Raw genomic sequence first — 72,089 nt, 5'->3', positions numbered from 1 at the left:
ACTGTCCGGTGAGCCAACGGTCGGCCGGGCCAACGGTCGGCCGCGCGATCGGCGCGCGACACGTGGCCGAGCCAACGGTCGGAAGGAGGCACCGGACTGTCCGGTGTGCACCGGACATGTCCGGTGCGCCAACGGTGTGCAGATCTGACTCAGACAGCAACGGTCGGATGCGCTGTTTAAGGAAACAAATCGGGCACCGGACAGTGTCCGGTGTGCACCGGACTGTCCGGTGCGCCACGAGACAGAAGGCAAAGATGGCCTTCCAGATTTGTTCCCAACGGCTCCTAGCTGCCTTGGGGCTATAAAAGGGACCCCTAGGCGCATGGAGGAGCACACCAAGCATTCCTACAACTCTTCTAAGCACCAAGACATCAATCTCACGCATTCGTTTCATTGTGATAGCATATAGAGCTCTTGTGGAGTTGTGAACTCTTTGTGTTGCGTTGCGAGCTCTTGTTGCGACTTGTGTGCGTGTTGTTGCTCTGATTTTTGAAGTCTTGTGTGCGTTGCTCATTCCCTCCCTTGCTCTATGATTCTCTGTGAACATCTTTTGTAAGGGCGAGAGGCTCCAAGTTGTGGAGATTCCTCGCAAACGGGATTGAGAAAAGAAAAGCAAGAACACCGTGGTATTCAAGTTGATCATTGGATCACTTGAGAGGAGTTGAGTGCAACTCTCGTCCGTTGGGACGCCACAACGTGGAGTAGGCAAGTTTTTGTACTTGGCCGAACCACGGGATAACCACCGTGTCATCTCTGTGATTGATTTCTTGTGGTTATTGTGTTTTGACTCCTCTCTAGCCACTTGGCCATACTTGTGCTAACCCTTAACAAGTTTTGTGGCTATAAGTTTAAGTTTTTACAGGATCACCTATTCACCCCCCCCCCTCTAGGTGCTCTCAATTGGTATCGGAGCCGTTCTCTTCAAGAAAGGGACTAACCGCCCGAAGAGATGGATCCTAAGGGGAAGGGAATTGTGATCAACGACAAGGAGAAGGAGTCCTTCGTCAACGAGCCAAGGGATGACAAGTCCAATGACTCGGGCTCGGGCCACAAGCGAAGAGATGGGAAGAAGAAGAAGACAAGACGCATCAAGGAGATCGTCTACTACGACAGCGATGAGTCCTCTTCTTCCCAAAAGGACGACGACCACGACAAACAAAGGAAACCAGTTAATTCTAACTTTTCTTTTGACTACTCTCGTATTCCGCAAAGTTCAAATTCACATTTGCTTTCCATTCCACTCGGCAAGCCCCCACACTTTGATGGGGAGGACTACGGATTTTGGAGCCACAAAATGCGTAGTCACCTATTCTCTCTCCATCCTAGCATATGGGAGATTGTAGATAGTGGAATGCACTTTAATAGTTCGGATAGTCCTATATTCATTAATGAGCAAATCCATAAGAATGCACAAGCTACTACTGTTCTTCTAGCCTCATTGTGCAGGAATGAATATAATAAAGTGAGTGGCTTGGATAACGCCAAGCAAATCTGGGATACCCTCAAGATCTCTCATGAGGGAAATGACGCTACCTTGCTCACCAAAATGGAGTTGGTGGAGGGCGAGCTTGGACGGTTCGCGATGATAAGGGGCGAGGAGCCAACTCAGACATACAACCGGCTCAAGACCCTTATCAACAAAATAAGGAGCTACGGAAGCACGCGATGGACGGACCACGACGTCGTCCGACTAATGCTCAGGTCCTTTACCGTTCTTGATCCTCATTTGGTGAATAATATTCGTGAGAATCCCAGGTACACCAAAATGTCGCCCGAAGAAGTCTTAGGAAAATTCGTCAGCGGGCGAATGATGATCAAGGAGGCAAGGTATGTGGACGACGCCTTGAATGGACCAATCAACGAGCCGCAACCTTTTGCTCTCAAAGCCACAAGGAGCAAGGAGGCGCTACCCAGCAAGGTGGCGCAAATTGAGGCGGCCGGTCTTAATGAAGAAGAAATGGCCCTCATTATCAAGAGATTCAAGACGGTGCTAAAGGGTCGCAATGGACAGCCGAGCAAGACTAAGACCAAGGGGAAGCGATCATGCTTCAAATGCGGTAAGCTTGGTCATTTTATTGCTAACTGTCCCGATAATGATAGTGACCAGGAAAAGGGAAACAAGAGGGAAAAGAAGAAGCATTACAAGAAGGCAAAGGGCGAGGCACATCTAGGCAAGGAGTGGGACTCGGATTGCTCCTCGTCCGACTCCGACAATGAAGGACTCGCCGCCACCGCCTTCAACAAATCAACCCTCTTCCCCAACGAGCGTCACACATGCCTTATGGCAAGGGAGAAGAAGGTATGTACTCGCAACTCTACCTATGCTTCTTCAAGTGAGGACGAATCTAGTGATGAGGATGAAGTAGATTATTCATGTTTGTTCAAGGGCTTAGATAGATCTAAGATAGACAAAATTAATGAATTAATTGATGCCTTGAATGAAAAGAATATACTTTTAGAAAAGCAAGAGGATCTGTTGTATGAAGAGCATGATAAATTTGTTGAGGCACAAAAATCCTATGCTTTAGAAGTTAAGAGAAATGAAATGCTTTCTTTTGAACTATCTACTTGTCATGAAACCATTTCTACTTTGAAAGGTGTCAGCAATGATTTAAATGCTAAATTAGAAGTAGCAAATAAATCCAATTTGTGTAGAACATGTTGAAATTTGTACTAGGTGTAAAGATTTTGACATTAATGCTTGTAGTGAACACCTAGTTTCAATTTCCAAGCTTAATGATGAACTGGCTAGTCTTAATGCTCAACTTAAGACTAGCAAGAATGATTTCGATAAGCTAAAATTTGCAAGGGATGCCTACACAATTGGTAGACACCCCTCAATTAAGGATGGACTTGGCTTCAAGAGAGAAGCTAAGAACTTAACAAGCCATAAGGCTCCCATTCTCGTCAAGGAGAAAGGGAAGGCCCCTATGGCTAGTAATGTGCAAAAGAACCATGCTTTTATGTATTATGATAGGAGACAAACTAGAAATGCTTATAGGAGTTATAATGCTTTTGATGATTTTGACTCTCATGCCATGTTTGCTTCTAGTTCTTCCTATATGCATGGTAGAAATATGTCTAGGAGAAATGCTATTCATCATGTGTCTAGAAAGAATGCTATTCATGCTCCTAGGAAAGTAGTGAATGAACCTTCCACAATTTATTATGCTTTAAATGCTTCCTTTGCTATTTGTAGAAAGGATAAGAAAATTGTTGCTAGGAAGTTAGGGGCAAAATGCAAGGGAGACAAAACTTGCATTTGGGTCCCTAAGGATATTTGCACTAACCTTGTAGGACCCAACATGAGTTGGGTACCTAAGACCCAAGCCTAAATTTGCCTTGCAGGTTTATGCATCCGGGGGTTCAAGCTGGATTATTGATAGCGGATGCACAAACCATATGACGGGGGAGAAGAAAATGTTCACCTCCTACGTCAAGAATAAGGATTCCCAAGATTCAATCATATTCGGTGATGGGAATCAAGGCAAGGTAAAAGGGTTAGGTAAAATTGCGATTTCTAATGAGCATTCTATCTCTAATGTATTTTTAGTAGAGAGTCTTGGATATAATTTGCTATCTGTTAGTCAATTATGTCATATGGGATACAACTGTCTGTTTACAAATGTAGATGTGTCTGTCTTTAGAAGAAGTGATGGTTCACTAGCTTTTAAGGGTGTATTAGACGGCAAACTTTATTTAGTTGATTTTGCAAAAGAAGAGGCCGGTCTAGATGCATGCTTAATGGCTAAGACTTGTATGGGCTGGCTGTGGCATCGCCGCTTAGCACATGTGGGGATGAAGAACCTCCACAAGCTTCTAAAGGGAGAACATGTGATAGGTCTAACCAATGTTCATTTCGAAAAAGATAGACCTTGTGCAGCTTGTCAAGCAGGGAAACAGGTGGGAGGAGCGCATCACAGCAAGAATGTGATGACCACTTCAAGACCCCTGGAGCTGCTGCATATGGACCTCTTCGGACCCGTCGCCTATCTGAGCATAGGAGGAAGTAAGTATGGTTTAGTTATTGTTGATGACTTTTCCCGCTTCACTTGGGTGTTCTTTTTGCAGGAAAAGTCCGAAACCCAAGGGACTCTCAAACGCTTCCTCAGGAGAGCTCAAAATGAGTTTGAGCTCAAAGTAAAGAAGATAAGGAGCGACAACGGATCCGAGTTCAAGAACCTTCAAGTGGAGGAGTTCCTTGAAGAGGAAGGGATCAAGCACGAGTTCTCCGCTCCCTACACACCACAGCAAAATGGTGTGGTAGAGAGGAAGAACAGGACGCTCATCGATATGGCGAGGACGATGCTAGGAGAGTTCAAGACTCCCGAGTGCTTTTGGACGGAAGCCGTTAACACTGCTTGCCACGCCATCAACAGGGTCTACCTTCATCGCCTCCTCAAAAAGACGTCGTATGAGCTACTAACCGGTAACAAACCCAATGTATCGTACTTTCGTGTATTTGGGAGCAAGTGCTACATTCTAGTGAAGAAAGGTAGAAATTCTAAGTTTGCTCCCAAAGCTGTAGAAGGGTTTTTATTAGGTTATGACTCAAATACAAAGGCGTATAGAGTCTTCAACAAATCATCGGGTTTGGTTGAAGTCTCTAGCGACGTTGTATTTGATGAGACTAATGGCTCTCCAAGAGAGCAAGTTGTTGATTGTGATGATGTAGATGAAGAAGATGTTCCGACGGCCGCTATACGGACCATGGCGATTGGAGAAGTACGGCCACAGGAACAAGATGAACGAGATCAACCTTCTTCCTCAACTATGGTGCATCCCCCAACCGAAGATGACGAACAGGTACCTCAAGTGGAGGCGCTTGATCAAGGGGGAGCACAAGATGATCAAGTGATGGAGGAAGAAGCGCAACCGGCACCTCCAACCCAAGTTCGAGCGATGATTCAAAGGGATCATCCCGTCGATCAAATTCTGGGTGACATTAGCAAGGGAGTAACTACTCGATCTCGATTAGTTAATTTCTGTGAGCATTACTCCTTTGTCTCTTCTATTGAGCCTTTCAGGGTAGAAGAGGCCTTGCTAGATCCGGACTGGGTGTTGGCCATGCAAGAGGAGTTAAACAACTTCAAGCGCAATGAAGTTTGGACACTGGTGCCTCGTCCGAAGCAAAATGTTGTGGGAACCAAGTGGGTGTTCCGCAACAAACAGGATGAGCACGGGGTAGTGACGAGGAACAAGGCTCGACTTGTGGCAAAAGGTTATGCCCAAGTCGCAGGTTTGGATTTCGAGGAGACCTTTGCTCCTGTGGCTAGGCTAGAGTCAATTCGAATCTTGCTAGCATATGCCGCTCACCATTCTTTCAGGTTGTACCAAATGGATGTAAAGAGCGCTTTCCTCAACGGGCCAATCAAGGAGGAAGTGTACGTGGAGCAACCCCCTGGCTTCGAGGATGAACGGTACCCCGACCATGTGTGTAAGCTCTCTAAGGCGCTCTATGGACTTAAGCAAGCCCCAAGAGCATGGTATGAATGCCTTAGAGACTTTTTACTTGCTAATGCTTTCAAGGTTGGGAAGGCCGATCCAACTCTTTTTACAAAGACATGTGATGGTGATTTGTTTGTGTGCCAAATTTATGTCGATGACATAATATTTGGTTCTACTAATCAAAAGTCTTGTGAAGAGTTTAGCAGGGTGATGACGCCGAAATTCGAGATGTCTATGATGGGCGAGTTGAACTACTTCCTTGGGTTCCAAGTGAAGCAACTCAAGGACGGCACCTTCATCTCCCAAACGAAGTACACGCAAGATCTGCTAAAGCGGTTTGGGATGAAGGACGCCAAGCCCGCAAAGACTCCGATGGGGACCGACGGACACACCGACCTCAACAAAGGAGGTAAGTCCGTTGATCAAAAAGCATACCGGTCAATGATAGGTTCTTTGCTTTACTTATGTGCTAGTAGACCGGATATTATGCTTAGCGTATGCATGTGTGCTAGATTTCAATCCGATCCTAAGGAGTGTCACTTAGTGGCGGTGAAGCGAATTCTTAGATATCTAGTTGCTACGCCTTGCTTCGGGCTCTGGTATCCAAAGGGGTCTACCTTTGACTTAGTTGGATACTCAGACTCCGACTATGCTGGATGTAAGGTCGATAGGAAGAGTACATCGGGGACGTGCCAATTCTTAGGAAGGTCCCTGGTGTCATGGAACTCTAAGAAACAAACCTCCGTTGCCCTATCCACCGCTGAGGCCGAGTATGTTGCCGCAGGACAGTGTTGCGCGCAACTACTTTGGATGAGGCAAACCCTCAGGGACTTTGGCTACAATCTGAGCAAAGTCCCGCTCCTATGTGATAATGAGAGTGCTATCCGCATGGCGGAAAATCCTGTTGAACACAGCCGCACAAAGCACATAGACATCCGGCATCACTTTTTGAGAGACCACCAGCAAAAGGGAGATATCGAAGTGTTTCATGTTAGCACCGAGAACCAGCTAGCCGATATCTTCACTAAGCCTCTAGATGAGAAGACCTTTTGCAGGTTGCGTAGTGAGCTAAATGTCATAGATTCGCGGAACCTGGATTGAATTGTAGCATACATGTACTTATGCTTTTGATCGTGTTCCTTTTTGCATTTTGTTGCTTATTGTGGTGCTCAAGTTGTACAAACACTCCCTGGACCTCACAAGTCCGTCGCAAAGTGAAGCACATGTTTAGGGGGAGATGTGTTACAACTTGACCCTTTGAGACTAACCATGTGCTTGAGTTTGATAATTTAGTCTCGAAGGAGGATTGAAAGGGAAAAGGTGGACTTGGACCATGAAAGACTTCCACTGCACTCCGATGAGAGGGTAACTAATTCCAAGTTCATCTCATGAAATCTTATTGCCATTTGCTCTTAATTGAAGACTTTGGTGAGGCAATGGGGTTAAAAAAAAGGGCCAAGATTGATCCCGTTTTGGTGCTTGATGCCAAAGGGGGAGAAAATAAAGGCCAAAGCAATAAATGGATCAGCTACCACTTGAGAAATTTTGAAAATAGTAGAATAGAGTTTTTGTGAGTTTTTGTTTCGTCAAAAGCTTTTATTATCTCTATTGTCAAATGTTGGCTTCTTGTGGGGAGAAGTATTGATTATGGGAATTAGGGGGAGTTTTTGAAATCCATGATCAAATTTCTTTGGAATGACTCTCTTTACGCTTCAACATGTGTGTTTTACTTAGAGATAGAGATTTGAGTTTGATTTGCAAAAACAAACCAAGTGGTGGCAAAGGATGATCCATATATGCCAAAATTGAATCAAAACCAATTTGAGTTTTTATTTGGAGTGATTTTGCACTTGTTCTAGTTGCTTTATGTTGTGTTGGCATAAATCACCAAAAAGGGGGAGATTGAAAGGGAAATGTGCCCTTGGGCCATTTCTAAGTATTTTGGTGATTGAGTGCAAACACAAGGGCTTAAATGTGAAAATATGCTCATGGTTGAACAAAGTGCAAATCACAAGTAAAGGTATGTTTCTAAGCCTTAGTACATTAGTTTTGTGTACTGACATCTTGTCTAAGTGTTAGAAACAGGAGGAAGAAGAAAAGAAAAGAGGTGGAGAGTGGCTGTGTACAGCCAAAGGCTGCTTCGGGCTGGGGCACCGGACTGTCCGGTGTGCACCGGACAGTGTCCGGTGCGCCAGACCAGCGCGGAGCAAACCAGCCGCTCTCGGGTTTTTCTCCGGCGACTTCGGCTAAAATTCACCGGACTGTCCGGTGTGCACCGGACTGTCCGGTGAGCCAACGGTCGGCCGGGCCAATGGTCGGCCGCGCGATCGGCGCGTGACACGTGGCCGAGCCAACGGTCGGAAGGAGGCACCGGACTGTCCGGTGTGCACCGGACATGTCCGGTGCGCCAACGGTGCACAGATCTGACTCAGACAGCAACGGTCGGATGCGCTGTTTAAGGAAACAAATCGGGCACCGGACAGTGTCCGGTGTGCACCGGACTGTCCGGTGCGCCACGAGACAGAAGGCAAAGATGGCCTTCCAGATTTGTTCCCAACGGCTCCTAGCTGCCTTGGGGCTATAAAAGGGACCCCTAGGCGCATGGAGGAGCACACCAAGCATTCCTACAACTCTTCTAAGCACCAAGACATCAATCTCACGCATTCGTTTCATTGTGATAGCATATAGAGCTCTTGTGGAGTTGTGAACTCTTTGTGTTGCGTTGCGAGCTCTTGTTGCGACTTGTGTGCGTGTTGTTGCTCTGATTTTTGAAGTCTTGTGTGCGTTGCTCATTCCCTCCCTTGCTCTGTGATTCTCTGTGAACATCTTTTGTAAGGGCGAGAGGCTCCAAGTTGTGGAGATTCCTCGCAAACGGGATTGAGAAAAGAAAAGCAAGAACACCGTGGTATTCAAGTTGATCATTGGATCACTTGAGAGGAGTTGAGTGCAACTCTCGTCCGTTGGGACGCCACAACGTGGAGTAGGCAAGTTTTTGTACTTGGCCGAACCACGGGATAACCACCGTGTCATCTCTGTGATTGATTTCTTGTGGTTATTGTGTTTTGACTCCTCTCTAGCCACTTGGCCATACTTGTGCTAACCCTTAACAAGTTTTGTGGCTATAAGTTTAAGTTTTTACAGGATCACCTATTCACCCCCCCCTCTAGGTGCTCTCAAGGCGACATGCCCTCTCAGCATTTAATGTGTCCTGTCCAATCCGCTGGCAGGCGGTGTCAGGGTCATCCAGCACACGGCACACCTGTCCAGTCTGTTAACAAACAGTACACCCGTGCCGTGCGGCGCACTGGGCTCATCATCCCTTCTACAAGAAGCTTCCCCAGCACGCTGAGGAGAGGCAGATCTCGGATGTCAGGACACATGAAGATTGCTCCAGCAGCGAACATTTGTAGCTTCAAGTGTTATATTCATTATGTCCCTGGGCCCACATGTTGGGGCCCAATGCATTTGTACATGCCCCCCTTTAGCTATAAAAGGGGAGGCATGCGACGTTACAAGGCATCCAATCTTAGGCTCACCCAGACACTCACAAGTTCATACAAGCGCTCAAGCAATACATCACACAGTGGAGTAGGGTGTTACGCTCCGGTGGTCCGAACCACTCTAAATCCTTGTGTGTTCTTGTGTTCTTCCCATTTTTCTAACTAACAAGCAAAACGCTTAGGCCCCTCCTCATCTTAGGATTTAGGGCGGGTGCACTCCGCCACCCGGCCGGAGATTTCCTCTCCGACAGTAGCATAGCTTATAAATTCTCCTATTTAGAACTTAATTAATTAAATAGTGCACATGTTCCTTATGTTGCATGATTATGTTCAATTGATACTCCTTTTATGCCAATGGTACTTTAAGTTGCAAATAAGTACTCTCAACAGGTATCAATTGAATTCATATATATGTGCGCACTAAAACTTGAGAAGAACTTAGTGTAATATGCAATTAGTGATATGCTTATCTAACAAATTGTATCAATTAGTGGTTTTCAATTGATATTTTTCGTACATGATCACTAGTTGTAGAATCCGTACTTGTGAATTTTTCATGTTGCCTCTTGTTGTGATAAGAAAATGCTAGGTGACATCTAGACTCCAGGTATCAAGTTTCACCTTCGATTTAGTATGACAATCTTCATTTGATATCTTGGACCTATATCACAACTATACCAACTAGAGCTTGCAAATGAATTCTAAATCCAACACAAGTTTGGAACACCCCCTTGAAAGGGTAAAATGCAAAGGTACATCACTTATGACACTTCCCCATTACCTTTTTGCCATCTAAGGACCCTTTCCATGATAGTGTGTTCACATCTTGCTTAATCATAATTTCTACCCTTAATGTTCTTTGTATCATTTTTGGAGATTTATGACAAAGGGGGAGAAATTTTGCATTAAAGCTTACCTTTAGTCTTATGTAACTAAGTGTTAGAAGACTTTTGAAAAGGGGAGAAATAATTAACAAAAGGGGGGAATCATAAGAAAAACATTAGATGTAGAAAGTTGATGAGTGCATACTATGTCATGAGCATCACGTTTATTTTATGACACATTGCACCCCATGAATAGTATGATATAAGTTGTCTCCATACTTTGACCCAAATATGTGCTTATGGCATTTGAGTACAAAATTGGTATTTTCTGAAATGCACATATTTAGGGGAGGAAACTATATCATAGAATTCAAAATCGTATTTATAAAATCCTATGTAAGCTTTAAATGTGTTGTCATCAATCACCAAAAAGGGAGAGATTGAAAGTGCATTCATCCCTTTTGTGAGTTTTGGTGATTTGGATAACAACACATTTAAAGGTCTAACGAGTTTGCTAAGTGTTGAACAGGAAATTTAGTATGACGAACATACTTGAATAGTGTATAATGATCAGTGAACAAAGGTTCAACACAAGGTTAAATAACCAATGAGACAATGCAAATGGATATAATATGGTCTCTGTATTGGTTTGAATATATATGGACAAGACCTGAGAAATCACTGCATAGATATGATCAGAATAGAGGTTGAAGTGATTAAGAGGATTGGTCAAGCCAAAGTGAATAAGATATGAGGAATCGTGAACTGGCTTGACCATATTATGCTTCTATGAGAATCATACTAGAGCTTGATTGATCTTAGAATTTACATCTAGAAGACACTCAAGCAAGGTTCCCAATATTGAAGAAATAGTTCTCTCAATGGATGCTCAATATGATGCGACTCAAGAATGGCTTGATAGGGTGAAGATAGCAAGGAAAGGGCTTCGAGGAACTAAGAGAAGGTGAAGGCCAATCGACAGCTTGTGGACCGAGGTACCATTGCTAAGATGAAGAAGAGAGTACTTGCACTAAGTCGATGAACTAATCCGCTATGAAGAGTTATATTGTGTTGATGCATCAGTAAGGTGACTTGAAGCCGTGAGTTGAGCTCATATATGGTGAAATGGTTCAAGTCGCAGGCTTGATTTGTGTTTGCTTCAAGAGATGATACAAAGATGCTTGTGATCCTTATGAAGCAACGCCATGGATAAATAACACATGAGACACCAATGACTCAAGGAGTTTACTTAATTATATTTTATTTAACTTGAGTATAGAAATCGTCGTACTATCAAGGGGGATCCAAAAAAAAGGTTGGTGTTTGCCAAAGCTTAAGCCTCTATATTCAAAAGCTATTTCAAAAAAACCAAAATCCCTTGGACACTCTGTGTATGACTATTGTTAGGATTGAGAAACTGAGAGTGTTCCTGTTGAAAAGCAGTTGAACTTCTTCAGGTGCAGTTGAGCTTTTTTGGCTGAGTTAAACTTTAGCTGAGTTGAGCTTCTTCAGCTGTAGTTGAGCTTTTTCAACTACAGTTGAACTTCAACTTCAACTGTGTCTTCAGCTGCAGTTGAGCTTTTTCAACTACAGTTGAACTTCAACTTCAACTGGGGTCCAGGTAGGTTCAACTGGGGTCCTGGACAAGTTCAAACGGGGTCCAGGGCAAGTTCAACTGGGTTTTTTTCCTGGACCTCACTGGTCAAAACCGGTTGAACTGGCTCTAGAGGTGGTTCAACCGGTGTCAGGGTCACCTGACCGGTCTGACCTCCTGACTGACAGATTGACTGTCAGTCTGACCACCGGGCGGTTGAAATTGTTCCTAGGGGCGGTTCAACCGGTGTCAGGACCTATTTTTGCAGTCTGACTTATAGTCTGCAGTCTGACTGGCATACTGACTGTCAGCCTACCCCTAGGCAGTTGAACCGGCCCTAGAGGCGGTTCAACCGGTGTCAGGACATATTTCTGCAGTCTGACCTACAGTCTGCCAGTCTGATTGTCAGCCTGCCCCAAGCGGTTGAACCGGCCCTAGGGGCGGTTCAACCGGTCCTCCACAGCCAAAATCAACCCAACGACTAGTTTTGACTCCCCACCTATATATACTCACTCCTACCTCTCTCCCCATAGAAGAGAATGACCCAAACTCCATTTCTAGCTTGAGAAACACCTCCCACTCTCTCACACACATCTCTTGCCTCTCCCATTTCAAATCTTTGGAGAGAAATCTGAGTGAGTTTGAGAGCTACGGTTTTTGTGCTTCATCTCTAAATCCCTCTTGCTCTTATTCATTCGAGCTTTGGTACTACATTGAGTTCTTTGTGGATTCATTACTCTTTGAGCTTCTAGCCCCTAGATGACTAGGTGTCTCTTGTGAGTCTCCAAATCTTGTGGAAGACCACAAGAAAGTTTGTATTACCCGCTCGTTTGAGCAAAGATTAGTGTGTGGACTTGACCTTTGTGGTCGGCGAAGGGAGGATTAGGGTTGAAAGAGACTCGGCTCTTTATGGGCGCCTCAATGAGGAAGTAGGGCACCTTTTGTGGTGTGACCAAACCTCGGGATAAATCTTATGTCTCTTGTGTTCTTGTTCATTGTGTTTGTTTGTGTTCTTCATTCTCTCACCATTCCGTGGAAGATTTGTTTATACCTTTTTGGTGTGTGGATTTTGAGAAGTGCCCTTCTCAGATCTACTATTTTGAACCCTATGGATTATCTAGAACATCTCATTTCCAAAGTTAACCGGGTGAATTTCAAGATCAATTCAGTTTTATATCTCATTCTTTAGTTGAGCTTGTTCAAACCGGTTGAACCGATTTTGACACCGGCTGAGTCGGTTTTACCTAGTTTGTTTCTAGTCTTTGTTGAAAATATTTCCGCTTGCCTATTCACCCCCCTCTAGGCAACTTTCACATCCTCCAACCCTTCTTGTTTCTTCTGCATCTTACTAATCATGTCCAAGTAGTTCTCCTTATGGCTCAACAAAATACTTGTGCCTCGTCAGCTCGCTCGGCTCATGGTTAGCTTGGCACGACTCGACTTGTCTCATTTCAATTTTAACATGAGCTGAGCTAACATCTCAGCTCGGTTTGTTAACAAGCCAACTGGAGCCGAGCTCGAGTCAGGTCGTTAGCTCGAACGAGCTAGCATTTGTTAGCAAAACAAAGCCTCCACTTATGTTGGATGAACTAATAAGTGACGATCTATGTGTAATTTGGTGTTGAATTGATGTGATATATGAAATTATGAGTACTATTACTCTTTTCTAGTGTTAAACTGGTCTATAATTAATTGACAATTGATTATGTTGTTGTATATATATGCATGTTGTTTTTTGTTGATGCTTGCGAACTAAACGAGCCAGCTCAAGCTCGCAAACGAGCCGAGCTAAGCTAGTTCTCTGGCTTGGTTCCTTAACAAGTTCAGCCAAGCCAGCTCGAGCTCGGTCAAGCTGAGCTAGCTCGATATCCAGCCCTAGCCCTCCTCTTATCACAAAAAGAGCATCCAAAACTATTTTTCTATCACAACCAAAACCAACTTATATATTACCTCTAATTCAGTTTAACCAACCAAAACAAATGAATTTAAATCCCAATCCTTAACACTAACCTTGAGCCGCAAAACAATGTGTTGGCCGCAATAGAAGCACAAGACAAGAGGAATCAATGGATTACCCTAGTGATTGGATGACCTCGACCAACTCAAGTTGCCTTCCATGGTGTCGAAGATAGGGGAAAGAGGGGATGTGTCCAACTACAGTGAGAATGGCTCTAGACGCAAGGAGGGCGTAGGGGACGTAGGCGCCGATGGTAATGTCAGCAGCTTTGCTAATAGAGGACCACCCTAAACCCTAAAACATACGGCTCCTAAAACATTTGGTTCATGGGTAATATATTTGTTTGTTCTTAACTGAGACCCAAACAACGATTAAGGGTTAAAGGGATATACTTTAACAGTTCGTGGACTGAGATGACCCATGACAATAAGTTTAAGAATCGAAAATATATTTTAAACTGGGGAACGTATCTGGTGCAACCAAGACAATTGATGCAACCGTGCAATCAAGACATATAAATGGAGGTGGGAGGACCTTCTTAAAAATATCGTTTTTCAAAACAACCCTCCCACTTCTCCCTGGAATTTTTTAAAAGGTCCTCCCACCTCCATTCGTGTGTCTTGATTGTACGGTTACACCGGTTTCCTTTGCACCGGATACGTTCTCTTTGAGTTAAACAAAATATGTTCCCTTTAAACTGTTGTCCTATAGATCGAGGGAAGATACTTTAGAGCAATTTTGTTGTAGGACATTTTTCAAGTGCGCTACAAACAGATATCTTGGTAATTGCCTCCTCTAGGGGTGTAATCGGATCGGATATAGACGGATATCACCAAAACCATATTTGTTTTCATATTTTTGTTCGGATTCGAATTTGAATATGGATACCTTCTGATACAAATACAAATACATATATTCTAGATGCAAACATAGATAGTCGTGTATCGAAAACGGAACTAGCTGGACATGAATATCGTTGGTAACAGATTTATACCGTGTAAGACACCATTTCACACATACCATGGTTCTTGTAATCATTTAGCCACTCCTTCGAGTCCATTTTTTAACGATTATATGTGGACATATGTTGTGCCTATGTAAAATTTCATAAATTTCTTAGGCTATTTGTGTATTATTAATTTGTTTCTACAGAAGACCATCAAAATACAATTAAATTCATAAAGTATTCTAGTGTTGACCGAAAATTGAAAATGAGTTACCAAGACTAATAAACATTCTATAAGAATATAACCACAAGTCCCCACATGAAAATGACAAAGTGAAGTATTGGTTATATTGAAACTTGTATACTTATAGTGATTTCAGGTGTAACTTATGCAACAAGTGGAAGAGAAATGGAATAATCACTCACATCTTGTTGCACCTTTGTAAAATATCGATGACATCTTGCAACAAGTGTAACTTATAGTGATTTCACGTGTAACTTATGGTCTAAACATTTTTGAGAATTATATATGGACATATGTTGCGCCTCTGTAAAATTTCATGAATTTTGAGGCTATTTGTGTATTATTATTATTTTTCAAAAAATCATTAAAATACAATTAAATTCATAAAACATTTTAGATTCGACCAAAAAATGCAAACAAGTTACCAAGTGTAATAAACATTCTATAAGAAGATAACTTCAAACCCCCATATGAAAATGATAAAGTGAAGTATTGATTATGTTGAATCTTAAATACTTAAAATAATTTCACATGTAACTTATACAACAAATGAAAGTGAGATAGAAGAAATCATGACATCTTTGTGAATTTTATGGTCCAGACATTTTTAGAATTATATGTGGACATTTGTTGCGACTCCGTTATTTTTTATGAATTTCTAAGGCTATTTGTGTATTTTAAATTTCTTTCTGCAGAAAAGCATAAAAACAATTAAATTCGTAAAATATTTTAGTGTCTGTCAAAAATACAAATAAACATTCTATAATAAGATAACCTCAAGTCCCCACAAAAATTATAAAGTGAAGTATTGATTACATTGAAACTTAGATACTTAAAGTGATTTCATGTGTAACTTACGCAATAAGTTAAAATGAAATAGAAATAATGATGTTATACCATAGATTTTATGGTACAAACATTTTTTAGGATTATATATGAACATATGTTGTGGCTACTTAAAATTTCATTAATTTCTGAGGCTATTTTCGTATTATTATTTTTTTCTTCTTATGAAAATCATCAAAATGCGTGCAACCCCTGATTTCAAGTCGTCGGTCGGTCATGAGATGCCGACTTGGGAGCTCGGTTCGACTTTTCTGGCAAGTCGGTCGACTTACCAGCGACTAGAATATATTAGTCGACTAGTCGTCGACTTAGTCGAACTAGTCGGCCTACTTGCCCCTAATTCGGCCCAAACATCAGAAAGGCCCATTAGTCCATTACACACCATAAACCCTAAACCCAACAGCAGCCTCTAGTCCCTCACATCGACCTGCCCGTCGCCAGCCCCTCACGTTGTCCTGCCCACCGCCAGCCCCTCCTCTGCCCCCCGCCGGCCGCCCACCTCCAGCCCCACCTCTACCCGCCGCCCTCCTCTGGCCGCCTCCCCTCCTCTGGCCGCCGCCCAGGCACCCACCGCCAGCCGTCGAGGCCTGCACCGCCCTCTAATCACCGCCCAGGCGTCCACCTCTGACTGCCGCCCACCTCCAGCCGTCGAGGCTTCTGGTGGTGAGTCCTGTGCCGCCCCTCTGCACGCCCTGACAAGTCTAAGCAACCTGCACCGCCCTCACAAGTCACAGCAAGCCCTAGGGATATGGAAGATGTAGCTGTAGATCGACCACAAGGGGAGTCAGGAATCCAGCAGCCATATGATCCAGCTAAAGATACTAAGAGAAAGGCAAAATCGAAGGATCCGGCATGGAACTATTGTTATTGGCCGGATTTGAACAAAAAAGATGTGGTCCCTATGCACCACTTGCGTAGAGTGTAAAACTGATATATCAGCCGTGCTCACGGTCAAGATGTGACACCTGCGTAGAGTGTAAAACTGATATATCAGCCGTGCTCACGGTTATGAGCGGCTCGGACCCTCACATGAGTAACTTCTGGAATTAAACTTAATCTGTCATTTGCATTGCATTGTGTGTCTTATTCAATGATTTCAAGTCGCCTGGTCGAACACTGGGGCCGACCAGGCGACTAGTTGCGATTAGGCGACGACCAGGGCGATTAGTCGACCCCTAGTCGGTCCTAGTCGGATCTCTGGTCATCCTAGACCTTTTAGACTAGTCATTATACTTATATAGGTATAAACAACATGATATACAAAATAACAGGTAGAGGTACAAGTCACTAATCGGCAGTCGGCTTAGGATTAGAACAGCAACAACCATTAGTGTTTGATCACTGGTGGGAGACACAGACATAATAGAACTACAGATATGGGGGGGTGCGGAAAGGGAGCAGGGGGACCTTGAGATGATGAGATGATCTCGTCACTGGTGCTGGAGACGCTGGTGATCTAGAGTAGCCGTCGCCCGCCGGTGATTTGGACTCTAGAGTTCTGAACTGGAGTTGTGGAGCAGGCGAGCAGGCAGAGGGGCGCATGTGATTGGAGCAGGCGAGCTACTGCCGGTGATTGAGTTCGGGCAGAGAGGATAACTAGCGCTGGAGAGTGGAGACACCGGTGATCTGGACCTCTGGAGCAGTCGCCGGTAGAGGAACACCTGCAGGGTTTAGGCAGCCTTAGGGTTTTAGCAGAGGAGAGGAGAGGCAGAACTTAATGTTCTTGTAGATGGGCGAAAACATTGGTCTTGTAGCCCAACACAAAAATCCTAGCACCAACGACTAGAAACTGGAAAAACGGACGACTAATCGCCCTTATCGTCGACGATCAGGACGACCAAGGTCCCTAATCGAGTCGTCCGGCTAATCGGCTGTTAACAGGCGACCAACCCGACTAATCGCGATTTATCGCGATTAGTCGGACTGAAATCATTGGTCTTATTATTAATTGTGATCAATTATTTAATTAGGTTGGTATCTACTTATACTTAATAACAGCTAATAAAATTTTGACCAACTTTAAAAGCAATGTTCAGCCTTAACCATTCCTCTTGGTAAGCCTTACACTTCACATGAGCCCCACCGTAAGTGAGTTCATGCACATTATTCCTCACAACTTGTTGAGCGATGAACGTATGTGAGCTCACTCTTGCTGTAAACCCCCCCACAGGTGAAGAACGGGTACCCCGAAAGAGGACTACTATGATGAGTTCGATGAAATCTAGGTGTCGTCTCCCGGTCAACTGTTGGTGCCAAGGAGATAGTTATATTAGTTCGATTTATTTATTATTAGCTATTTTGTAAGACGTTCTCGTTATATAAAAAAGTTTGTGACATTCATCTTATCATCTATATACAATGAGTCATTGTATGTGTTGATCTTGTTTGGCGCACATATGAGACGCACCCGGGTTTGCCCTTAAAACCGGGTGTGACAAATTCCCTGGTCCCTAAACCAGCTCTAATGGGCTTAACGAGCAACTGGAGACTGGAGTTCATCTATCTCTTGTCTATCAACAGAACTAGATTCCATTTTGAGACATTGGTAAGCATGGCTTGATTCGTATTTCATCTATTTTCAGGAAACTCGTTTGCTAAGATGGAAGAGGGCAATGACTACTATGTTGTTAGGAAAGGTGATGTGGTGGCAGTTTACAAAACTCTAAGTGATTGCCAGGGTCAGATTTGCTCTTCGGTATGTGTTACAACGTGGAACTACAAATATTATCATGATTGTGTTTGCATCTCATATTTTGCTGATGCCTGAATGGATATATTATTTTTGTTTTCACTTCTACGGAATGGAAAAGTTCTATCAAACTACATTGATTCTAATTTTTAGCATGCTAATACCAAGTTATTTAGAAGAACACCACATTCCCTTACTCCCTAGCATGTATTACATTGTCTTTCTATACTTGTTTCTTTTAGCTCCTTGTTTGGCATGTTCCCAGTTTAACTGAATGGGGGATCTTAGATCTATACAAGTATGCATGACACCTTAAGTAGCCTCTTAGCTTGCTGTCTCCCGTCTAAGAAAACAACTGCAATAATGTCTTGAATTAGGTTAGCTAAGTTTTCAGTTGTTTCTCTAGTTTTTTTAGGACTTACATTGTCGGTGCTCGGGGAAGACCATACCCCTAGTTACCGCCATGACGGATTTAAGAATCTCAACTTGGGAGACTGACTTCGAGGCCCACCATAATGGGACCACCACTCTTGGGGTCCGAGTCTTAGGAGCCCCTTGGCCACCTCGGCCAAGGGAGGACACTAGATGACATATGATAGAAGTGTCCAGATGGAATGACTCAGCTGCTAGGACGTCCGATGGCCTTTCGGGCCATCTAAGCGCTATGAGGCCTGGACCCTAGCATCTCAAGACCCCCAATTGTAAAATATTCTAAGTCCCCAAGACACCTTGTGTCGTGGGGCATTAACAAGAGATAAAGTCCCCGTGCCCCTCGACATCCATAAGACTAAGTCCTTAGGGCCCCTAGTGTCCTAGGCCACCTATAAGCCTAATTCCCTAGTGCCCCTCGTTCCGAGATGATAAGGTAACATGAGCTTAGGGCAGTTCGTCCCTCGAGCACTAACAACATTTAGCCACTTGGGGTCATCTATTGGCCCTAAGGTCCCTAAAGAGTTCCCAACCTCATACTTAAAGGGCGGTCGACCTAGACCCTCTGGGTCCTAGGCTCCCGAAGGAGATAAGGACTTAGGATAAGCGACTCAACAGTCGACATGCCCAAGTATAATCCTATCACAAGATAGAAGGATATGTCGGGCCCACCCAGGACAATACGACCTCGAGAACTAGGTCCCACATATAAGGGTATCCAGATGAGTCCATAGCGATAGCTTAATGGATAAGTCTTAGATATAATGCATTAAATGTATGATGGATGACATTACAAGCCTGACAAGCATGTTGTTTCCACAACTTAGTTCGCAGGGCACTCGAGATCACTATGTTGTACGTGCATCGATCCTGTAGCCACATGTGTGCACACGAAATGTACCATAAAATATAATCTAGTATAAAAGTATACACCTACTATCAACTACATTGTACCAAATGGCATGGGACACGACACTGGTAGACGCGACATACAATACCTGCTTGGCCCCTTCGACAGGGTATGGCATCCATCTCAGGAAGGATATCTCTAACATTACGCCACGACAGGGGATGGTCCTTGGTACAACTCTATGAATGGGATAAGATCAGAGTAGTTGGGTTTAGCCAATGCCATCCGGGATTCATGTAACATCTCTCCTCCCTTAGACTATAAACGGGAGGGGATGGGTAACATTTAGGGTCAGTTTGGGAGCCACAAAACCAAAGGGGATTGGAGGGGCTTTGGTTTTGTGGCTTCCAAACTAGCCCTTAGGGCTGGTTTGGTGACGAGGGGATTGAAGGCCCCCCGCAATCCACTTGTCACCAAACCAACCCTTAAAGGGATTCTAACTAAACTGACACCGGACATTTAATTCAATCCAACCTAGTTAGTTTTGGTTAGGGTAACTAAAATTACCACACATTGTTCATCTAGAAGGCAGGCATGAGGTGAGGGGAGCTAGAAGGTCTTAGTGTTCACTGGTGTTTGAGCTTGTAATCTTTTTCTTTGTGCTCATCAATCGATGATTAGTCAAAGGACGTAGGATATTACGTGCACTGTGGCTCGAGCCTCTCTAACTGCCTGTGTGGTGGCTCCCAATCGTGTCTAGGTCCAACACTACCACTGACCTACGTTGCTCACTCTTAAATCTCTTTCTGGTACTCTGTGTACATTGGTGTTATTACACAGCGACATACATTGTTTCCGATAGACTGCTAGATTTACGAATAGAATATATATTTTTCTAAGGCTAGGTTGGCAATATGTTAAAGAGTCCTTTATTTTAGTTTAACACACAAAACAATTGTCATTATCTGTGAAATCTTACGCTAGCTATATGCTTATATAAATTTGAAACCATATTAGCTGTTCAGTGATTAACTATAGTTGCTACTCTTAAGTTTTTTTTTGTTCTTTTACTAAAATTCATTTGTTTGTATGCTGTAGCATTTTCTTGCCTACCACTAGAACTTATTCGACCTTGCACAATATACCTTACTTGTAATCCTAATGAAACTCCCGTCAAGTATGTGAAGTATTATATTATTTTAGTTATGTTTTGTTTTGATTTTGGGTTTGATCTGGCAAAATGTTTAGCAACAGACTATCTTGCTGCTAAAGTATTCAACTGTATATTTCTATATCCTTTCATTCTTCAAAATCTAAATAAATATTGTGAAATCTCTCTGAAGCTACATCACTGGCCCTAACGAATTCTAGAAATGCAAGCCCTGTCTATTACACGCATTCTGTGTTGCATATTATCTCCTCAGATTGCTGCTTTTCTTAAAGGTATCTGGTCCTGCTGCAAGTGCCTACAAGGGTCACTCTTGGAGCAGAGGAAAGGAGGAATACCTGTCTTCACGGGGACTAAGTGATGCTACATACGTAATCAATGCAGCCGAACTCAGGGAAGATATACTTGGCCCCCTTGTGCCCTGTAGTTTCCAGGTAAAGTGCTGACGATTGCTGATCGTGTAGCTCCATCATTATTTGGCACATTGGAATCATTTAAAAATTACTGAGTTCACGGGCTGTCTGCTAGGATGTTTTCTTGTTCATATCTTCTGCTCATTGAAGTTTAATATTTTCCACTTCTTTGCAGGACATACTTGGTTCTAGTTCAAATCAACTGGCTCCAAATCATATAGGCTTCCATAATGTTATAGCATCTCAGACTGGAGCACAATATGTTGATCTGAACCATGTAAGTATTGCAATAACTCAAATATCAGCAATAAAATCAATATCATCCTCATATTGGTGTCTAATTTGTTACACAATCCTCACATGCCACCTAAAGGCAGAATGGATATGAAAAAAGAAAGATTAAAATTCTCCAACACATGCATTTCCCCTTGTAATGGTATTTCACATGGCTGGTATCATAAGTTCATGAATCATAAACTAAGCATGTAGCCATGTACTCCCTCCATTCCAAATTATAAGACGTTTTGACTTTTCTAAAGTACATCGCTGCAACCACCAGAAGACGCTCCGGCTATCCCTTCGGACTCTACCCGACCAAGACGCATCATCAGGCGTTCAAGGAAAGATCATTCACGTCGAAGAAGATTTGCGTTGCGCTCTGCTCATCTCTGTTGTTTCTATGGATGGTTCTGGTTGCGCCGCGCAGGTCTCTGATGCACTTGCCTTGAGGTTTAACCTTGAGGCTAATGTGCTCGACCTCCGACGTGCTGCGCCGAACACATTCATCGCCATTCTTCCAAAAGAGGACCTGGCAAATCGAGTCTACAATGAAGGTCAACCTTGCTTTGTCCCTCCTCTATGTCTGCATATCAGAAGATGGTCACGGCATGCTACAACCACCAGTGGCGGGGTTTTGTCATTCCTCGTCGAGATTGAATTACGAGGAGTCCCAGCTCACCTCTAGGGGATCGAGACGGTGGAACAACTCCTCAGCGACTATTGCCTGATCCAGAGGCTACACCCTGAAGTAGAGGAGAGGGACAATTTTTTCGTGTTCAAGTTGAGAGCCTGGTGCGCCTGGCCAGAGCTGCTGCCGGCGTCAATTGAGATTCATGCTATTGAGCCACCGATTGTAGGCGGAGATGACTCCACCACATGTACTCTGACATATCTCGTCGCGATTTCGGTGACCCATGTGGGAGGACCGCCGGCGGGGCACCCTCCTCCGCCACCGCCCCCTGCCAATGCCGATGGAGATGAGGATCGTGATCACCAGATGCGGCGACAACAGCACGCGCGCCTGGGACCTCCACCATTCTCTGCTCGTCGTCCAGTCCATGCGTGCCTGGGCCCACGTGCCAGCGCGGATTCTTCGATAGATGGAGTAGTCGACGCGCTGGCTCCCCCGGCCACATCGGGTGTGGCGCCGGCGGCGTTGCATGATTCGGCCAAGAACGAGGTGATTGAGATAGGTGCGATTAATGGCGCCTCTTCACCTGTGAAGCGCTTTGAAGCTGCAACCGTCGACATAGCTCCTACGGCCGCTGCATTCAGTGGGGACACATCGTCTGCTGAGCCTGCCTTTGTGGCTTCGGTCATTGGCGTGGCGCACGAAGAGTTGGGCCACATCAATTACAGCGGCTGCGCTGGGAGTTTAGTGGACGCTGTCATGCACACGTCGCCTGGGGAAGATATGCTGGAGGACGTGACGCACGAGGAAATCCCGGAGATTAGGGGCGCGACGTCATTAGCATCCGCCGCATGCAACGCTCGTGCCCCAGGCACGGCAGATTTCTCCAGCTCGAGTTGGGCCGTCATCTGATGGGCCACTTAATGTTGGGCCGTCTTCTGATGGGCCACTTAATGTTGGGTCGTCTACAGCTGGGCTAAGTGTTACTGCGATTGGACCGGGTTCATTAGTGACCACTGACGCACATCCCATTCTTCATGTTTATACCAGAAGGCGGATTTGAGTACAAGGTAATAATAGCAGTGGAGGAACAGATTCAATTGAACAACAGCAGCGACCAGAGAACTTCATATCGGCAGTTCCACCCCCCCGTGGTCCAGCAAAATCCTATTCCCCTCTCCACTCCTGTTCAAGCGTTTGTTGTTGGTGTAACCAAGCCGATTCAAGCCTGCTTCCCAACCCTGCTGTACAAAAAAGAAGGAAACAGTTACCTCAGGATTTTGTTCCAAGACGCAGTACCCGACTGCAAACAAAGAGCGTAAATCAACATCAGCAGCAGTTAAACAGATCCAAGTGGGCCTCATGCGAAGGCTGGAGATTTTTTTATGAACGAGAAGAGCTCAGTCAGAAGGCACTAGAAGAGTATAGCAGGCTGTTCAGAAAACCACTTTCACAAACCCACATTGTAGCTCTCGCGGCACTTTTTGGCTGGGATGTTCCAGACAACCCGGAGGAGAGCGTGGTTGCTGGAGACGTCACATTGTTCGCAGGGGATGGCCCTGTTGAACTCTGAATGTTTTTGTTCAGAGTCTCCCTGCTGGTCGGTTTTTTATATTGTTGACATATGGATTTATCCAAAATTCTCATATGGAATGTGAGGGGGCTTAACAGGAAGAGTAGACGAGATGCAGTGCGGGAAACAATCGCCTCAACCAAGCCTGATATCGTATGCTTGCAAGAAACGAAGAAGGAAGCAATATCTAAGCGAATGGTGTGTTCCATGCTGGGAGGTGGTTTTGAGGATTTTGTTTTTCTGCCATCAGTGGGAACTAGAGGTGGAATTCTTTTAGCCTGGAAGAGCCATGTCTGTAGTGTTCTTGCCACAAGGATCGATGCCTTCTCTGTCTCAGCTCAGTTTGATTCTGATGGAGGTTCTCCTTGGTGGTTCACAGGGGTATATGGGCCACAAACTGATGACCTCAAAGTCCAGTTTCTGCAGGAACTTCGCTCTGTTCGGGAAGCATGTGTTGGCCCTTGGGCAGTAGGTGGTGACTTCAATCTTATTTATCTAGCAGAAGATAAGAACAACAACAATTTAGATAGAGCAATGATGGGCCGTTTCCGGCGGGCTTTGAGTGATCTCCAGTTGAAAGAGCTTCCTTTGTTGGGAAGAAAGTTTACTTGGTCCAATGAACGAGCTGCCCCCACATTAGTACGTCTGGATCGTGTATTCTTCACGGCTGATTGGGAAGATATCTTCTCAGATTGTATTTTACAAAGTTCGGCATCCATGATTTAAGACCATTGTCCACTTCTGCTAGGGCTGCATGAGTTCACTCAGGGAAAACGGCGTTTTCACTTTGAAAAATTCTGGCCAAAGATGGATGGTTACCTAGAAGAAGTTGCAAGATCCTGGAATCAGCCAATAAAAGCTGCATGCCCTATACAACTTTTTGCAAACAAGCTTAAGTGGCTATCTAGTCATTTGCAATCTTGGTCCCAGAGAAAAAGTGGGACATATCAAACAACAGTTTCTGTTTGCCAAAGAAATCCTTCATCAGCTGGAGATCGCCAGAGATCATAGACTGTTATCCCCACAGGAGTGGCTGAGGCGGCGTACAAAAGGGCATGCTCTAGGTCTGGCTTCTTTAGAGCGGACCATGGCCCGAGTACAATCCGGTTTCGAGTAGTTCCTTTTTTCACCATCATGTGAGATACAGGAAAAAGAAAAATTTTATTGCCAAACTCAATTCTGAAGGCAGATTGTTATTTGAACAAGAAGAAAAACAGCAGGCAGTTTGGGACTTCTATAGCAGCTTGTTGGGAACAGCCAGCAGAAGAGATTTCACCTTGAATCTTGAAGCATTTCACCAGCCAGCAAGGGGCCTGACTGATTTGGATAGTGTAATTACAGAGGGGGAAGTTTGGACTGCTATTAAGTCCCTCCCTTCTGACAAGGCTCCCGGCCCTGACGGCTTCACAGGCAGATTTTACAAGACTGCATGGCAGATTATCAAGATGGATTTCAGGATGGCAGTTGAACGACTTTTTCATGGCGATATTTCCCAGCTTCACCTTCTTAATTTTGCGTACATCACTCTTTTACCAAAGAAGGCCAAGGCTATTGAAGTCAAAGATTTTCGACCTATAAGCTTAATTCATAGCTTTGCCAAAGTTGTCACCAAACTGCTTGCAAACCGGCTAGCTTCAAAACTTTCAGATTTAGTGTCGCCTATTGGAAACCCTAACCCTAACAGGGGTTGGGTGATCTATTAAATAGACTGGGCCAGACCCATTACAGATAGGTATTCTAACACCCCCCGCAGTCACAACTCTATCCTGTACAGATGTTGAGACTGGAGCGAAAGTCTAAAAATACACTCGACGGTAACCCCTTGGTGAAAATGTCGGCGAACTGCAGCGTGGTGGGGACGCTGAGAACCCGAACGTCACCGGCGGCGACACGCTCGCGGACGAAGTGCAGGTCGATCTCCACGTGCTTCGTGCGCTGGTGCTGCACGGGATTGGTGGAGAGGTACACTGCGCTGACGTTGTCGCAGTAGACGAGGGTGGCGCGCTGGAGGGGACTGTGGAGCTCGTGGAGGAGCTGTTGCAGCCAGGAGGCCTCTGCCACGCCGTTGGCCACGGCGCGGTACTCGGCCTCAGCACTGGAGCGAGAGACGACGGGCTGCCGCTTGGCAGCCCAGGAGACGAGGTTGGCGCCCAGGAACACGGCGTAACCGGAGGTGGATCGACGCGTGTCTGGACAGCCAGCCCAGTCGGCGTCGGTGTAGACCACGAGTTCCAACGTCGGGGATGGTCGGAGTAGGAGGCCGTAGTCGAGGGAGCCGCGGAGGTAGCGCAGGATCCGCTTGAGAGCGGTGAGATGAGGCTCCCGCGGGGCGTGCATATGCAGGCACACCTGCTGGACGGCGTAGGCGATGTCAGGCCTGAAGAAGGTGAGGTACTGGAGCGCGCCGGTCAGACTCCGGTAGGATGTCGCATCGGCGACCGGGGGCCCATCGTCTTCTGAGAGCTTCGCCTGAGTGTCGACAGGCGTGGAGCAGGGCTTACAGTCGGACATGCCAGCCCGCTCCAGTATGTCGATGGCGTACTGGCGCTGATGGAGGAAGAGACCCTGGGGCCGACGCTCGGCGGTGATGCCGAGGAAGTGGTGGAGGGGCCCCAGGTCCTTCATCGCGAACTCCCGCTGCAGGGCGACGATCGTGCGCTGTAGAAGGTCGGCGGTGGATGCCGTGAGCACAATGTCGTCGACGTAGAGCAGAAGGAAGACGGTGTCGTCGCCGCGGCGGTAGATGAAGAGGGACGTGTCCGACTTGGCCTCGGCGAAGCCGATGGAGGCCAAGTAGGAAGCGAAGCGACTGTACCAGGCTCGCGGCGCCTGCTTGAGGCCGTAGAGGGAGCGGTTCAGCCGGCAGACCAGATCCGGACGAGCTTCGTCGACGAAGCCGGTGGGCTGGCTGCAGTAGACAGTCTCCGTCAGAGTGCCGTGGAGGAAGGCATTCTTGACGTCGAGCTGATGGATCGCCCAGTCTCGGGAGAGGGCGAGGGAGAGGACGGTGCGAACAGTGGCGAACTTGACGACGGGGCTGAAGGTCTCGTCGTAGTCCACTCCGGGGCGTTGGGTGAAGCCCCGAAGGACTCAACGGGCCTTGTAGCGGTCGAGGGAGCCGTCCGAGGTGAGCTTGTGGCGAAATAGCCACTTGCTGGTGACCATGTTGGTGCCTGGTGGACACGGCACCAGGTCCCAGGTGTGGTTGGCCAGGAGGGCCGCGTACTCCTCCATAGGGCGTCGCCAATGTGGGTCGGCGAGAGCGGTACGAACGGAGGAGGGGACCGGGGAGGCGTCCGGTGGAGTGGTAGTCGTATCAGCTACCAAGATCAGCCGGTCGATAGGTCGGAGAACGCCGGCGGCGCGCCGGGTCACCATCGGGTGGACGTGTCCGGGGTCGCGGTGGATGGCGACCGGGTGGTACACCGGTGGCTCGGGGCGGTCTGCCGGGACGTCGGGGGCCGCGAGCGTGGCTGACGCGCGGCGGTGATAGACGACGGCGAGGTCGGCGAAGCGCACCGGGCTTGTCGACGGGCCCGAGTCGGCAGGTGCCGAGGTAGTGACGTGGCGGCGGCGGCGGTAGACGAGCGCGGGGTCGGCAAAGCGAGCCGTGGGCGTCGGCGGGGCCGCGCATGGTGCGGGAGGGGTCGGCGGGGCCGCGCGTGGCGCAGGCGTGGTCGAAGGGGCCGCGCGAGGCGCGGGAATAGGCGCGAGCCGCGACGTCGAGGACGCACGGGGTGCGGGTAACGGCGCAAGGCGGGGCGCCTGGGAGGAGGGGGAGACCGAATCGGACTCGAGGAGGGAGTCGAGATCGGTAGGTGGGGAGGGGCCAGCAAGGGGAAACACATTCTCGTCGAAGACGACGTGACGAGAGATGATGATGCGGTGGGAGGCGAGGTCCAGACACCGATACCCCTTGTGGTCAGATGAGTAGCCAAGGAAGAGGCAGCGGGTGGAGCGAGGAGAAAGCTTATGAGGTGCAGTAGCAGAAGTGTTAGGGTAGCAGGCACAACCGAACACGCGAAGGTGGTTGTAGGTGGGGGTTGTGCCATACAGGGCGAAGTAGGGAGTAGGGTGGCGCACCGCCGTGGAGGGAAGACGGTTGAGAAGGTGGGTGGCGGTGTGCAGGGCCTCTGCCTAGTAGCTGGAAGGGAGAGACGCCTGGAAGAGAAGGCAGCGGATCATATTGGTGGTGGTGCGAATCATGCGTTCGGCCCGACCGTTTTGGGCAGAGGTGTAGGGGCACGAGAGACGCAACTGGACGCCATGAGTGAGAAAGAAAGAGAGGGAGGCGTGATTGTCGAACTCGCGGCCGTTGTCACACTGTAGAGAACGGACCGGGCGGTGAAACTGGGTAGAGACCCAGGCGAAGAAGTGGGTGAGGGTGGTGAATGTGTCAGACTTCAATCTAAGAGGAAAAGTCCAAAGAAAATGGGAAAAGTCATCCAAAATCACCAAATAGTATTTATAACCAGAAAGACTGAGTACAGGAGAGGTCCAGAGATCACAATGAATCAGGTCAAAAGCCTGCTCAGCCTGAGAGGAAGAAGTGGTGAATGGGAGACGAGTATGCCGGCCTAACTGACAAGCATGACAGAGACCCTCAAAATGTCCCCTACTACATGAGGGATCTAGGCTACTGGTAATCTTGGTCATGGCGTCAGGTCCAGGATGTCCGAGACGACGATGCCAAGTGGTGGAGGAGGTGGTGGAGACCAGGGCAGGAGGCGGAGACGCGCCGGAGGTGGACGACCGGAGCGTGTAGAGGGACCCCGAGCTGTCACAGCGGGCGAGGGGAGTCCTGGTGGCCAGATCCTTCACAGAGAAACCAGAGGGGTCAAACTCAATGGAACAAGAGTTGTCAGTGGTGAAACGACGAACATAAAGGAGATTATGAGTGATGTGGGGGGCTACGAGAACGTCGTTGAGGTAGAACGGTCCAGGGAGAACCGAGGCACCTACTGAGGTGACAGGCAGAGTGGAACAGTTCCCAACGACGATCGATGAAGGATGAGAGGAATGGGGGGGATGGGAGCAGGAGAGCGTGCCTGTAGTGGGAGTGGTGTGGTAAGAGGCACCAGAGTCGATCACCCAGTCGGAGGAAGGAGGGGTCATCGCCATGGTGCTGAAAGCGGCGGCGAGGGAGGCGTTGTCCCAGCCTCCAGACAGCGGGGACCAAGGCATCGTGGGGGTCCCCGGGGGCAGGAGTTGGGGTGGAGCCGGATGCGATGCAGGCACGCCGTAGGGTGGCACAGTCAGGAGGGCCGGCGCCGGGGGACGGGAGGCACGTGGGGCCTGGCCCGGCCACATGGCGATGGTCCCGGTCCAGGGAGAGAAGGTGCAGAGGGCGGGAGCGCGCGCAGAGCGGCGCGGGCGCAGGAGCGGGCGTCGGCCAGGGGCTGGCGGCGGCGCAGGGAGAGGGAGTCACCGGCGGCTGGGCAGGGGAGGTGGCGGCTGAGAGAGGAAAAAAAGTTTGGCTCTATACCATATTGGAAACCCTAACCCTAACAGGGGTTGGGTGATCTATTAAATAGACTGGGCCAGGCCCATTACAGACAGGTATTCTAACATCGCCAAATCAAAGCGCTTTTGTGAAGGGTCGTCGTATTCATGACAATTTTATACTAGTACAGCAAACGGCGAAGTCCATCCACAACCAAAAGATTCCAAGGGTTCTTCTAAAACTTGACATCGGCAAGGCCTTTGACTCAGTCTCTTGGCCTTTCTTATTGGAGGTTTTAAGGCATTTGGGCTTCGGCCCGGTCTGGTGTAACTTGCTTTCTAAATTGCTGGGCTCCTCCTCTACTAGAGTGCTGGTTAATGGGGAACCTAGGGATCTTATTTGCCATCAGCGCGGATTAAGGCAAGGGATGTGGCGAGGTCGTCGATGGTGCGCGTGCGCAGGCCGACGGCTCCTGTAGCGGCCAGCGAAGTGGCATTGGCCGCGCCCAACCCGGCGGCGGTGGCCATGCCCAGCCCGGCAGCGCCCGCACCCGACACGGCAGGGCCGACGGCCAGTCCCGCGGCAGCGTTCGTGCCCAGGGCCGCTGCGGCGGGGTGCTCGGACGGTGGTGGTAGATCCATGGCAGCAGAAGCGTAGCGGGTTCCTGGTCGGGGAAGGGGCGCGCTGGGTGCGCGGTGCGCAGGGCGCGCACGGAGCTTCTGGCGGCGCTCGGCTGGAGGGAGAGAGCAGGGGAGGAGGGAGAGAGGGAGGGAGAGAAGGTGCAGAGGGCGGGAGCGCGCGCAGAGCGGCGCGGGCGCAGGAGCGGGCGTCGGCCAGGGGCTGGCGGCGGCGTAGGGAGAGGGAGTCACCGACGGCTGGGCAGGGGAGGTGGCGGCTGAGAGAGGAAAAAAAGTTTGGCTCTATACCATATTGGAAACCCTAACAGGGGTTGGGTGATCTATAAAATAGACTGGGCCAGGCCCATTACAGACAGGTATTCTAACATCGCCAAATCAAAGCGCTTTTGTGAAGGGTCGTCGTATTCATGACAATTTTATACTAGTACAGCAAACGGCGAAGTCCATCCACAACCAAAAGATTCCAAGGGTTCTTCTAAAACTTGACATCGGCAAGGCCTTTGACTCAATCTCTTGGCCTTTCTTATTGGAGGTTTTAAGGCATTTGGGCTTCGGCCCGGTCTGGTGTAACTTGCTTTCTAAATTGCTGGGCTCCTCCTCTACTAGAGTGCTGGTTAATGGGGAACCTGGGGATCTTATTTGCCATCAGCGCGGATTAAGGCAAGGGGACCCTTTGTCTCCTATGCTTTTCATTATGGTTATGGATGTTCTGAACTCCCTGGTTACAAAAGCAAGTGAATTGGGCCTTTTGCAGCCTCTCATGCGTAGAGGTAATGGACAACGGGTTTCACTCTATGCAGACGATGTCGTGTTATTTCCGCAACCTAAAGAGAATGAATTAAATCTGGTCAAAGAAATCCTGAGAATTTTTTGTGAAGCCTCCAGCCTGATCACAAACATCGGTAAGTGCTCAATGACCCCTATTCAGTGTAATGAAAATCATATTGAAACATCCCGGAGGATTCTGCCTTGCAATGTGATATCCTTCCTGTGCAAATATTTGGGTCTACCACTATCAGTACGTAAACTTTCCAAGCATGATTTCCTTGAGCTCATCGATAAATTGGCTGATAGACTTCCGGGGTGGAAGGCCTCAATGGTCAACATGGCTGGGAGAACAACTCTGGTAAAAGCAGTGTTAACTGCTATCCCTATCTATCACTTAATTGCTCTTCAATGTCCCAAGTGGGTCATCAAGGCCATTGATAAAATTCGGAGAGGGTTTCTTTGGAAAGACCGTAAAGATGTCAAAGGAGGCCACTGTATGGTCAGTTGGGCAAAGGTTTGCAGGCCATTTGACCTTGGAGCGCTAGGTCTGCACAATTTAGAGGTCCTTGGTTGGGTTCTTAATATGAGGTGGCTTTGGATGAAGAAAACTCAACCGAATCCTATGTGGGCTGATTTGAAAATTAGAGTACACCCCAATGCTGCAGCCATGTTTGCATGTTCAGTGGTTTCTTTGGCAGGAGACGGATCCCAAACCTCCTTTTGGACGGATCGCTGGCTCCATGGACAGGCTCTGTTTGACTTGGCTCCGGTCCTTGTTTCTCGGGTTCTGAACAGATTTCTCCAAAGTAGAACAGTAAATAATGCCTTGACTGAATATGGCTGGGTAAATGATATCTCAGGAAGCATATCAGCTCAATTTCTATCTGAGTACTTCATGGTCTGGGACCTGATTCAAGGCTTCCAACTTCACCCAGGAGTTTCAGACCAACACCGCTTGACCCCTTCTGCCTCAGGGGAATACTCCTCTAAATCTGCTCATCATCGTTTCTTTGAGGGGATGGTCACCTTTGAACCGGCAGCAAGGATCTGCAAAAGTTGGGCACCTCCAAGATGTAAATTTTTCATCTGGCTGGCTTCTTTAAATCGCTGCTGGACAGCGGATCGATTGGCTCGTCGAGGTTTGGACCATCCCACAAAATGCCTTCTTTGTGATCAGGAAGAAGAAACCATGCAACACATTCTGTTACAATGTGTTTTTGCTAGGGAAGTTTGGTTTCATACCCTGTCTCTTACCGCATGATTGGTTGGCGCGCTCGCCAACGCCAGGCTCGCGCCGACCTGGACGGGCTGGGATCTAGTAATCTCCCGTCCCCGCTCATGCATCCAATTGGTGAAAAAGCAGCCTGCATTGCACCCGCACCAGATCAGTCTCCGCCTGTGCATGCAACCAATCAGGGGTTTGGACGCAGTCAACGCATGCGGAGGACATGGACGCGGATAGCAGGGAAACCAATCATGCGATTATTGGGCTGCAGCACCTCATTCCAGGAACTGCAGAATCTAGTTTTCAAGACTGGTGGCATAGGTTAGGAACGACAGTTCAAAAGACACAAAAGAAAGGATTCAATTCAGCTGTGATCCTAGTGGCCTGGTGGTTGTGGAAACACAAAAACTCTTGTGTCTTTGATGGGGCTACTCCGGACATCTCTAGGATTACTCAAGACATTAGGGACGATGCCAAGACGTGGTGTCTAGCTGGGGCTGCATGGCTGAAAGGTTTGTGGCCTTAACTCAGGGGGAGTTCAGGCCTGGTCGTCTTTTATATAGTCATCTGTGTAACAGCCCCTTAGCAAACTTTGTAACCACCTTTATTTGGTGGTCATTGTCCATGTCTATTTTGGACCTTTTCTTCTTAATATAATGATGCGTAACTCTCCTACGCGTTCGAGAAAAAATGCTTTTACTATGTATCTAGCCATAGTGTATATCTATGTCATAGCAAAAGCTATGCATCTAAAAAAGCCAAAAACGTCTTATAATTTGGAATGGAGTATTTCATTTTCAAGTTACGTGTTCGGTGTTCCTAGCAAATTTGCATGTCTGATGTCAAATGCATATTTACAAATGGTACTGTGCATCATGGTTTTTAAAGCGGTAAGGCGGTCCAAGGCGTTGGACCACCGCCTGGACGCCTAGGCGAGGTAAGCGGGCAAGGCGACTAGGCGTTAGACCTCCGCCTGGACGCCTAGGCGTTGCCTAGGCGACGCCTTAAGAACAGTGCTGTGCATGGATTTTGTATTTGTAAATTCATGTTTTTACTGATTTACACCAAATATACATGTACATAAGAAATTTAGAAATCCATGGGAGGTGAACTTGAAATTTGATCTTAGGCATGTTTTTTTTCTTAATGGCATGGTGTCTCAAACACTATTGTCTCAATCTGCCTATTCAGTCTTATAAGTTTATTATGCACCTCTCAACTTACTACATGTGTTAGTATTGGCATTTGCTGTATGTGTATGATGACCTTATGCTGCAGGAAGCCAGATCTAGTTCATCCAGACATATCTCACCAGCAAATTTCAATCATACCGGAACTGTTGATGCACAACCTATCTCAAAACAATACGTAAGTTCAATCATGTTTGGGCTAATTACTTTCCACCTTTTACCACAATACGTCAATACTTGCACTTATCAATCTCTTCAGTTTCCATGCAACTATCAAGTAAACTAAACAGTATTGCCTCAGTATGCTTATATGGTGAATACTCTTTAACTTTATTGTGCGATAATATGAACCAGACTGTTGTGTAACAATATGAACCAGACAGGTCTTGAACAACATATTTATTTTGCAATAAATTTCTATTCATCAACTTAAAAAGAATAACTCTGAACTTGGAACGATAGCATTTTATATCCAAAATCAAGATGCAGTTCATGATTAAGAGAGAAGATTTTTTCAACCTTCTGTACTTTGCCGTCCTATAAAGGAAGCTAATTCAAAATCTAGGTTTCGGACTTTTGGCGTATTTCTTCTTTTCCTGGCGTATTTCTTCTTTTCCTTTACTTTTGAGGCTGAGTACTGGTAATTTCTTGTCCTTTGGAGACTTCTTATTTCTTGTATATTATTTGTGCCGAGTACTTTCCACTTTTCTTAGAAAAAGGTTTGGTGCATTAAGTGTTAGCGTAACTATGTATTTCTATACTATATTCTCAACACATATTAGGTGTAGGGTTTCAGTATCTAGCCTCCTTCCATCCCTCCCACTCTCTCCACTGACGGTGCCGCCGGCATCTCCTCTATGGCCGAGCTCTCCCTCCTCGCCGTTGGGCCTCTGCACCCGCCGGCGCGTGCGCGCCACCCGTTCCTGGCGCCGCTCTCCCTGTTGCCGGCGCGCCGCCCACCCCTGGCGCCATCGTCACCGCGTACGATGGCCTCCCGTGTCACGATTCCACCACTTATGCATAGATCCAGCCAAGATAACAAGAGGGCAAGAAGGATAAAAGGATTAGAGTAATACAACTGTAACTCGCTGTCATCTAGCTGCTAATCCAACTGTAATAACTGATTAGCACTGTCATCTAGCTGTTAATCCAGCTGTAGTAATTGATTAGAAGTTAGACCCGCTTAGGGGCTTCTATAAATCTGAGCACTTGTAATGAAGGGATGAACGGAAATAACAGAAATCAAGCTACCACCACATACCTGTGTGATTTAGGGTTCTTGTTTGATTCGGCCAAGGGGGAAACCTCATGTTGGATGAACCCTAGGGAGAGGGAAAGCCATACCTGGGTGCAGATCCAAGGGTGGGCAAAACCCTAGACCAGGGTTCCTCACAATTGGTATCAAAGCTATTGTATCCTCGGAGGAGAAGTTGGCGGGAAGACGGTGTGACACAAGTTTGAAGGAAGGGAGGTGCTCAGAATTTTATTCATCATGGCACCTTCAGTTAAGCCGTCGGCACAGCCCCGGTTGGTAATCGAGGCTATCACCATGGAAGCAAAGCAGGCTGAAGCACGCTGGGAGAAGATGACGCTGGCCATCGAGAAGCTGACAGGAAGGTGGATGCCATGGAAGAAGAGAGGACGTTGCTTTGCAAGCAAATGGAGGAGAACGGTAAGACTGTTTCTCTTCTTCGTTTGGAAGCCATGGCAAGGTACATGGATCGTTATGGGAATGATTCTGAAGAAGCAGTAGAAAGAGATAGAAGAAATCCCTAGAATAGACGAGATAGAACTCACAGAGGTAGAGAGGAGAGTTCTGGGTGACTAGACAGAGATGGGGAACAGTTGCAGCAGCATATACCGAAGATGCCTTCCCAAAGTTTGGAGGAACGGAACCAGCCATTTGGATCATACAATGTGAAGATTATTTCAACCTTTATTGAGTCCCTGATTTCATGAAGTCCACTATGGTGTCTCTGAATTTTGAAGGTACTGCAGCACGATGGTTGCAGGTGGTCAGATTGAAGCAGGGGTTGGGAGATTGGAGGAATTTGTCTAGGCTTGTATTAGACAAATTTGGAGCTGAGGAATACCCAAGAGCCATGAGGAAATTATTGAGTATAAGGCAAAAAGGGGAGTAGAAGAATATGTGAAGGAGTTTGAAGAAGTAAGATATGCTACTGCTGTTCATAATCCTATGATGGATGAAATATTTTATGTCAATCAGTTTGTCAGAGGACTGAAGAATGAAATTTAGTATGCAGTTATGTCTCAGCTCCCTGCTATTGTTGACAAGGGAGGAATGAAGTTTCCCAAGCAGCATGTTGTTGGTAGATTGGGGGGAGGAAATAGAGCAGAAGGTAAAGGAGTAGAGGCAGGAGGATGGAGTAAGGAGAGACAACTAAAGGAGTATAGAAGAGCAAATGGTCTATGTTTCACTTGTGGAGAGAAGTTTGAACCTGGTCATCAGGCAAGGTGTCAGAGAGGAAATACAGTCCAGTTACATGTTCTAGCTCCTGAGGACATGGAGAAGGTATTAACTCCTGAAGTGTTGGAGTAGATAGAGCAAGAGGAGAAACAGGAAGAAGAGGAACTGAAGCTGTCTCTTCATGCTATTAGTGGGGCTGATGATTCTCAGTGTATCAGACTCAGAGCATTGGTTCAGCATCAGATGTTATTAATGTTGGTTGATTCTGGAAGTTCTACCATCTTTATTAGCAAGCAGATGGTGGAGAAGCTAAGGTTGGAGGTGGAAGAATGTGACCTAGTGAAGATAAAGGTGGCTAGTGGGGATATTATGGTAAGCACTCGGAGAGTAAGGGAAGTAAAGTGGTGGACTGGAGGGCATACCTTTGTCTTTCCTATGAGAGTTTTGGACATTGGAGTATATGATTCCATTTTGGGATTTGACTGGTTGAGGGCCCATAGTCCTATGAATTGTGATTGGGATAAAAAGACTTTGGAGTTTTATTATCAGGGACAGTGGGTCCAGATACAAGGAAATTGTGCTAAGGTCACAAAAATTCCTCAAGTGCATGCTGTTCAGGTACAGAAATGGTTAAAAGGGAATGATGTTTGGGCTTTTGTGCTGCTGGAACAGGTTGTGCAAAGGAAAGAAAAGGTGAAGGAGCAGTTAGCAGCACTACTCACAGAATTTCAGGATTTATTCTCTCAGCATACAACCCTACCTCCTAAAAGGGTGTTTGACCACTATATACCTTTGCTGCCAGGGTCAGTTCCAGTGAATGCCAGACCATATAGATATTCTCCACTACACAAAGATGAGATAGAGAGACAAGTGGCAGAGTTGCTCAAAGCAGGCTTGATTGTTCCAAGTGTGAGCTCTTTTGCTTCTCCAGTATTACTGGTACAGAAGAAAGATGGAACATGAAGGTTTTGCATAGATTACAGGAAACTCAATGATATGACAATGAAGAATAGGTTTCCAATGCCTTTGGTGGATGAGATTTTAGATGAATTAGCAGGCACAATATTTTTCCAGTTTGGATATGACAGCTGGGTACCATCAAATTAGGATGGGAGAGGAAGATGAGCACAAGACAGCTTTTAAAACCCATCATGGGCATTATCAATTCAGAGTAATGCCATTTGGGTTAACAAATGCTCCTACCACCTTTCAGTGTGCCATGAACTCTATTCTAGAACACTTTCTTAGAAGTTTGTGCTGGTTTTTATTGATGACATTCTCATTTACAGCCCTACACTGCAAGATCATGTTCAACATTTGAAGCAAGTTTTCAATGTGTTAAGGCACCACCAGTTTTATCTCAAAAGGAAGAAATGTGTGTTTGCTCAGGCAGAGTTGCAATATTTGGGCCATATTATTTCTAAGGAAGGGGTTGCTACTGATCCATCCAAAACTGACGCCATGGTCAGGTGGTCTGTGCCTACTTCTGTCACTGAGTTAAGAGGCTTCCAAGGTTTGACTGGATATTACAGGAAGTTTGTAAGGCATTATGGCACTTTGGCAAAGCCCTTGACAGTATTACTTCAAGGCAAGAAGGTATGGCTTTGGACAGTTGAAGCTCAAATGGCTTTTGAAAATCTGAAGCAGGCCATGACTCAAACACCTGGCCTTACCAAGGTTTGAGATACCTTTTGTGGTTGAGACTGATGCATGTGATGAAGGCATAGGAGCTGTCCTTATGCAGGAGCACAAACCATTGGCTTTCTTGAGTAAGGCCCTGGGTATGAATAATAAGCAACTATCCATTTATGAGAAGGAATTTCTAGCCTTAATTATGGCAGTAGACAGGTGGATGCCTTATCTGCAAAGGTCTCCTTTCACTATTATGACAGATCATCAGTCTCTTTCTTTTTTGGGAGAACAGCAACTTCAGTCTGAATTACAAAGAAAAGCTATGGCTAAGCTCATGGGTCTCCAGTTCAAAATAGTTTACAAGAAGGGTAAAGAGAATGTGGTGGCAGATGCTTTGTCTAGGGTGGGAGCAGCCATGACTTTAGCACTAGTTTCTGAAGTACAACCAGTTTGGCTTCAAGAAATTTTGAACTCTTATGCCATAGATGTACAGGCCCAACAGCTATTACAGAAGTTGGTAGTACAGAGTCCTGATGAAGATGGCTACTCTCTACATCAGGGAGTGATCAGGAAAGACCACCAAATTTGGGTAGGGGAGAATTCAGCCCTCAGAACCAAAATCATTGTAGCTTTACATGATTCATCATTGGGTGGTCATTCTGGAATCACTGCTACTTACCACAGAGTTAAAAAGTTGTTCTATTGGTCAGGCCTGAAAATTGACGTGGAATTGTTTGTGAAACAATGTGGAGTTTGTCAGCAGGCCAAAAGTCCCAAGCAGTATCCTTCTGGGTTACTTCACCCATTGCATGTGCCTGCAGGAGCTTGGCAAGACCTAACTATGGACTTCATTGAGAAGTTACCCAAGTCAGAAGGATATGATACTATCTTGGTGGTGGTAGATCGATTCACCAAGTATGCCCACTTCTTTCCCTTAAAGCACCCTTTCACTGCTCAGGGAGTGGCCCAAATCATGGTAGACTCAGTAGTCAAGCTGCATGGAGTGCCCAAAACAGTGGTGTCTGATAGGGACAAGATTTTTACAAGTGTTTTTTGGAAACATTTGTTCAAACTCTTGGATATCAGGCTTGCTTTAAGCATAGCCTATCAACCTCAGACAGATGGTCAGAGTGAGAGAGTTAATCAGTGTTTGGAGATGTATCTCAGATGTGCTGTACACTCCAACCCTCAGATATGGAAGTCTTGGCTATCATTAGCCGGATTATGGTATAACACCTCTTTCCACTCATCATTAGGTTGTTCACCTTTCCAGGCCCTTTATGGCTATGAAGCATCTGTCCTTGGAGTTCCTTTAGTCATTGGGTAGGAGGATGAGGGAGTTGTCCAGTTTGTACAACACAGAGCTGAGCATAGTGAGATGTTGAAGGCCACTTTGGCTAGAGCTCAGCAGAGGTATAAGCATTTTGCAGATAAAAAGAGGGTTCCCAGGGAGTTTCAGGTAGGGGAACAGGTGTTGCTCAAGCTCCATCCTTATGCTCAACATTCTGTGGTCAATAGACCTTATCCCAAATTAGCATTCAAGTATTTTGGGCCTTACACAGTGACCGAGAAAATTGGGCCAGCTGCTTATCGCTTGGATCTACCACCAGAAGCTCAGATCCACCATGTCTTCCATGTTTCCCAACTCAAACCCTTTGTTCCTAACTATACTCTGGTCTTTGATACTCTTCCTCAGCCAATGGATTTGGACAGGGAACTCTGGCTCCGGTAGAGATCTTGGATCGCAGAATTGTCAAGAAAGGCAACGCGACTGTGGTCCAAGTGCTACTCAGATGGTCTGGGCTTCCATCATCATGTGGTACTTGGGAGGATTTCAATGTGGCCAAGAACAGATTCCCAAAGGCCCTTGCTTGGGGTCAAGCAAGCTCTCAAGGGGGGGAGGGCAGATTGTCACAACTCCACTGATGCATAGATCCAGCCAAGATAACAAGAGGGCAAGAAGAAGGATAAAGGGATTAGAGTAATATAGCTGTAACTCGCTGCCATCTAGCTGTTAATCCAGTTGTAATAACTTATTAGCACTATCATCTAGCTTAGGGATGGCAATTTAATCCGTGGATTTGGATATCCGTCGGATATCCGACCCGACGGATAAGGATATGGATATGTTTTTTGACCCGCGGGTAAGACCCGTATCCGATCCGAGATAAAGTGGGCATGGATTTGGATATTAGATCTCACCCGCGGGTAATCCGTTGGATATCCGAAATTAACCATTAGTCCATTATTGCCAGGATGAACATAATTCTACTATCATTGACTAAAAAATTCAAACACAACTACTATAGCGCTAGCTCAAGTGCTCAAAACTACACTCGGATCGGATCAATATTGATTGTCATGTATTTGTTTTCATGTTGAGACATGTAGACATGTATTTTTGTCATGTTGAGAATGTTGCTTGTTGAAGGACATGTATATTTGTTTAAATTTTTATTAAATTTTAAGTTGTGTATGATGTTGAATTGGGAAGAAATTTGATTAATTATGTTATTCAATTGCTGAAATGGTTCTTTATCATATCCGATGGATATCCAATGGATATCCGAAACCCGATGGGCATGGATATGGATATGAATTTCTACCCGTGGATATAGTCATGGGCGGATATTATCTATAACCGTGGATATGTCTGCGGACAGATATTTCCAATATCCGATCCGAGTCCGACCCGTTGCCATCCCTAATCTAGCTGTTAATCCAGATGTAGTAAATGATTAGCAGTTAGACTCGCTTAGGGGCTTCTATAAATCTGAGCACTTGTAATGAAGAAGAGATGAACGGAAATAACAGAAATCAAGCTACCACCACATACCTGTGTGATTTAGGGTTCTTGTTTGATTCGGCCAAGGGGGAAACCTCGCGTCGGATGAATCCTAGGGAGAGGGAAAGCCATACTTGGGTGCAGATCCAAGGGTCGGCGAAACCCTAGACCAGGGGTCCTCACATCCCGACGGACGCTCATTCTTCCCAAACAGCGGGAGCCACTGCTCCGCACGACAGCGACCCCTCTGCTTCGTCCTTGGCCTCTCTTCCCCGCCGGAGGCCAGCACCGCCTACCCCGCGGGCTTGCCTGGCCTCCAGGCGACCACTGCCTCTCCCCCGACGGCGGGAGCCACTGTCCCCAACGCCGGCGACCATCTCTGCCCCTTCTCGACCTCTCCTCCTTGCCGGCGGATTGCAACGCCCCCCACATCACCTCCAACCTCGCCATCTTCTCCGGTCCCACCTCCAGACGTCCCCCCTTCGTCCCAGCAGCCGACACTGTGCCCCTTGGGTTCCTTGCGCCTAGCCCCCATTTCTTCGTCGCCGTGGAAGCTCCTGTCGTGCCATCTCTTGCCCTACCGAGCACCACCATGGTTCCCTGCCCTCATCCAACTTTGCCAGGGCAGCAGACCCTAACGCTGGTGCTCCTCTGACCGACGACATTCACTTCTCCGACACTTCTTCTGCCTAATTGGTCGTTTGCTGTGTGGACCGAGCACGCTTGGGCCTTCCCGCTACGGCCATCTCCGATCCGGCCATGCCACACATCGATGTGACGTTCCTACATCTGTCGTCACCGATGTCTCTCTTCGCTTGCCGATCGCACCCGTTTCTATCGCGCCGCCCATCCTCGTTGCGCCGCCTCCGTCACACACTGCGTCTGTCGATGTCTCCACCGCCCTCGCCACCGTCAAGGCTGCCATGGCCGCTGCACGGTAGCGCGAACGTGCGGCGGCCCTCGTCTGGAAGCATGAGCACACCGCCGCAGACGCTCTCGCCTGGCTGTAAGCCGAGCATCTCCTCCACGACTCCCCTGTTGTCGAGCTCCTTCCGGTGGCCCCAGTGGCACACCGTCCAATGGAATATGAGGCCTCGGTCATCGCGAACCTTCATGCCCAAACGGTCAGTGTCCTGAACATCCGACTGCTCGTCTCCGTCGTCCTTGACCCCGCGTCCACCCTCTATGCTCGCTGGTGCGGCCAAGTGCTCCTCACCCTTCAGTGCTATGCCCTCGAAGCTCATGTCCTTGTCGACGCTGCCTCCTCGCTGCTCCCATCCGGGCACTTGATGGGCGGTGTGTTCCTCTCGTGGATCCTCGGCACGCTCACTGGCGAGCTTCTGGACATCGTCCACGAGCGGGGGGGGGGGGGGGGGGGAGGGGAGGGCACTACTCGCCAAACCTGGGTTGCCCTCGAGGCCCAGTTCCTCAGCAACCGGGAAGCCTGCGCCTTCCACCTCGGCGCCTTCCTTAGTCGACGGTATGACCACCTGAAGGCCCTCATCAAGCGACCTGTGCCGTTCCCCACCTTCCACGACGTTCAGAACGAGCTACTTTTTGAGGAGCTCACCATGGACGCCGAGTCCCCTATGTCCACCACGACGCTCTATGGCGCGTCCTCCACGGACCAGTCCCCTCACCCTTCGATGACTAGGGGTGGGCCTACACACCCTCCTATCGCCCTATATGAAGGGAAGAAAGTAAATACAACAATCGAATAAAGCAACAACTTAATGTAGAACAACCGTGCTTATTAAGGTGTCGCTTATGCGACACTTAAGTGTTAAGGCATGCTTAGATGGCAAGGCGTCTTGCTCGCCTTGCCCACGAATGTAAGGCGCGGCGGCGGAGCAGGCGTATGGGCCGTGCTTGGGGCGCGCTGGCCGGTGTGTGGAGGACTAGAGGCGAGGGCGCGAGGCTACTGGCGGGATGGGGAGCCGCTGACGCCGCAGCCGAGCTTACGTGACGAGCGTGAGTCGGGGAGGGGAGCAGAATATGGAGCGCCGTGCTACGAGCCTGCGAGGAAGACGAATCGGCGTCGGCTATGTGCCTTTGCGGGAGCAGTTAAAAGGTTAGGGTACGTGTGGCTATGGTTGAACTTGGATTTGTGTTGAATTAATGGGTTTCTTGATGGGCCACCAAATAAAAGTCCATACCATTCTTTTTTTTTCTTTCCTTTTCTACTTTTTTCTGTCTAACATCTTTTGACAGTTTATAATTCAAAAAATACTAGATTCTTTGAAATCTGTACGTTAGAGATCCATTAGTGTTCTGGATCTAATTTTGTGTGCAAATACTCGCACGTGAACACCTCACCTTGACTCTATATTTTTCCTATCTTTATATTTTAGTATGGCATCGCCTTGCCTTACGCCTTTCTGCTTAAAAGGTAAAAAAAGCGTCGCTCGCCTTAACTCGCTTTAATAACTACGAGAACAAAAAAGTTATAAACCCTTTATATTCCTTTTACTTTGCTGACGAGTGAAAGTGTTGCATGTGGACGAATTATGGTAATCAAGCAGACTGTGAGGCTTGTTCATCTTGCGTACATAAGATTCTAGCTAAAAGTGCTTTATGGCAGTGCTAGAAACAAATTACAATTCAAGGCTCAAGTACTAATTTACCTTAGTTACATTTTTTTTTTTTGCACTTGCATGATTCAGATTCATGTCTTGCGATGCTTCCCAGTTCCCATCATACATGATATTTGTTTTCATGCATAAGTTGATACTGGGTTTTGCACTTATGTGGTTATTCAGATGGTGGGTATTCTTCATTTTGATGGTGCTTCAAAAGGGAACCCAGGTAAAGCAGGTGCTGGAGCTGTGCTTATGACTGAAGATGGAAGAGTGGTATAATAAAATACTTAGTGCACTTGATTTTTTTTTGTTTGTGGTTGCTCCATCTATCACTTGGTTCACTGATGTTATCACATAACCTTGAAGATATCTCGGCTTCGTGAGGGTCTTGGTGTCGCTACTAATAATGTTGCTGAGTATCGAGGCCTGATCTTAGGACTGAAATATGCGATTCGGCATGGATTCAAGAGAATTAAAGTACATGGGGACTCTCAACTTGTCTGCAATCAGGTATGGCTTTTTTCACTATAAGTAATCAAAGCTTTATCCCTTACTTTAGTTGGTTGTCTAGCTTCTCTGTTTTCTCATGATAGACATGTCATCCTGCCTAAGAGGCAAGGGCAATTGGGGAAAAAATAGCTGAATAGCATGTACAGATGTGTTTTTCTTTACATGCTATTCTACCTAAAAATAAAAATAGTGTTCCTCTCGTTTCACTCTGCAGAAATATAGTAACTAGCAAAGCTAAATAACTTTGTCCATGTTGTCTTAGTATTGTTCTCTGTGTAATTTTATATTCTGAAAGTAAGGAACATGTGCATAAGTACTCTCAATTTAGATTGTAGAATCATTTATGCCTTTTTCTTGAGAACTACATCCATTGCACAATCGATAATGTTCCTCTCCCGTTGAAATATTGGACCAGAGAATTATGGTCTCAAGAAATGCTGTTGTTGGTGCTTCTTACGGCCTTCTCTACCCTAAATAGGTGAATGGTGTTTGGCAAACGAAGCAGCCGAATATGATGGAGCTGTGCACTGAAGCGAGAAAGCTAAAAGAGAACTTCCATTCCTTTGAGATCATCCATGTTCGACGGGTATGCATTGCATTTATAGTTTTACATAAGCTTGCAGACTCTTTGGTTTTGCATCATAGACATTATTGGTCAAAACAGATATTCTTTGCACCACAATCGATGTTATTTGCAAGTGCTGGCCACCTGTATATGCTTTAGTTAAGCAAGCTACCACAGCAATGGTTGCTTTCATCAGATTGAAAGAAAATAATAAAAAAAAGAAGCATTAGTTTCTATTGTTCTTCTAAGTGCTCTGCTGATTTTACCCCTTTCCTGCTTCTGAATGAAGGAGTGGAATGCTGAGGCGGATCGTCAGGCGAACATCGGTATCACGCTTGCAAGTACTACACAACATCCATCATCCCTCAATTCCAGTTTTCTTTTCTTATTTTCATAAAAATCAGTAAATCACTGACTACGCTACATTGCAGGTGGCGCCGTGTTTGAGGAGCGTGGTGACATCTGATACATAGCTAGCAACGTATGTATTTAACTAACTAGCTTGACCTTTGACTTGCACCTTTGTCGAGCTTCTATGCTGCTCTGCAGCAGCCATCAGGAGCTGAGGTGATGGCCTGCCGTCTAGTAGGCACTATATCCAATTACTTTACACTAGTTGGACCTATTTCACCATCAAGCTGCTACGGAAGCCTGATTTCTGCTATGGGGCCTCAGTTTGATGTGAAACTGTGCTTTGGAAGCTTGATGTTGCTCGATAAGTTGATCTATGAATGGAGAATTTTAATTTGTCAGCTAGCCTTTAGATCGCTATTTAGATTTTGGATTTGAACACTCTTTGAACTAGCATCCTTAGGCTATCTTCAACACCTTACTCATAATCATACTCATATTCAAACTTTATTCTGTATAGTGGAAAACAGTGGTGAATTCACGGACATGGTCTAACGTTTCATGCCATGAATTTTGGTAGAATTAACATATTCCTTTTGCATATAAAAATTTGAGTAAAAATGTATTAACGATCCTTGAACTTGGTGTGCTGTGTTACTTAGGTCATTAAAAGGGGCGGATGCAAGAGGTAGTCTGGGCAGATCCTTGACTATCCGAAAAACAAACTACTACTCAGTGTTTAAGCTCATAATCTAATCTATGCAACTTACAACATAATCTGATGAATTAAATGCACTATGCGATAATTTGATTATTTTTTTCTCATGTATAGAATTGATGAAAATTCTATATATATATGTGGTACTGAATTATGCTAAGTATTACATGTCAAATTATATATATATATATATATATATATATATATATATATATATATATATATATATATATATATATATATATATATATATATATATATATATATATATATATATATATATATATATATGGTATGCTGTGTCACCGAACTCTCAATCAGCAAAACGGTCCTTGAACTTGATCGGCCATCTAAAACCGGATTTATTTAAACTACATGTGAACTTGAACGGCCATCTAAAACCGGATTTATTTAAACTAGATGTCGACGTGGATTAACTTGTTCTGTTTGGTTTCTAACAAACACAAGCTCTGTTTGGTTTCTAAACACAAGCTCACAACATACATTTCATGAGTTGATTAACTTTTTTTGTTTGATTAATAAAAAATATAATAAAATGACAGATTTCAAGGGCACGGCGATGGGCCTATCAACTATTTCGGTGGCTCATGTAACCCAGTTCAAAGTTGTGAAACATCAATTTCAATAGTTCTCTAAAAAATCTTCCTAAACCAATGTTTAGCTAGTTGCCAAATATCTATTGAGAGTAAAAAATAGCTTGGTGTCTAACCTCTACTCCATTCAAGCATTAGTTTCGACAGTCGTTCTGTGCTATATTTTTTTCACAAACCTCCCTCACTTTTCTTTAATCAACCCGCGCTCCGTCTGACACGGCCACCGTTTCTCCTGCCCTCGCCCCCACCATGCGCTCGTGCAATAGCCTCTGCGCCAGAATTGTGATCGCCCTCCTACCTCCCAACGACCTCCGCGATAGCTACTTACTCCTTTTCTCTGTTCTGTCATGCGTAGCTGTGGGAAACCCTCTGCTGCGTAACCAATCACTCTACGTGTTGCGCAATCACACCACCTGATCCCTCATCATCATCCTCGCCTGTAGCACCTCAAATCTATTCCCTAAAAGTATTTGTTTTCAAATAAAACCCTCAAATCTTATGCTTAAAAGTCAAACTCCTTTGTTAGTGCATTCATTCTTGGAGCATGATTTTTTTGTCAAAATTTGGAAGGAATTTGTTTTCATATTCCACTGATACCCTCTCTCGTGCACTCCTGCCCTCTGTCCACACTCGCTGTCGCCGTCATACCACCATTGCTCGTGGCCAAGCGTCTCTGGAGCTTCTCTGCCTTTGCTAAGGTCGCTGACGAGATCCCCAAAGCCCGTTGCTGCTTCTCTGTGTCTTCCTATAAGTGCAATCAACCCTAACTGAGGGTTTTGGTGATTTAATGATAAAATAAATAAGAGTACTAACGAGTTTGCTCCTAGTATATGCTCAGAATGTACATGAACTAAAGCAGTCACAACCACTATTGAGAAATCAAATAGGAAGTTTCAAGGACAAAGAAAACACATAAGCGGTACCCTTGGAAATACTCCATGCGACGGACGTATAAAATTTTATATATATCTTGAGTCGCAGGATCTAATTCTTCCTTGGTTGTTTTCGCATAGGTAATGGCGTTTGTTATAGCTCAAGCATCCAAATTGAAAAGCTATTTTTGAAAGCCAAAATCTCTTGAACACTCTATGTCTGACTGTTGTTAGGTTTGAGAAATTGAGAGTGTTCTTGTTGAAAAGGAGTTAAACTTCTTCAGCTGCAGTTGAGCTTTTTCAGCTGAGTTAAACTTCAGCTGAGTTGAGCTTTTTCAGCTGAGTTGATCTTCAGCTGAGCTAAACTCTTCAACTGCAGGTGAGATTTTTCAGCTGCAGTTGAGCTTTCTCAACTACAGTTGAACTTCAACTTCAACTATGAACCTCTTTGACCATACACCAGTTGAACCTGCCTCCGGGCCAGTTCAACTTGGGTTTTCTCTCCTGAACTTTCTAGTCAAGGCCAGTTGAACTGGTCCTCAGGGGCGATTCAACTGGTCCCTAACCCCTCTGACTAGACTGTCGAACAGTCTGCTAGTCAGACTAGCAGACGGACCGACGGAGCTGTCAGGGGCGGTTCAACCCATAGGGTAGTTCAACCGGTTTTGGTCAACTTGACTAGACTGTGCAGCAGTCTCGCAGACAGGCTACCAGGTCTGCCAGGGATGGTTCAACCGGTTTGGGTTCGAAAAATCTGGTCAAACGGGTAGTTTTGAGCCGGGCTATATATAGACCCCCACACCCCTCTCTTTAAAGTTGTTGGTCACACCCACATTCATTGCTCACCTAACTTGAGACAAAGACACACTTCTTCATCTCCCACCCAAACTTGCTCTCGATTCAACTCGGTTGAAGGAGCCCTTTGGTGTGAGGTTTGTGCTTGTGCTCACGGATTTGGTTTTCCTCTCCCATCTCTTTCTAATTTCTTGAGCTTGTTGCAAACACCTCTTGTGCGATTTTAGTGTTTGAAACCCTAGGTTTCAAGACGGTTTGAGGTTGCTTGGGAGTCTCCAAATTTGTGTACTACCCAAGAAGTTTGTAATCCCTGCTCTTGTGAGCAATGTTTGAGATAAGGAATCCCTTGACCTTGGTGGTTGGGTTGTGGAGGATTATGGTTGAAAAAGACCTGACCCTTTGTGGGCTCCTCAACGGGGAGTAGGACACCTTTGTGGTGTGGTCGAACCTCAGGATAAATCTTGTGTCTTGTGTTCTTGCTCGTTTTGTGATTGTGATTTTGTTTGGCAAGATAGACATATAGGTTTACTCGTCGTGTGGATCTTGTGGTGAAATAAATCTCATATATTCACCATCCACACTTTGCTTATCGGTTGCATTTTTCCTCTATAAGAGATTCACACTATATTTTCCGCATAGTTCATTGTCTAGATTTATTTTAACAGTTGGACTGGTTCAGAGTAGTTCCACTTGCCCGTGTAGCAGTTGAACTGGCATGCACCAGTTGAACTGTAGATTTAACAGTATTTCGAAGTTTGTGGTGATAATTTTCAGGTTTAGCCTATTCACCCCCCGCTCTCTAGGCTACTTTCACTTCCCTGGCTCGGTCCAGCTCCACAGCAGCACCTCGACCACACCGGAGCTCCATTGTTCGCCGTTCATCGTCGTCCGTCGTTCTCGTCCCGTCCACCCTCTCAGTGAGGCATGTACCATGCTCGCCTTCCTCCTAGCTTCACCCTGAACCTATCCCAGTCACGTTGGCCACCCGAAATGTCTTTTCGGTCGACTCCGACGAGGATCCGGCCATGTGCCGCCGCGCGCCGCCCCTCTCCCCGGTGTCACCCCTCCTAGCTCTCGGAGTCGCGTGAACGAAGCCGAGCCGAGCCCCCCTATTCATTGGATCCCGGTCGCGTGGCCCATTTTATTCTAAACCAAGTCGGCTCACCCCAATTTAATCCCAGACCTCGAATCTTGATCAGATGGCCCCAGATTGCCTATACCCCTTCACATGAGCCGCGCCATCGCTTTTGCGAAACCCCCTGCGTTGGTACATAAATACCCACCTGTTTTTATAGTTCAAATATCTTTTCAAATAGGTCCTAGAATTTATGGTTTAGCCCCTGCGCTTTTGATTTATACAACCCGAAGTCCTCGCCCTGGCCCTTTTTCACCAGAGCCACTCGGTTTCCAAAATAGGACTCGTAGGCCCCTGATCTTTATAGAAAAACCCCTAGAGCTTAGTTTTTATTGCATATAGGTCCCTACAACCTTGTTTTCTTTATAACTTGAGTATTTTATACCCAAATAAATTGGTTCTTGTTTTGTTAAGTTACTAGAAATATGCTAAACATTTTAAGATACTTTTTATGGCAGTTTCCCTCTAAAATTGGGTATTTCTAGGTTATTAGTAATGACAAGATATATGTTTTCTTGGTTAAAGTTTTTTTAAAAAGAGAGGCTTTGTTTCTAAATCAAATCTAGGGGCAAATAATAGACTAAGTACCCCTCTCCCATAAGTTTGTTTATACATGCCTTCTCTTGTTTCATGATTGATGTATGTTTATTAAATGTTGTATGTTTCCTTTATTTTGCATGTGTGCTATTAGAAGATACTTCTGTGATAGAAAATCAGAAATAGTTCGAAGAGGAACCTCAGGAATATATCCCAGACGGGGATCCCCATCTCCGTTTAAATTATAATTAGGACATACATCTTTGTTATTAATATAAAATATTGTTATTTATACACATTGTCAGATGTAAGAAATTATTATGTATACACTAAAATAAACACATTTGTACAATTAGTGGTCTCTTGGTGGGATAATTATTTATTTTTATCATTAACTAGTACACGAAAACATCATCACTTGCAATTTAACAGGTTCCCGTGGTGAACGGGGATAAGAATGCTTCCTCGTCCCTATCCCCATTTACCCGTTGGGAGATGAATTTTTCCCGTTTTCATCTCCGCGGAAGAAGTTTCTTTTTCATCCCCATCTCTTAATAGAGGAATTTCTTACGGAGAATCGGAGATGGGGTCTCCATTGCCATCTCTAACGTGGACGGAGCACCGACTACGACAACAGTGCACGTACATCGCCGTAGCTTGCGGGGTTGTCAACATCACATGCCGATGTGAAGTACCCTAGGGCGTCTTTAGATGCTAGCTTGGAAAAAGTGTTAGGATTTATGGGCTAGGCCCAATTAAGATATTCAAATAAATCCCAGAAAAATCTCAAAAGCCCATATAAGTGGATGGCTAAGGAATAGGTGGAACCAATAGCACCATATTGCTAGCTCTAGTGGAGTAGAGCTAGCTTAAATATGGAAGCCACACTCACTCACCAAGTCATGGATGAGAGGAGAGAGTGTGGAGAGCCACACGCGCGCGCGCTCGCTCGCCTCGCCTCGCCTGGCCTGGCCGGGGCGGGGCGGGGCGGGGCGGGGCGAAGGGCGCGGGCGCACGACATGCGCGTGAATGGTCCGCCTGAGAGCACCTAGAGGGGGGGGGGTGAATAGGTGATCCTGTGAAACTTAAACTTATAGCCACAAAAACTTGTTAAGTGTTAGCACAATAATCGCCATGTGGCTAGAGAGAAGGTCTTGCACAATACGATAATCACAAAGAATTCAACACAGAGAAGACACAGTGATTTATCCCGTGGTTCGGCCAAGTACAAAACTTGCCTACTCCACGTTGTGGCGTCCCAACGGACGAGAGTTGCACTCAACTCCTCTCAAGTGATCCAATGATCAACTTGAATACCACAGTGTTATGCTTTTCTTTTCTTATCCCGTTCGCGAGGAATCTCCACAACTTGGAGCCTCTCGCCCTTACACTTTTGATGTTCACAAAGAATCACAGAGTAAGGAAGGGAAGCAACACACACAAATCCACAGCAAAATGCGCACACACACGGCCACGAATCGAGCTCAAAAGACTATCTCAAAGTTCTCACTAGAACGGAGCTCGAATCACTGAGAATGACAAACGAATGCGCAAAGACTGAGTGTGGATGATCAAGAATGCTCTAAGGTTGCTTGGTATATTCCTCCATGCGCCTAGGGGTCCCTTTTATAGCCCCAAGGCAGCTAGGAGCCGTTGAGAGAAAATCTGGAAAGCCATTCTTGCCTTCTGTCATCGGGGGCACCGGACAGTCCGGTGCACACCGGACACTGTCCGGTGCCCGATTTCCTTCCTTAAATAGCGAAGCCTACCGTTGGCAGACTTGGAGCCGTTGGCGCACCGGACATGTCCGGTGCACACCGGACAGTCCGGTGCCATCTTCTAGCCGTTGGCTCGGCCACGTGTCCCACGCAGATTGCGCGGCCGACCGTTGGCCCGGCCGACCGTTGGCTCACCGGACAGTCTGGTGCACACCGGACAGTCCGGTGAATTTTAGCCGTACGTCGCCGGTGAATTCCCGAGAGCGGCCACTTCGCCCGAGCCAGCCTGGCACACCGGACACTGTCCGGTGCACCACCGGACAGTCCGGTGTGCCAGACAGAGCTGAGTCTTGGCTGTACACAGCCAAGCCTTTTTCACCTCTTTTCTTTTCTTCTTCTTTCTATTTCTAACACTTAGACAAGTATATTAGTACACAAAACCAATGTACTAAGGCTTAGAAACATACCTTTACTCTTGATTTGCACTTTGTTCATCCATGGGCATAGATTCACATTTAAGCACTTGTGTTGGCACTCAATCACCAAAATACTTAGAAATGGCCCAAGGGCACATTTCCCTTTCAATCTCCCCCTTTTTGGTGATTTATGCCAACACAACATAAAGCAACTAGAACAAGTGCAATATCACTTCAAATAAAAACTCAAATTTATTTTGATTCAATTTGGCATATATGGATCATCCTTTGCCACCACTTGGTTTGTTTTTGCAAATCAAACTCAAAATCCTATCTCTAAGTCAAATCCACTTGTAGAGACATAAAGAGAGGTTTTCCAAAGAAAATTGATTCAAGATTCCAAAAACTCCCCCTTTTTCCCATAATCAACACTTCTCCCCACAAGAGGCCAACTTTTGACAAAAGAGACAATGCAAGAGTTTTGACAAACCAAGAGCTCTATCCTACTGTTTTCAAAGTTTCTCAAGTGGTAGCTGATCCATTTATTGCTTTGGCCTTGAATTTCTCCCCCTTTGGCATCAAGCACCAAAACGGGATCAATCTTGGCCCTTTAACCCCATTGCCTCACCAAAATCTTCAATTAAGAGCAAATAGGCAATAAGAGTTTAAAGATGAACTTGGAATAAGTTACCCTCTCATCGGAGTGCAGTGGAAGTCTTTCACGGTCCAAGTCCACCTTTCCCTTTCAAACCTTCTTTGAGACTAAAACAATCAAACTCAAACAAACGGTTAGTCTCAAAGGGTCAAGTTGTAACACATCTCCCCCTAAATATGTGCATTACTGGCACAAGGACTTGTGAGGTCCGGGGAGTGCTTGTACAACTTGAGCACCATAATAAGCAACACAATGCAGAATGAACATGATTAAAGGCATAAACACATGTATGCTATAAATCAATCCAGGTTCCGCGAATCTAAGACATTTAGCTCACTACGCAACCTGCAAAAGGTCTTCTCATCTAGAGGCTTAGTGAAGATATCGGCTAGCTGGTTCTCGGTGCTAACATGAAATACTTCGATATCTCCCTTTTGCTGGTGGTCTCTCAAAAAGTGATGCCGGATGTCAATGTGCTTTGTGCGGCTGTGTTCAACAGGATTTTCCGCCATGCGGATAGCACTCTCATTGTCACATAGGAGTGGGACTTTGCTCAGATTGTAGCCAAAGTCCCGAAGGGTTTGCCTCATCCAAAGTAGCTGCGCGCAACACTGTCCTGCGGCAACATACTCGGCCTCAGCGGTGGATAGGGCAACAGAGGTTTGTTTCTTAGAGTTCCACGACACCAGGGACCTTCCTAAGAATTGGTACGTCCCTGATGTACTCTTCCTATCGACCTTACATCCAACATAGTCGGAATCTGAGTATCCAACCAAGTCAAAGGTAGACCCCTTTGGATACCAGAGCCCGAAGCAGGGCGTAGCAACCAAATATCTAAGAATTCGCTTCACCGCCACTAAGTGACACTCCTTAGGATCGGATTGAAATCTAGCACACATGCATACGCTAAGCATAATATCCGGTCTACTAGCACATAAATAAAGTAAAGACCCTATCATTGACCGGTATGCTTTTTGATCAACGGACTTACCTCCTTTGTTGAGGTCGGTGTGTCCGTCGGTCCCCATCGGAGTCTTTGCGGGCTTGGCGTCCTTCATCCCAAACCGCTTTAGCAGATCTTGCGTGTACTTCGTTTGGGAGATGAAGGTGCCGTCTTTGAGTTGCTTCACTTGGAACCCAAGGAAGTAGTTCAACTCGCCCATCATCGACATCTCGAATTTCTGCGTCATCACCCTGCTAAACTCTTCACAAGACTTTTGGTTAGTAGAACCAAATATTATGTCATCAACATAAATTTGGCACACAAACAAATCACCATCACATGTCTTAGTAAAAAGAGTTGGATCGGCTTTCCCAACCTTGAAAGCATTAACAATTAGAAAGTCTCTAAGGCATTCATACCATGCTCTTGGGGCTTGCTTAAGTCCATAGAGCGCCTTAGAGAGCTTACACACGTGGTCGGGGTACCGTTCATCCTCGAAGCCAGGGGGTTGCTCCACGTACACCTCCTCCTTGATTGGCCCGTTGAGAAAAGCGCTCTTCACATCCATTTGGAACAACCTGAAAGAATGGTGAGCGGCATATGCTAGCAAGATACGAATTGATTCTAGCCTAGCCACAGGAGCAAACGTCTCCTCAAAGTCCAAACCTGCGACTTGGGCATAACCTTTTGCCACAAGTCGAGCCTTGTTCCTCGTCACCACCCCGTGCTCGTCCTGTTTGTTGCGGAATACCCACTTGGTTCCCACAACGTTTTGCTTGGGACGAGGCACCAGTGTCCAAACTTCATTTCGCTTGAAGTTGTTGAGTTCCTCCTGCATGGCTAACACCCAGTCCGGATCTAGCAAGGCCTCTTCTACCCTGAAAGGCTCAATAGAAGAGACAAAGGAGTAATGCTCACAAAAATTAACTAATCGAGATCGAGTAGTTACTCCCTTGCTAATATCACCCAGAATTTGGTCGACGGGATGATCCCTTTGAATCATCGCTCGAACTTGGGTTGGCGGTGCCGGTTGTGCTTCTTCCTCCATCACATGATCATCTTGTGCTCCCCCTTGATCACACTCCTCTTGATGAACCTGTTCATCGTTTTGAGTTGGGGGATGCATCATTGTTGAGGAAGAAGGTTGATCTTGCTCCAATTGTTCCTGTGGTCGCACATCACCAATCGCCATGGTGCGCATAGCGGCCGTTGGAACGTCTTCTTCATCTACATCATCAAGATCAACAACTTGCTCTCTTGGAGAGCCATTAGTCTCATCAAATACAACATCGCTAGAGACTTCAACCAAACCCGATGATTTGTTGAAGACTCTATACGCCTTTGTATTTGAGTCATAACCTAACAAAAACCCTTCTACAGCTTTGGGAGCAAACTTAGAATTTCTACCCTTCTTTACTAGAATGTAGCACTTGCTCCCAAATACACGAAAGTAAGATACATTGGGTTTGTTACCGGTTAGTAGCTCATACGAAGTCTTCTTGAGGAGGCGATGAAGGTAGACCCTGTTGATGGCGTGGCAAGCCGTGTTCACGGCTTCCGACCAGAAACACTCGGGGGTCTTGAATTCTCCAAGCATCGTCCTCGCCATATCGATTAGTGTCCTGTTCTTCCTCTCTACCACACCATTTTGCTGTGGTGTGTAGGGAGCGGAGAACTCGTGCTTGATCCCTTCCTCCTCAAGGAACTCCTCCACTTGAAGGTTCTTGAACTCGGACCCGTTGTCGCTCCTTATCTTCTCCACCTTGAGCTCAAACTCATTTTGAGCTCTCCTGAGGAAGCGCTTGAGGGTCCCTTGGGTTTCAGACTTATCCTGCAAAAAGAACACCCAAGTGAAGCGGGAAAAGTCATCAACAATAACTAGACCATACTTACTTCCTCCTATGCTTAGATAGGCGACGGGTCCGAAGAGGTCCATATGTAGTAGCTCCAGGGGTCTTGAAGTGGTCATCACATTCTTGCTGTGATGCGCTCCTCCCACTTGTTTACCTGCTTGACATGCTGCACAAGGTCTATCTTTTTCGAATTGCACGTTAGTCAAACCTATCACGTGTTCTCCCTTTAGAAGTTTGTGAAGGTTCTTCATCCCCACATGTGCTAAGCGGCGATGCCACAACCAGCCCATGCTAGTCTTAGCAATTAAGCATGCATCTAGACCGGCCTCCTCTTTTGCAAAATCAACTAAATAAAGTTTGCCGTCTAATACACCCTTAAAAGCTAGTGAACCATCACTTCTTCTAAAGACAGACACATCTACATTTGTAAATAGACAATTATATCCCATATTGCATAATTGACTAACAGACAACAAATTATATCCAAGGGACTCAACTAAAAACACATTAGAGATAGAGTGCTCATTAGATATTGCAATTTTACCTAACCCTTTTACCTTGCCTTGATTCCCATCACCGAATATAATTGAATCTTGGGAATCCTTATTCTTGACGTAGGAGGTGAACATCTTCTTCTCCCCCGTCATATGGTTTGTGCATCCGCTATCAATAATCCAGCTTGAACCCCCGGATGCATAAACCTGCAAGGCAAATTTAGGCTTGGGTCTTAGGTACCCAACTCATGTTGGGTCCTACAAGGTTAGTGCAAATATCCTTAGGGACCCAAATGCAAGTTTTGTCTCCCTTGCATTTTGCCCCTAACTTCCTAGCAACTATTTTCCTATCCTTTCTACAAATAGCAAAGGAAGCATTTAAAGCACGATAAATTGTAGAAGGTTCATTCATTACTTTCCTAGGAGCATGAATAATATTCTTTCTAGGCACATGATGAATAGCACTTCTCCTAGACATATTTCTACCATGCATATAGGAAGAACTAGAAGCAAACATGGCATGAGAATCAAAATCATCATAAGCATTATAACTCCTATAAGCATTTCTAGTTTGTCTCCTATCATGGTACATAAAAGCATGGTTCTTTTTAGCACTACTAGCCATAGGAGCCTTCCCTTTCTCCTTGGCGGAGATAGGAGCCTTATGGCTTGTCAAGTCCTTGGCTTCCCTCTTGTAGCCAAGTCCATCCTTAATTGAGGGGTGTCTACCAATTGTGTAGGCATCCCTTGCAAATTTTAGCTTATCAAAATTACTCTTGCTAGTCTTAAGTTGAGCATTAAGATTAGCCAATTCATCATTAAGTTTGGAAATTGAAACTAGGTGTTCACTACAAGCATCAATGTCAAAATCTTTACACCTATTACAAGTTTCAACAATTTCTACACAAGATGTTGATTTACTAGCTATTTCTAACTTAGCATTTAAATCATCATTAAAACTCTTTAACTTAGCAATAGTTCCATGACAAGAAGATAGTTCACTAGAGAGCATTTCATTTCTCTTAATTTCTAGAGCAAGAGATTTCTGAGCTTCTACAAATTTATCATGTTCTTCATACAACAAATCCTCTTGCTTTTCTAAAAGTATATTCCTATCATTCAAGGCATCAATCAATTCATTAATTTTGTCTACCTTGGTTCTATCTAATCCCTTGAATAAGCATGAGTAATCTATCTCATCATCATCACTAGACTCATCCTCACTTGAAGAAGCATAAGTACTAGTATTATGAGTGCTTACTTTCTTCTCCCTTGCCATGAGGCAAGTGTGTCGCTCGTTGGGGAAGAGCGATGACTTGTTGAAGGCGGTGGCGGCGAGTCCTTCATTGTCGGAGTCGGACGAAGAGCAGTCCGAATCCCACTCCTTGCCAAGATGAGCCTCGCCCTTTGCCTTCTTATAGTTCTTCTTTTTCTCCCTCTTGTTCCCTTGATCCTGATCACTATCATTGTCGGGACAGTTAGCAATAAAATGACCAAGCTTACCGCATTTGAAGCATGAGCGCTTCCCCTTGGCTTTGGTCTTGCTTGGCTGTCCCTTGCGACCTTTAAGCACTGTCTTGAATCTTTTGATGATGAGAGCCATCTCTTCATCATTAAGTCCGGCCGCCTCAATCTGTGCCACCTTGCTAGGTAGCGCCTCCTTGCTTCGTGTTGCCTTGAGAGCAAGGGGTTGCGGCTCGTTGATCGGACCATTCAAGACGTCGTCCACGTACCTCGCCTCCTTGATCATCATTTGCCCGCTAACGAATTTCCCAAGAACTTCTTCGGGCGACATCTTGGTGTACCTGGGATTTTCACGTATATTGTTTACCAAATGAGGATCAAGAATGGTAAATGACCTTAGCATTAGGCGGACGACGTCGTGGTCCGTCCATCGCGTGCTCCCGTAGCTCCTTATTTTGTTGATGAGGGTCTTGAGCCGATTGTATGTTTGTGTCGGCTCCTCGCCCCTTATCATCGCGAACCGTCCAAGCTCGCCCTCCACCAACTCCATTTTGGTGAGCAAGGTGACATCATTCCCCTCATGAGAGATCTTGAGGGTGTCCCAGATCTGCTTGGCATTGTCCAAGCCGCTCACCTTATGGTACTCGTCCCTGCACAAAGAGGCTAGCAACACAGTAGTAGCTTGTGCATTTTTATGAATCTGTTCATTAATAAACATGGGACTATCCGTACTATCAAAGTGCATTCCACTTTCTACAATCTCCCATATGCTAGGATGGAGAGAGAACAAGTGACTACGCATTTTGTGACTCCAAAATCCGTAGTCCTCTCCATCAAAATGAGGAGGTTTACCAAGTGGAATAGATAATAAATGAGCATTAGTACTTTGAGGAATACGAGAGTAATCAAAAGAAAAGTTCGAATTGACCGGTTTCTTTCTCTCGTATTCGTTGTGGTCGTCGTCCTTTTGGGAGGAAGTAGACTCATCGCTGTCGTAGTAGACGATCTCCTTGATGCGTCTTGTCTTCTTCTTCTTCCCATCTTTGCGTCTGTGGCCCGAGCCCGAGTCGTTGGACTTGTCATCCCTTGGCTCGTTGACGAAGGACTCCTTCTCCTTGTCGTTGATCACGATTCCCTTCCCTTTAGGATCCATCTCTTCGGGCGGTTAGTCCCTTTGTGAAGAGAACGGCTCTGATACCAATTGAGAGCACCTAGAGGGGGGGGGTGAATAGGTGATCCTGTGAAACTTAAACTTATAGCCACAAAAACTTGTTAAGTGTTAGCACAATAATCGCCAAGTGGCTAGAGAGAAGGTCTTGCACAATACGATAATCACAAAGAATTCAACACAGAGAAGACACAGTGATTTATCCCGTGGTTCGGCCAAGTACAAAACTTGCCTACTCCACGTTGTGGCGTCCCAACGGACGAGAGTTGCACTCAACTCCTCTCAAGTGATCCAATGACCAACTTGAATACCACAGTGTTATGCTTTTCTTTTCTTATCCCGTTCGCGAGGAATCTCCACAACTTGGAGCCTCTCGCCCTTACACTTTTGATGTTCACAAAGAATCACGGAGTAAGGAAGGGAAGCAACACACACAAATCCACAGCAAAATGCGCACACACACGGCCACGAATCGAGCTCAAAAGACTATCTCAAAGTTCTCACTAGAACGGAGCTCGAATCACTGAGAATGACAAACGAATGCGCAAAGACTGAGTGTGGATGATCAAGAATGCTCTAAGGTTGCTTGGTATATTCCTCCATGCGCCTAGGGGTCCCTTTTATAGCCCCAAGGCAGCTAGGAGCCGTTGAGAGAAAATCTGGAAAGCCATTCTTGCCTTCTGTCATCGGGGGCACCGGACAGTCCGGTGCACACCGGACACTGTCCGGTGCCCGATTTCCTTCCTTAAATAGCGAAGCCGACCGTTGGCAGACTTGGAGCCGTTGGCGCACCGGACAGTCCGGTGCCATCTTCTAGCTGTTGGCTCGGCCACGTGTCCCACGCAGATTGCGCGGCCGACCGTTGGCTCACCGGACAGTCCGGTGCACACCGGACAGTCCGGTGAATTTTAGCCGTACGTCGCCGGTGAATTCCCGAGAGCGGCCACTTCGCCCGAGCCAGCCTGGCGCACCGGACACTGTCCGGTGCACCACGGGACAGTCCGGTGTGCCAGACAGAGCTGAGTCTTGGCTGTACACAGCCAAGCCTTTTCACCTCTTTTCTTTTCTTCTTCTTTCTGTTTCTAACACTTAGACAAGTATATTAGTACACAAAACCAATGTACTAAGGCTTAGAAACATACCTTTACTCTTGATTTGCACTTTGTTCATCCATGGGCATAGATTCACATTTAAGCACTTGTGTTGGCACTCAATCACCAAAATACTTAGAAATGGCCCAAGGGCACATTTCCCTTTCACCGCCGAAATCCGGCCCCTCGCCTTGCGGGGGCGCGGCTACCTTTTGCCGTTCGATTTTTTGGTTTCTTGGCTGTTACGTCTATCCTAACCGATCGCTATAAAATCTCAACTGATTGCGAGATTTTCGTGGGCGGATAAGACCAGGGGTCGCGGACTCGGCCCTATAAAAGGAGCCCGGCAGCCAGCCTCCAATTCATCCCAATTCGCTTTTGCCTCTCTTCACAGCTGAGCCGCCTTTTAGTTCCCTTCGTCCCGACCGCAGAGGTGCATCTGCGATCAGGAGAGCAGGTCTCCGGAACCCTTCGTCTTCTAGATCATGCACCGGGAGAGGGCGAATAAGGTTTTTGGGAAGCGTCTTCACGCGACTGCTCGTGATCTGCTGACCTCGTTGACCCTGCTGATTTTGCTACTTCGACATCGTCGACCCTGCTGATTCCGGCGCGTGCCATCTATCAGTAAGTCTAATCAGTAAGCATCATCTGATTTGGCTTGTTATTTCAGTTCTTCTGATTTGGTCATGATTTATATTCGGAATTTAAACTAGAATTTGTCTAATTATTCAACAATCCAAAAACCTTATTGTAGACAATTTCCTAGTTTTTCTATGGCTGCTTTTGCCGACGCGCTGAAGCCAGAAAAGTTTAATGGTATGCACTTTAAGAGATGGCAAGTCAAGGCCACACTCTGGCTTACTGCTATGAATGTCTTCCATGTTAGTAAAGGCAGACCTGAGGGTCCACTGACTCCTGAACAGGAGAAAGAGTACGACCATGCCAATACTATGTTCACGGGAGCCGTTCTTAGCGCCCTTGTTGACCGTCTGGTTGATGCGAATATGCAGTACACAGACGGGAAAGAGTTGTGGGATGCACTTACTACTAAGTATGGTGCATCAGATGCTGGCAGTGACCTGTATATCATGGAGAGCTTTCATGATTATAAGATGGTTGATAATCGCTCTATTGTAGAGCAAGCTCATGAAATACAGTGTATAGCCAAGGAGCTCGACCACCTTAAGATAGTCCTTCCTGACCGATTTGTGGCTGGGTGCATTATTGCAAAGTTGCCTTCTACATGGAGGAACTTCGCCACATCTCTGAAACATAAGAGACAGGAGATATCAGTTGAAAATCGGATAGCGTCTCTGGATGTTGAGGAGAAAGCTCGGGCTAAGGACACGGGATCTAAAGGAGGTGAGGGCCACTCCAGCGCCAACATGGTTCAGAGGAACCACAACAAGGGCAAAGGAAAGCCAAAATCTAACAAGCCAAACAAAACTACCAACTTCAAGAAGAAGAAGAACAAGGCTGAACTGACATGTTTCGCATGTGGCGAGACGGGTCATTTTGCCAAGGATTGTCCTGATCGAGCGGATCGCCGTGGCAAAAAGGGCAATGTCAACACAGTGATCGCTAGCAATGAGGAAGACAAAGGGTATGGTAATTTACCTTTTATCTTCTCAGTATTTCAATCACCTAGTTGGTGGCTTGATACTGGTGCTAATGTTCATGTGTGTTCTGACATTAACTTGTTCTCTTCTTATCAGGGTGCCCGGGATTCTTCCGTCCTAATGGGGAATGGGTCACATGCTTCTGTTCATGGCACTGGCACGGTGGATCTGAAGTTCACTTCGGGAAAGATCGTGCAGCTGAAGAACGTGCATCATGTCCCTTCTATACACAAGAATCTCGTTAGCGGAACCCTTCTGTGTAGAGATGGGTTCAAGGTAGTTTTGGAGTCCAATAAATTAGTTGTGTCTAAGTCTGGACAATTTATTGGTAAAGGCTATGACTGCGGAGGCTTGTTTCGCTTTTCTCTGTTAGATTTCAATAATAAGTCTGTGAACCATATTTGCGCTAATGTTGATGATCTTACGAGTATTTGGCATTCTCGTTTGTGTCATATTAATTTTGGCTCTATGTCTCGGCTTGCAACCATGAGTTTAATTCCGAATATCACCATAGTCAAAGGTTCTAAGTGCCATAGTTGTGTGCAGTCGAAGCAACCTCGAAAGCCTCACAAGGCTGCTGAGGAGAGGCACCTGGCACCTCTAGAACTCATACATTCTGATCTTTGTGAGATGAATGGTGTGTTGACAAAGGGTGGTAAGAGATACTTCATGACATTGATTGATGATGCGTCTAGATTTTGCTATGTATACTTGCTAAAAACTAAAGATGAGGCTTTAGACTACTTTAAAATCTATAAGGCTGAAGTTGAAAACCAACTAGAGAGAAAGATCAAACGTCTTAGATCAGATCGTGGTGGCGAGTTCTTTCCCAAAGTCTTTGACGATTTCTGTGCAGAACATGGCATTATTCATGAGAGGACTCCTCCCTATTCACCCGAGTCAAACGGGATTGCTGAAAGGAAAAACCGTACGTTGACTGACCTGGTGAATGCCATGTTAGACACTTGTGGTTTATCTAAGGCATGGTGGGGGGGGCAGTCCTGACTTCATGTCATGTTCTGAATAGAATTCCTATGGGCAAAGAAGAGAAAACCCCTTATGAGAAGTGGGTTGGGAGAAAACCATCACTTTCATACTTGCGCACTTGGGGGTGCATGGCGAAAGTCAATGTACCAATTAATAAAAAGCGCAAGCTTGGTCCAAGGACAGTGGATTGTGTCTTTCTTGGATATGCTTCGTGTAGCATAGTATATAGATTTTTAGTAGTTAAATCTGAAGTTCCTGATGTATATGTTGATACTATTATGGAATCACGTGATGCTACTTTCTTTGAACATATATTTCCAATGAAAGACATTCATAGCAATTCTAGATACTCTTCTGAGATAACTCCTGAACATAGTACACCTATTGAGAGTTTTGAACAGCCACATGAAATTGTCCTAGAGGAGGATGACAATGATGCTCCTAAAAGGAGCAAGAGACAAAGGGTTGAAAAATCCTTTGGTAATGATTTCATTGTGTACCTTGTGGACGATACTCCTACTACCATTGCAGAAGCATTTGCATCTCCAGATGCAGATGATTGGAAAGAAGCAGTTCATAATGAGATGGACTCCATTCTTTCAAATGGTACGTGGGAAGTCACTGATCGACCCTATGGATGCAAACCTGTGGGTTGTAAGTGGGTGTTTAAAAAGAAGCTCAAGCCTGATGGTACAATTGAAAAGTACAAGGCTAGGCTTGTGGCTAAAGGCTATACTCAGAAAGAAGGAGAAGAGTTCTTTGATACTTACTCACCTGTTGCTAGAATGACCACTATTCGAGTACTACTTTCTTTGGCTGCCTCGTATGGTCTCCTTGTTCATCAGATGGATGTAAAGACAGCTTTTCTTAATGGAGAGCTGGACGAGGAAATCTATATGGAACAACCTGATGGATTTGTAGTAAAGGGTCAAGAAAGCAAGGTGTGCAAGTTATTGAAATCTTTGTATGGTCTGAAGCAAGCACCAAAGCAGTGGCATGAGAAGTTTGACACGACTCTAACGTCTGCAGGCTTTGCCATTAATGAGGCAGACAAGTGTGTATATTATCGTTGTGGTGGGGGCGAAGGAGTTATATTGTGCTTATATGTTGATGATATATTGATATTTGGCACAAACATTGATGTGATCAATGAAGTCAAGTCTTTTCTATCAAAGAGTTTTGATATGAAAGATCTGGGAGAAGCTGATGTGATTCTAAACATCAAGTTGGTTAAGGCAGATGGTGGGATTACTCTCTCGCAATCTCACTATGTTGAAAAGGTTTTGAAGCGATTTGGCTTCTCTGAGTGCAAACCTTCTCCAACACCTTATGATCCCAGTGTGACACTACGAAAGAACAAGAGAATTGGTTTAGACCAATTGAGATACTCTCAGATTGTCGGTTCACTCATGTATCTTGCTGGTGCAACAAGGCCCGATATCTCGTTTGCTGTGAGCAAATTGAGCAGGTTCATGTCAAACCCCGGGACTGATCATTGGCATGCACTTGAGCGGGTTATGCGCTACCTGCAAGGTACAATGAGTTATGGAATTCACTATTCTGGCCAGCATGCAGTACTTGAAGGATATAGTGATTCGAACTGGATATCTGATGCAGACGAGCTTTATGCCACCAGTGGTTATGTCTTTACTATTGGTGGATGTGCGGTATCATGGAGGTCATGCAAGCAGACCATTTTGACGAGGTCAACCATGGAAGCCGACCTAGCTGCACTTGACACAGCAACTGTTGAGGCAGAATGGTTGCGTGAACTCTTGATGGACTTGCCGGTGGTTGAGAAACCAATACCAGCTATCCTTATGAACTGTGACAATCAGACAGTGATTGCTAAATTGACGAGTTCTAAGGATAATGGAAAGTCATCAAGACATGTCAAAAGACGATTGAAGTCTGTCAGAAAGTTGAGAAACTCCGGAGTTATAAGTGTGACCTATATTTCAACAGATAAAAATCTGGTAGATCCTTTTACCAAGGGACTACCACGTAATGTGATAGAAATCGCATCGAGAGAGATGGGTATGAGACCCGAATAAAGTTGTCATGGTGGAAACCCAGTCTATGTGATCGGAGATCCCGTGAATTAGGTCCTGGGAAGAACAAGCCATTGGTGAACTGAGGAGAGTAACCTTTGACCCTCTCTAAGTAAAGATGCAATACTCTCAAATGCTGTAAGGCAGGTTGGCTTTGTGCCTTAATGTGTTCTGTTGGCTTGTATTAGCGAAGATGTTGTCCTGCAGAACATTCTTTGAAAGAACACACCTATATGAGTTAGACTGTCTAACGTCGCAGTCTATGAGATTTGGGTGATCTCTAGTAAACTCATGAAGAGACCTTGGAGTACGACGTATATGCTCCACCCGAGAAGGGGACTACTGGTAGCCAAGTACTGGTCATGACTTCAAGTGAAACCCATTCACGCAAAACTTGCAATTCAAGGCATAGTCCATTGTCCAAGTTGTGGGTTGGTGTAGCTTGGAGTTCTAGGCGGAAGTTCAACTTAACAGTCTCTGCTGAAAAACTAGTATATTAAACAGTAGTGAACAGTGGCGAAAACTGCAGATGGGCATTTGAGATCTGGTGGGGGATTGTTAGGATTTATGGGCTAGGCCCAATTAAGATATTCAAATAAATCCCAGAAAAATCTCAAAAGCCCATATAAGTGGATGGCTAAGGAATAGGTGGAACCAATAGCACCATATTGCTAGCTCTAGTGGAGTAGAGCTAGCTTAAATATGGAAGCCACACTCACTCACCAAGTCATGGATGAGAGGAGAGAGTGTGGAGAGCCACACGCGCGCGCTCGCTCGCCTCGCCTCGCCTGGCCGGGGCGGGGCGAAGGGCGCGGGCGCACGACATGCGCGTGAATGGTCCGCCGAAATCCGGCCCCTCGCCTTGCGGGGGCGCGGCCGCGGACTCGGCCCTATAAAAGGAGCCCGGCAGCCAGCCTCCAATTCATCCCAATTCGCTTTCGCCTCTCTTCACAGCTGAGCCGCCTTTTAGTTCCCTTCGTCCCGACCGCAGAGGTGCATCTGCGATCAGGAGAGCAGGTATCTGGAACCCTTCGTCTTCTAGATCCTGCACCGGGAGAGGGCGAATAAGGTTTTTGGGAAGCGTCTTCACGCGACTGCTCGTGATCTGCTGACCTCGTCGACCCTGCTGATTTCGCTACTTCGACATCGTCGACCCTGCTGATTCCGGTGCGTGCCATCTATCAGTAAGTCTAATCAGTACGCATCATCTGATTTGGCTTGTTATTTCAGTTCTTCTGATTTGGTCATGATTTATATTCGGAATTTAAACTGAAATTTGTCTAATTATTCAACAAAAAGTGTGAAGCACAAGCAAAGCAAATGCTCAGCTGCCTGTCAGGCAGCATTGCATTCAATATTTTCCAAAGAGCAAGTAGTTACGGAATATCACATACACGACGCACTTCAAACCACGGGCGCAAGTGCGAGGTCCGTGCATTCAGTGATCTGTTATCTTTTTTATATATATATTTTTCATATTCTCTCGACTCTAGAGTCGTTGACTTTATATAATTTAAACTTTATTTCACTATGGTTGTCATTCTTACTTTTTATTGTACATTTTTAATACATCCTTTTCTTTCTCAACGCATCTATATCTTGATTCTCTCTATCCCTCTTTTGATTATTCTAAATTCTCGTATTTAAACCATCAACTAATTTAATGCAAAAGAGGTATCTCATCCTCTCTTTCTCAGTGTGCTCCTGCTTTAATTTAGTAGACCGTATAAAATAGAGGATTTGCATTATAGATGAAATTGTTTGCAGAGTAAAGTTTTAAATAGAAGATATGATATAGAATGTAATAGGGAAGCTGCCAGGATAGCCTTAGAACGTTTCTTCAACAGGACGAACCTCTAGTATGCATGGCCAGCTCTCTGTCGCCATGCATGTATCCTTTCCAACGTGCTAGTGCACCACCCTCGTCTTTAGCTACCACTGCTAAAGAAAGAGGCTTTAGAACTCTATTATTAATTGTGACTGGGTTAGAAACGATACTGACGCATGCATCAATATCGATTTTAACTATCGGTATTCTAGTATCAGTTGATAGCTTCAACAGAGCCTAGTTTAGTTCCAATTGCTTCAACGAACCGATACTAAAGTTAAAGGAGCTTTTAGCACTGGATGGTCGGGAAAACCAGTATAAATGAATCTTTAGTACCGGTATTTGCCATATCAACCAGTACCGAAAGCTCTTACAAAGTTCAAATAAAAGAAAACGTTTTCTTCATAGTCATAAATAGCTCAATAATAGAGTGACAGGGTGATAACATATGAAGCCCTAGGTCTTGTGTTTGATTCCTGAACATATAACCGGAACTAAAAAATAAAGCCTTTAGAATTTGTATAGCACTTAGGGTTAATTTGGTGACAAGGTGATCACGAGAGATTGAGAAGGAAATGAACTAATATGTGAGAGGCTTGATTTATTTACGACGAGCAAAACTGAATATAAACAAGTAGGAAGTCAAACTCCTAAACTGAAGCTTCCTATACTGTGCTGGAGTATATTGTAACTAGGAGGGACTGACAACACACAAATCTCGATACGGATTCTAAATGGCGTGCAAGCTTTAAATCCTGGCAAACCAGTGACCCTACCCTATCAATAAAGTATCTACTAGTGTATTGACCATCAGTCGGTCGCCACTACATATGCCCATTTTTTTTTAATCTATGATGGCTCCATCGATATTGCTTCTGTCGATTTCAGGGCATTGAACATTGATCGATCATAACGGTTTAGCTCCTCTAGACGATTGAGTGTTTCGCTCCACGATTTTTGTGAATCTGCATCTGTGCTCTCGAACCTTTAGCAGCGTTCAGTGATGAAGACGGACGAAAAAACATCCCTCCCGTTTTTATTTTCTCATTTTTTCACGAAATAGAATTGGGTCCGAAATAGTCTGAAGCAGAAACGAGGGCATAATAAATGGTGTACAAAAACGAACAAAAGCGAAAATATTAAGCATAAACTCGTAATTTAATACAAACACATATGATATTAATGGTTGACTGGCAGAGCAATAAAAGGAAATAAATAGATACAAAGAGACAACATTCCATTATTGTTTGTTTGCTAGTGGTCTACGGTCGATATTGTTTGAGCATTTAGGCCACTTTCCATTGAGAAGAGTCGGTGGTTAGAATGACCACTTGTGCTATAATTTGACACTTAAGAATATGAGACTTTAGTTTATGCACTAATACATATTGGGTTCATCCTAAATTTTTTAACTACGGAATACATAGGGATTGAATAGAATAAAAACGAGGTCCTGCAAAAAACGAACGAAATAGACCCACTCCCATTTCGGTCCTATTTCCATATTTTTCGCAAATACGAATTTAAAACGGTTAGGTCAAATGTGAAAAATGGTACAGGTCAGGACGGGATAATCTCGTCCGTTTTTAACCTTAACAGTGTTGCGTAAGTTGAATCTATTTAGCTTAAAAAAGTAAAATACATCAATGGACGTCGAATTTTATGCTGAGAAGGAAAAATATGAACCTTGAGTCCTACACTTGTGAGAACTGCATCTGGCAAAAGGAAGAAACTCTTTACCATCTTTTCCTAAAGTGTAATTTTGCAAAGGCTTGCTGGACTTCTATTGGTTTGACGTCCCCCAGAATTGCTAATCCTGAGGTCGCTGCAGTAAACCTAACGCAACAACTCAATGTTCCATTCTCTATGGAAATTGTCATTCTCATGACCTGGAGCATTTGGAAAACCCGTAATGCATGACTTTTTTCAGAATAAAGCCCCGACTGTGCAGCATTGCAAAAATGAGTTTGCAAGGGAACTTCATCTGGTCATGCTGAGAGCTAAAGGCCGTTTTGATTCGACAATTCCTGCATGGCTTCAGCTTTGGCAGTAGAGCTCGTCTCTTTTCCTTTTCCCTTTTGTAGTTTGGTTGTTTTATCCTTTGTAATCTTCTTTTCTGTTTGCTTCTAACTCTGTTGTTTTAAAGTTTTAATAAAATTTTCAGTAGGGGCTCGCCCCTCCTGTCCTATCAAAAATGGACGTCGAATTTGGCACGTTGTGTCATTTGAGTCCAAACTCAAAAAACTAGAAAACAGCCCTGAACTTGGTTGACCCATGCAACATTTTCCAAAACTGAATTTGCTCGAACGATGGCAACATGGTGTGCCACGACGAAGCCTCACACGCGCGTTGTGTCATCTAGTAGAAACTCTCTTAGGCTCTGTTTGTTTCCTTTCATTTTGAAGAATTTGAATCTTACTATTGGAATAGGCTATTTTTTTAGAATATGACATTCCACCACTTTCTAAAGTTATCATATAAGCCTATCTCAAATTCATGGGATGAGATATGGAAATTGATTCTATAGATTTACATACTATTTTTCCGATGTACAACTTATAGCACACTCTTTTATTTGCTTCTTTATAACATGAATGTAGTATATAACTATCTCTCTCATATGATTTAAGATAATATATAAATATATTACATATATAAATATATGAACTTAATTAGTTTTGTCTAAATTATAATTATTAAAATGGAATTCAATTCTAACGAAACAAACGGGACCTTATATTTTTCAGTTAACTTCTAAAAATTGAAAGATACCTTATATTAAATAAGGTTGCGTATGTTCTAAAACGAAACTGTTTGGCTGCGAGGGTAGTCCCAACGCTACTCGACATACCATTTTCATGTGCGTTTAAGGGTATCTTTAGCAGATCTCCTATTATATCCCCTATCTCATCCCATATTTTAAAATTTTCTCTGCAAACAGTGTGTCGGCGTTTCGAGACAGGGGGGTCCCTAAGCCGACGAGTGAGTGTGCTGCGTGCCCCAGCCCAGATGGGTTGAGCGCGTGGGCGAGCGCGAAGGGGGGAGAGGCGAGGTGGCCAGAGACGGGCGTGAGAGAGGTGGAAGTCCCGCGGCCTTCATGTTCGTCCCGCGCCCAGGTCGGGTGCGCTTGCAGTAGGGGGGTTACAAGCGTCCACGCGGGTGAGGGAAGCGAGCGACCCCAAGAGAGCGCCTGTCCCGTCCTCGGTCCCGCGCGGCCAACCTTCTCTAAGAAGGCCCTGGTCCTTCCTTTTATAGTCGTAAGGAGAGGATCCAGGTGTACAGTGGGGGGGTGTAGCAGAGTGCTACGTGTCTAGCGGAGAGAGGGCTAGCGCCCTAGGTACATGCCAATGTGGCAGCCGGAGAGGTCTTGGCACCTTGCTGGCGTGATGTCGTGGCTGTCGGAGGAGCAACGGAGCCTGGCGGAGGGACAGCTGTAGGAGCGGTCGAGTCCTTGCTGACGTCGCCTTGCTTCCGTAAGAGAGCTGAGAGCCGCCGTCGTCACAGAGCTTGTGGGGCGCCATCATTGTCCATCTGGCGGAGCTAGCCAGATGGGACGCCGGTCTTGTTCTCCGTGACCCGAGTCGGCTCGGGGTAGGGTGATGATGGCGCTTCCTGTTGACGTGGCGGGCCTGTGCCCTAGGTCGGGCGACGTGGGGGCTCCTTCGAAGCCGAGGTCGAGTCTGTCTTCTATGGCCGAGGCCGAGCCCGAGCCCCCGGGTCGGGCGAGGCGGAGATCGTTCGGCCGAGGCCAGGGCGGAGTCCGAGCCCTGGGGTCGGGCGAGGCGGAGCTTCGTCGTCTTCTGGGGCTGAGCCCGAGTCCGAGCCCTGGGTCGGGCGGAGCGGAATTCGCCGTCTTCCGAGTCTTAGCCCGAGTCCGAGCCCTGGGGTCGGGCGGAGCGGAGTTCGCCGTCTTCCGGGTCTTAGCCCGAGTCCGAGCCCTGGGGTCGGGCGGAGCGGAGTTCGCCGTCTTCCGGGTCTTAGCCCGAGTCCGAGCCCTGGGTCGGGCGGAGCGGAGTTTCCTATGGCGCCATTGGCAAGGCCTGACTGCCTGTCAGACTCACTCTGTCGAGTGGCACTGCAGTCGGAGTGGCGCAGGCGGCGCTGTCCTTCTGTCAGACCGATCGGTGGAGCGGCGGAGTGACGGCGGTCACTTCGGCTCTGCCGGGGCGCGCGTCAGGATAGAGGTGTCAGGCCACCTTTGCGTTAAATGTTCCGGCAACTTGGTCAGTCGGTGCGGCGATTTAGTCAGGGTTGCTTCTTAGCGAAGCCAAGGCCTCGGGCGAGCCGGAGATGTGTCCGCCGTAAAAAGGGGGGCCTCGGGCGGGACGGAAGTCCCTCGAGGTCGGCTGCCCGAGTCCGAGGCTAGGCTCGGGTGAAGCGTGATCGAGTCACTCGTATGGACTGATCCCTGACTTAATCGCACCCATCAGGCCTCTGCAGCTTTATGCTGATGGGGGTTACCAGCTGAGAATTAGGCGTCTTGAGGGTACCCCTAATTATGGTCCCCGACAGTAGCCCCCGAGCCTCGAAGGGAGTGTTAGCACTCGCTTGGAGACTTTCGTCGCACTTTTTTGCAAGGGGGACCAGCCTTTCTCGGTTGCATTTTGTTCCGGTGGGTGCGCGCGAGCGCACCCGCCGGGTGTAGCCCCCGAGGCCTCGGAGGAGTGGTTACACTCCTTCGAGGTCTTAATGCCTTGCGTAATGCTTCGGCTGGTCTGGTCGTTCCCTCATGCGAACTGGCCGTAGCCCGGGTGCACGGTCGGGGCCCAAGCTCTCGGGCTGGTATGTTGACGCTGTCAACGGTTCGGCCGGAGCCGGGTTTGCGAGAGCAGCCCCCGAGCCTCCACACAGGGCGAGAGGACGATCAGGGACAGACTCGACTTTTTACATACGCCCCTACGTCGCCTTTCCGCAAGGAGGAGGGGGGGAGTGCGCCATGTTACCCTCGATGGGCACCGAACATGGTGTCTCCGGTGAGCTGCAAGCGGGTAATCCGAGTGGACGTACGTGCCCCGTTCGTTGGGGGTCGGCTAGGGGCCCAGAGGCACGCCCAAAAGTACCTGCGGGTGATCTGCCGGACCCGGTCCCCTGGCGACGGGGTCCGAGGGCTCGATGCCTCCCTCCGATGGGATTCCGTTACAAGATCGCTCCCGCTGGTCTCGGAAATGTCCTAGGGTACCTCGGGAGCGCAGCCCGAGCCTCGGTTATGTATCGAACGTACCCCTGGTCATCCCTCACTCGGTGTCTGAGGCGACTGTGAACCCTTCGGGGGCCAGCCTTCGAACCCCTGATCTGTAATGGGCGCGGAGCCCGAGTAGCCTGAGGCGGCCATGGAGCCCTTCGGGGGGCCGGCCTTCGAACCCCTGACCAGTAGTGGGTGTCGGGCCCACGCGATCTGAGGCGACTGTTGAACCCTTTGGAGGGCCAGCCTTCGAACCTCTGATCAGTAGGGGGGGCTCGGAGCCCGGTTCCTTCACAGGGAAGGATCCTTTTCGGGGTATCCCCCTTTCCCGGTCCCTGTTGCAAGAGATAGAGAAAGAGGAAAAAGGAAAAGGATACGAAATCGAACGACGTGGCGTACCTTTTTTGGCGCGGTTATTATGGCGAAGGCGAAGCGTCGTCCGCTTCTCCTGCCGGAAGCGCCGCCTGTCCCGTCGCGGAGTTAATGCGACGGGGCGAGTGGTTGGCGGGGCGGCCGTTGCGCGTGCGCGAGCCATTCGAGGAACGGATCACGGGTGCACCGTCTTCACGCCGTGGGAGGAGGCTCTCTCGCTATCCCCGGACGGGACGTGAGCGTGGCTGACGACGTGACTGCTGCTCCCGCCCGCCTGCCACCATCATTACTGCCGGCCCACTTTCGGCCGCATTGACCGTCGCGCCAGGCTGGCGCCGCTGGGTCGTGCACTGGTCGCCTCGAGTCGCGGCATAGGCTCTGCAACCGAAGAGGCGCGACAGTGGCACAAGTGGTGGCGCGGTTGCTTGTATGCAGCGACTGGCGCGCTGGTTGCGTGACGCGTGGGCCTGGGCCTCCAAGCTGGCGTGTCAGAAGTCGGGGAAGCGCATCCACCTGGCGTGGTTGCATGCCGCCTGCATGGCTGCCCGCCCCTTCCGCCCGTTGGTCTGGGCAAAAGTGGGGGGTCGCTTGTAACCGCTGGGCGGTTGTGCGCACCACGCGCGGCGGTTTGGCTTCTTCTGCTCTGAGCCGATTTGCATGACATGCGGGACCCAGCCCCCGAGTCGCAGGGGAGGGCCTTGGAGCGTGTTGGAGAAGACTCAGCCCGTGGCGTTTGGGGGCACACGTAGGGAGAGTTGCCTTTAAAAGGAGGGAGACTCCTTTTAGAAGGCAACCATGTCTTCTTCCTCCCTTATGCGTCGTGTCTTTCCATCTTCCAAGCCCCCGGATGGGGGGTACCCGCCATCTTTCCGCCTCCTCGTTGGAGGAACGCAACTCCGTGGGAGTTGGTACCTTTCAGCCATCGTTCGACTTCAAGGATTTTCATCAGCCGGCCCGGTCGCACCCCCACGCCGGCGGTCACCCAGGATGGTGACCACCAGTTCCTGGGTGGGGAAGAGCAAGCCGGGCTGCGATCTTGGTCCCACCCTCAGCTTCAAGGATGTTCATCATCCTCGCTGGGGTGGGGGCCAGGCTGAGCCGGCGCTCTACCTTCCGTGCGGGCCTGCGGGTCACCCTCTCCCGCGGCGTTCGGGGGTGGAGGCGCTCACTGGCCCTGCGGGTGGCGCGGACTCAGACAACGTGGGGCTGATCGACGGCGGGCGTCGTCACCTCCAGTGTGTCGGAGTCGTCGGCCGGGCTCCCGGCGGCCCCTCCTGCCGGAGGGTGGCTGCCGCGCCGTGTGCACGGGAGGACCACCCACGATACCGCGCGCTGCTAGGGCGGCGTTCGTGTTCTGGGGTGGCCCTGCTTTTGCACTGGGACGGCGCCCTCGCGCAGAGGCCGATGCCCCACTCGTCTGGGAGGATTCGAGTGGGGATCTGCCGGGGGGGCTGGTGTCCCCTGCCATCGGCGCCGAGGCGGAGGCGGCTCGAGAAGTCCCCGTCGCCGACGGGATCACTGCCACCATCCGCGCCCCGGGCCTCCGGTTCTTCGTACTTGTCCTCGCCCCTCGAGCGTCGGTGTGGGCGAGGGCAAGATTGCAGCAGCGCCCGCCCTGAGGCCTGCACTGCTGCGGCTCGGCGATCTGGAGCGGGGGTTGTTGTCGCCGTAGTCAGAACGGGCGGCGGCGAGCCGCTCGTCAGTCTTCTGTTGCTCCGCAGGCCTTCCCCCTCGGAGTGGGGTTGTTCGTACCTGCGGAGGGGGAACCGGAGTTCCGTTTGTAGTGGCACTTCGAATGCCAGTGGTTTTGTTCATTGTGGCTGTCGAGGCCTGAACATGTATGTAGTTTTGGCACGGAGCCGTGTTTTTTCCTTATTTTTGAGCACTAAGTCTCGCCTGTTGATTATCTGAACCGCTTCACCAAGCATGAGTCGCCCCGTGTCAAGGTGACGAGTGAGGTATCCGTATCCCGGAGGTGTAGGAATCCCTCGGCTCGATCGACCTTGTTGTCTGAGGCTCCTCTAGCTTAGTTAAAGAGACCCCTCGGCCGCTCTTCGATGAGCCGAGGCCAG

General features: G+C 46.7%; 1 protein-coding gene across 1 annotated transcript; it reads left to right on the top strand.

Annotated features, from left to right (window-relative positions):
* The first annotated feature begins 15,807 nt into the window (after window positions 1-15,807).
* Window positions 15,808-44,016, top strand: LOC100191864 (uncharacterized). Its single transcript, NM_001367159.1, has 10 exons — window positions 15,808-16,022; window positions 17,942-18,054; window positions 20,771-20,929; window positions 21,084-21,185; window positions 32,744-32,833; window positions 42,260-42,352; window positions 42,446-42,589; window positions 43,068-43,175; window positions 43,444-43,495; window positions 43,586-44,016. Exons 2-10 carry the CDS (start codon window positions 17,959-17,961, stop codon window positions 43,618-43,620), a joined length of 879 nt encoding a protein of 292 aa, NP_001354088.1. The 5' UTR covers window positions 15,808-16,022; window positions 17,942-17,958; the 3' UTR covers window positions 43,621-44,016.
* Window positions 44,017-72,089: the final 28,073 nt, after the last annotated feature.

The sequence above is a fragment of the Zea mays genome, chromosome 1, assembly GCF_902167145.1.
Source record: "Zea mays cultivar B73 chromosome 1, Zm-B73-REFERENCE-NAM-5.0, whole genome shotgun sequence".
Classification (NCBI taxonomy): domain Eukaryota; kingdom Viridiplantae; phylum Streptophyta; class Magnoliopsida; order Poales; family Poaceae; genus Zea; species Zea mays.
This window is presented reverse-complemented; position numbering and strand designations above follow the sequence as displayed.

Bases quoted from the DNA above. Each gene is read 5' to 3' on its own strand.
- LOC100191864 (NM_001367159.1), top strand. From the start codon at position 17,959: ATGGAAGAGGGCAATGACTACTATGTTGTTAGGAAAGGTGATGTGGTG. The intron at 32,834-42,259 runs GTAAGTTCAATC...GTGGTTATTCAG, and splicing joins AACCTATCTCAAAACAATAC to ATGGTGGGTATTCTTCATTT. The intron at 42,590-43,067 runs GTATGGCTTTTT...TACCCTAAATAG, and splicing joins CTCAACTTGTCTGCAATCAG to GTGAATGGTGTTTGGCAAAC.